Here is a 72,089-nt window from a genome sequence, read left to right as displayed (position 1 = left end):
AAAGATGCAAGATGCTGTGGCTGCATTGCATTCTGGTCTATTGAGGCTGCTGTCGGTGGAGAAATTGGTATCTGTAGCTGTGCTGGAAATATTTCAATGTGACATCATGTTGTCTACATTTGGCCAGTTATCCATGGGAATAAGAAAATAAAAATGTATTATATTTTTCCTTCAACCTTATCCCTTCTCCTAACCTAATCCTCATTCTAATCTTGACCCTAAACCCAAGTCCTAATTCTAAACTAGCCCTCGAAGAAGGGCTAAATGACCTCACAAGAATATCCTGTGGTTCTCACAAGGATAGAAGTACAAGAACACACACATATATTTGACCCACCTTGTTCCGGTAGACCAGACATAGTGCTCCCCTCACATCGATTTGGCCATTTCCCGGGATTAGTATGCAGGCACAGGAGTCCCAGGTCTCCGTCAGATAAACAGGCCATTTCAGCAGCAGGGCACTGATGGGAAATAGGAAAAGACCTGTCTGTCTGCACAGCGGGAGGCCTCAGCATGTGGGAAGTCACTCTGAAACTGAATGGCTTTAAAGTCAAATGGCACACTGAAACACATTTTTGAGCTCTGTATACATAGACGTTACTTGGTGAAAATACATCCATAATGTCAACATTTCTGAGTAAATGTGATGGTAGGGCAATAAATCTGTCTGATTCTCCCACCTGCTGGTTGAAATGTGCATCAAGCGTGCGCCAGGCCCGGCTGCCGGACATGAGCACTAAGGTGGCATCAAAAATTAGACAGGATGAGTGATATTTTAACAGGTTTGTTTAATGCCAGTTTAGCTTGAGGGAACCCTGGATCTAAATTTGACATAATTGCACCATAACTGGCATAACTAGCTTTGACCTGCATGAAACCTTTTCATTTTTCCCACGGCGCAGCAGAGGGCATCACGAGGCAAATTCAGGTCAGGCAGTCAGTCAGTCAGGTAACGCTTAGTGAGATGATGCGCTTTGTCAGATGGCCTCTAGAGGGCGTTTTTGACTGTGAGACGCAGTGTTTCCCATACAGAGGCACAAAACACAGTTGCCAAGTCCACTTATTATAAGTAACTTTGGGCTTGTTTTTCTGTAAAGTCGCTTACAAATAATGGTAGTCGTGGGTTGTGGTTAACTAACAATGCCAGGGACTAGTAAGTGGGTGAAATACGGAAAAAAATACAACAAAGAGTGGGAGAAAGGGAGTGGATTATAAGACTGGATTCGACAAGGGACAATTCAAACGTTTTTGTGTGTGTGTGTGTTTGGGGGGGGGGAGTCGGATCCGGATCCGCTCCAAAATTTTATGGGTTCTTCCTTGGCCCATGCTACACCCTTCCACGAAGTTTCATGAAAATCGGGCCTGTAGTTTTTCCGTAATCCTGCTTACAGACAAACAAACAAACAAACAAACAAACAAACAAACAAACGGCACCGAAAACATAACCTCCTTGGCGGAGGTAATAACAACAGGTATAACAACAGGTATTTGATAAAGCTAAGTCACAGCTAATCTTACGTCAAAGATGTTTGGCATCATTAGCTAGCAAGTTAGCGCAGAACGTTAGCAACTGTGAGCGCAAATTTACAGTTCAGATATATATGTTTACCCATTTACCACACTGCTGTTTTGACAGATTTAAGACCATTCAATGCTGAAAATTGAATTTAAGTGTATTTTCTATGATTCTTCTTAATTATAAACATGTTAAAAGTAATGCTGTGTATTTTCTCTTTGGTGTTTACACAAATCATGCACAATGTGGATTTGGACTGTCTTGTGCCATTTGCTGTTCACTGCACAGAAAGATAGAACACAACACAGCCCATATACTGTATATTGTTAGTGCCATACACAATCATTGTATTATTACTGTATGATGAATGTGTGGTGTGAGGATTCATACATCTCAGTCAGGTCTGATATTTCCCACTATTACATACGCCAGTTTTGTATCAATGGAAAATGGAAAGGAAATACAGAAAATATGTTTTTGCCACTTTTATCCTAAGGCTGCATTTTTCTACATTATTCCAAATACATACCCTAATATGTATACAATTACTAATCTATCCAACCAGTGCAGCATATTGAGTTTTTGCCCGTGCGCTAGTTGATTTTCTGGTTAATAAAACCGGTGATTACAGCAGGGTGAAATACGGTGCAGCCATAAATCAAACATGAAATGACTGATTGGAGATGATTCACTTTTCTTAATTCAACTAATGTGGTGGGTGAGGGACCGGTTCTTCCCTGCCTAAGACATTATTCAACATGTGATACATAATGTAAACATTAATGGGAGTCAGTCATTCAGTCATTGTTCCCAGAATCCTTTGAAAACGTGCCTACATTTTATTGAAGGAGCCCAACCGAGCAGACAGGATGAGATTCCTATACATCAAATGAGGGAAAACCACTAGGTGTACAACATGCATATCATGGCTAAATCATCTATCATTCATCAAAGGGCGGCCAATGTCACCATAGACATTCTCCCAGACAGATAAAGGCTTCAATCCACGTCTGTGTTCACACAGGTGGAGGACCGAAAATGAATTAAAGGGCAGATCGCATGAGCAGAGCGACAGGCAACACCCCCAACCCCCCACCCCACACACACACACACACACACACACACACACACACACACACACCCTCCTGGATTCATCATTGCCGTCCCCGAAGGGACCAGGGGGAAAGGAGTGATGGGGGAGAAAAACAACAACACTAAAGCTTTTTTTATCTAGATAATGGCTCTCGCCCATTTAAAGGTGTCCCTATGATTTATGGAAAACACTCTCCCAGCAGGGCTCTGGATTACCATCGCTCTCTCTTTCTCTCGCTCGCTCCCCCTCTCTCTCTCTCTCTCACACACTCTCTCTCCCTCCATTGCCTAAAGAGCCACCATGGCCACTGCTGCCACCAAAACAGCACCTTGGACTCGTCTCTTAAAGAGGAATCACTTTGATAAATGACCATATGCAGGCTGTAGATAAACAGGAAATGCATGATTTTGTATTTCCCTTTGCTTATTTTTTTACTGTTCAAAATCTTTCTTAGCAATCTGTTTTACTGATATTTGTAGAACAGAATGTGTTTTGTAAAGATACTGTAACCTGTGTAGGTTATTTTCTCTAAATATTGTCAAATGAATTGAAGTGATGATGATAATCAGTGCTATATTTTACACCCCCGTCAGCATTCTATTGGTTTGTTTTATTATTTTGTCCTCTAGATTGCTTTTGTATAACTAACCATTACAGCAGAAGGGATGTTTGGGAGGATTCAAGCCTGAAAACTTCCAGATCGAACCAAACAAAATCACACAGCAAATCAAAAAGTTTAATTTAAAACTCATCTGTTTACCATGGCGTACCCCTGACTGTTTCCCCTCTGCATGCCCTCACACTGCAAATTCAGGGTATTTTTGATTATGTCTACTGTCATGTTTCTTGTTTGTTTATTGAACTTTTGTATTTGATTGTCTAAGGTGCTGTTTTTAACATGTAGATTTTGCTTTATGTAAGGTGACCTTGGGTGTCCAGAAAAGCACCATTGCACCAAATGCACCGAAATGCATAATAATAATAATAATAATAATATAATTTGTCATCCCGAGAGATTAAACATTGATAACACTTTACAATAAGGGTACATTAATTAAGGGTTAGTGCAAGTACATTAATTCGGGTTAGTTAATGCTAAATAAGCATTAACTAACCCTTAATTAACAGTTAACTAATGTGTCTGGTAATCATTTACTAATGGTGTTCATGTTAACTAAGGTATTAATTTATACATTATTTAGTAGTCATCTTTATAAACTATTAAATAATGTATAAATTAGTACCTTAGTTAACATGAACACCTTTAGTACAGACGCATTGCTTAGCTGTTAATTAAGGGTTAATTAATGCTTATTAAGCATTAACTAACCTTATTAAGCATTAACTAACCTTTAATTAATGTACCCTTATTGTAAAGTGTTACCTAAACATTTTGGGAGTGGGGGAGTCAAAACAGATCCGAATCCAGTTACTTTAACTATGGACTTGCCTGCGCTCTTTGTTGTAATTTACCATCTCTGGTGTTCATACCAGTGAAGAACATATGAATATGAGTCATCAGTCCAGACTACTGTTTGCCCTCAGTTCATTTTGTATGCCAGGCTTTCCAAGCATGAGGAACTGTTGGCTATCAGATGTCAGCATCTGTTTCCTTATACCCTTAAAACAACGGTTGAACGAGGAACAACATATAGCCATATGTTTTGGGGTCATTTCCTCCAGTTGGTACACTTAACGTTCTTACTTCTAATGAACCGCACCACAGTTCTCTTGGACGAGGACTGAGACTCGCATTTTCAGGCGTCTCGGTGCCGTTATTTAGTGCCATCCGAGTTTGAATGGCATTGCGCTCACCTGGCCAAACAAACGGAACTAAGGACATTTTTGGTGTGAAGATGCCCTTTTTCAGTGATATATTAATGAGAAAAATCCAACATATAGCAATTATAAGCAGCATTATGTTAGAAGCTTCAGCATTCAAATTAAACTGTCACCTGCCAGCAGCCGAACTATTTGAATTTTTCACTGACCAAGAAAATGCAGAAGTTTTTCCCAATAAAACTATAAACTTGTGAATGCAAGGAAATAGCAAATGTACTGTGTTAAGAGTATCCCAGAGTGCATTTCATGGTGCTTGAGGTGCTGAAATTTCAGTGTTTACTTTATTGCACAGTACAGTGGAGACTGACAGGAAAGTACAGAGACGAGCCTGAGCTCCTCAGGGCCTGGAAGGCAAACACCATCCAGTATGTTTGGTGTTCAGCCCAGACTTTGAAAAGGCCAGCAAGGTCCTGGCCTTAGGCTGCTTCCTCTACTTTCCTGCCACCCTCCACTGTATTGTGCCAATATGTGAAAAATAATCTTTAAAAGCACAAAAAAAAACACATGGTGAGACACTGAAAGTTCAGCACCTCAAGCAGTATGAAATGCCTTCCGGGATACAAAATGCTATTTCTCTACTTCTGTGTCTCTACTTTATAGTCTAATTGAGAAAAATATTCTTTGCTCATACATACTGCATATTGCCGTAAAATTCTGGTAATATGCACTAATGTTAGAAAAAATGGTGGCTGTCTCTTTACAATACAGTAGCCTCAATGATTTGCTTTTATTTGTTCCAACCTGGGAATTCTCAGGCTTGAATCTTCCCAAACACCCTTCTGCTATAATGGTTAGTTTTGCAAAACCATTGGAGAGGATTAAATAATGAAATAAACCAACAGAAGGCAGCTGACAAGGGATGAGAGACTATAGCAGTGATTCTCAACCTTTTTCATATCAAGGCCCCTAATTTAATACACATTAGGGCCACGGACCCCCATTAAATGAGATTTTGTTTCTCGAACCCAAATCTGAGAATATTTTTATTGTTAGATATGATTTTGTCCAGAATTCCATGACCATCTGTATTGTAGGTAGAGAGATAACAGTGAAACTATGATCAAAACAGTCATTCTTCTACATTCTCTAACTGTGTTAACTTCTTGTAAATGAAATAAAGGTGAAGTTTAACAATTAGTCAATTTGCTGGGGACCCCCTGGAACCCCCTCAAGGACCCCTGGTGGTCCCTGGACCCCACGTTGAGAACCACTGGACTATAGCATTTTAGGTAAAAGTAAAAATCTGAAAAATAGTCTTTAAAAACACTTTTGGAATAAAAATAAAACACATTGCGAGTCGTGTTGTATCTGACTGCACTGCACGGCATAATAAACAGTTCATGTACATGTTTCAATCCCCGAAGCTGGCTTCATCAATGGTTTGCTTAACTTAACAGGCAGATGTGTGATCACACTGACTCAGCAAATTCCCATGCGGTCTATGACGATCATTCAATACACTGGCGTGTTGTGTTTCCAATTGATTCCCCTCTGTGTCACTGACTGCTGGCACTTCCTTAGGACCACATTAAATATTTACATGTCTAAACCTATTGGGCGTGACATTGAGTGAAGGATTCATTGACATGACTTAGCACCGCACTGACAAATGGTGAAAAGTGCCCCCGGTCATCCGAGACCCTGTTATGGACCTTGGATCAGCTTACCTAATCCTGCTGCTGTCCAGAAATAAGCCTTTATCTGACCCAATCCTGTCCTGTTTAATGCTCAGCCAGGCCTTGTGGGCTGCACAGTCGGCTGCTTCTCTCTAGCTAGCCCCTTCATTCATCATTACCTGAGAAACAAGATAGCAGAATGCCTTGGCATTTCAGAGGCATTAAAGTAATCATTTGCCACATGTTCATGCAAATAAATGTCCGTTTTACTACTCTCTGTTGCCGGTTGCTGTCACACAGTAGTGGTTCAACAGGTTTTGCAGTTGCGTCACAAATTGCACAAATCTTGCGTCACAAATGGAGGTCCATTGGAGAATTTTCTCTGCACATAACAGCTAAATATTGAACATCCAGGTGTGGATGTAGGTCAGTTCACTATCGTTATAAGTAAGTAAGTTGTAAGTGAAGAGTCTGATGAGGTAGATTTGTTTCTAAATTAAGGTTACTTCGACACAGTAAACTGTCTTGTCTTTAACTCTAGTCTCTACTCCAAAACACTCTGAGTTGTAGCTTGAGAAGAGTCCGCTCAGTTAACCTGAACAAACAGCTGGTTTTTGGCTTTGTTGTAGCTAGCTAAGCAGGGTAATTTAGAAAAGCAACCAATGTTAATGTTCACATATAGGTATATTAGCTAGTGTGCAAATCAGATGCGTTAGGTTACAGAGATACCAGATACTATGCTAAGAAGCTGACGTCTTACGTCAATCAGATGTTGGTGAAGCGATCGATTCCCAGATAGCACGGAAATTATGCACCAGCCTTTCTAAATATGCGCTCATGTGCGTTCTTGTACATGATTGGAGTTGAGTGAATGAAAGTGTGTTAACCAGGGCAGGAATTTCATGGGGGCCATGACAGCCATGGCTGCCATGCCCCCTCAGTTTGGCCTTATGCCCCTCAAAAAATTATATGCCCTGCGGCCACAGTGGCCTTGACGCCCCGCCCGCACTGCCCCAGCTGATTTTGCCGTTTTCTCCTCTGCCTCTTTCCTGTCAATACGATTTTTAGACACCAGTGTCTTTTGTTGAGATTCTGAATTCTTATTGGGCAACATCAAGTGAAACGCTGCGCACATAACCAATGGTGGGTTCGATTTCGAGCCTGGTATGAACCGCTGGAAAACCGGGCTATTTATGACGATAGTTTGACACAAATCTAGTGCCAGCCAACCAGGAGACTTAATCGAACTCATCCTGATGTGCCAATGCCGCAAAGCTGTGACTGAGTGAACTTCTGAGAAGAGAAGGTCGACTGCAAAACTGCAAAACAATGGACGCCCCATCCTCATCTTCAAACAAGTCCAGTGACTCTGATTAGTCCAGGGCTGAGCGTGTATGAACTTTTGACTCAGGAGTTTGTACAAATATTGGTAATTTGTAAATACCCAAAAAATTTTTTTTGGGAAATAAACAGCTTTTTTTATTTATGTATTTCACTGATAGTTTTACTATGTATTAAAAATAAAATCATCCTTAACCCTTAAGTTAAATTCATTATTTCCGTGGACTTAAAATCATTGTTTTATTTGATGGCCTTGCTGCCCTGGCATTTGGCCTTTGTGCCCTCAAAAAATTGACAACACCAAAGGCAAAGTGGCCTTGCCATGATGAAATGATGAAATTCCAGGCCTGGTGTTAACTTTAAAAACTCCTCCTGTTAACACCAAAATGCTGTGGTAGCACACTGTTGTTGTAACTAAGGGAATCGCTGAACAAAATATTTAATTCATGCGTAGACTTAGCCACCACTGATGAACAACAAAGAAAAGAGCGCCACCTACAGAAACTCAAACTTCATCATCAGAAATTCCAAGGAAGAAGACTGGACACACTGTGTGATTGACAAGTGATCTCTGGGAAGTGCAGTGCAGAAACACCACAGCAATGAGCTCTTAGCACCAAAGATGAATAATAAAAAAAAAACGAGGAACTCAGATTACCTTTTAAACAAATCATTTCAGTACCCGACATAAGAGGAAGCCTCAGGAAGCCTTGTATGATCTATACTGACTTCAGTCAAAGAGGCCCATCTTAGATTTTGCGCATATTTCTGAGATCAGACCGAATGTCATTTCTCCTCATAGGCGGCCAACAGGTGTCCCTCTTATCCATTCATCCTGATCAGCATGAAAGCTGTGCTGTCACCATCTTCCTGGTGATGAGGATAATGACTGGCACTTGACGCGCTCCTTTTATCCTGGGATCAGAACAAGTGGAGAAAGACATGACTGCAGACCTACCTGAATCATCATCGCACACTCTGACAAATACAAATTATTGCTCGCCATTGCAGGAATCAATCACATAGGCCGTTCACAGCATAAATGATCGCAATGGAAGGACTGCGCTGGATTTATCGATGATCTATCAATATTAATGACCCAGTAAGTCATTTTCATGGATTTTAAGATGCATGTCAGTGCTGCATTAATAGTCAAATACTGACAAATGTAAACTGATATCGCTGGAAGGCCTGTATGTTTAAAAGTATGATATTGTAGAAGTAGCAGGAATGTAGAGACGGACAACTTCTCTCGTTGACTACACCAACTCGTGTATCATTTATTTCCAACTTGTTGAACTAACTAATTTACATGGCACTGCCCAAAACACAACAGACCTACAAGATGACGTTGCTCAGAAAACCCAGACTTTCTTAAAGGGACCGTGTCTCCCTAACCCTGAAAAGCACACAATATAACTGCGTGTGTTAAACATACCCCAAACCACAGATTATGGTGAATAATGTCCATATCACAGATTATGGTGAATAATGTCCATAGAGTCCGCTACAATATAAACTAATGGCAGGTTGAGAAAAGCCATCTGACGGGAACAGATTAGATTAGATTGGATGAAACATTTATGATCCCTGGCCCCTTTGACTCTCTCTCTTTCTCTCTGTTTGTTCCTAGTGCGGTCTGAGGGATCCAGGGGTCTTTGAGGGGGGTTCCAGGGATCTTTGAGGGGGTTCCAGGGGTTCTTGAGGGGGTTCCAGGCATTCTGTAGGGGGTTCTAGGCATTCTTGAGGGGGTTCCAGGGGTCTTTTAGGGGGTTCCAGGCATTCTTGAGGGGGTTCCACAGGTTATTGAGGGGGTTCCAGGCATTCTTGAGGGGGTTCCAGGGGTCTTTTAGGGGGTTCTAGGCATTCTTGAGGGGGTTCCATGGGTTCTTGAGGGGGTTCCAGGCATTCTTGACGGGGTTCCATGGGTTCTTGAGGGGGTTCCAGGCATTCTTGAGGGGGTTCCAGGGGTCTTTTAGGGGGTTCCAAGCATTCTTGAGGGGGTTCCACAGGTTCTTGAGGGGGTTCCAAGCATTCTTGTGGGGGTTCCACAGGTTCTTGATGGGGGTCCAGGCATTCTTGCATGGGTTCCAGGGGTCTTTTAGGGGGTTCCAGGCATTCTTGAGGGGGTTCCACAGGTTCTTGAGGGGGTTCCAGGCATTCTTGAGGGGGTTCCAGGGGGTCTTTTAGGGGGTTCCAGGCATTCTTGAGGGGGTTCCACAGGTTATTGAGGGGGTTCCAGGCATTCTTGAGGGGGTTCCAGGGGTCTTTTAGGGGGTTCTAGGCATTCTTGAGGGGGTTCCATGGGTTCTTGAGGGGGTTCCGGGCATTCTTGACGGGGTTCCATGGGTTCTTGAGGGGGTTCCAGGCATTCTTGGGGGGTTCCAGGGGTCTTTTAGGGGGTTCCAAGCATTCTTGAGGGGGTTCCACAGGTTCTTGAGGGGGTTCCAGGCATTCTTGAGGGGGTTCCAGGGGGTCTTTTAGGGGGTTCCAGGCATTCTTGAGGGGGTTCCACAGGTTCTTGAGGGGGTTCCAGGCATTCTTGAGGGGGTTCCAGGGGGTCTTTTAGGGGGTTCCAGGCATTCTTGAGGGGGTTCCACAGGTTATTGAGGGGGTTCCAGGCATTCTTGAGGGGGTTCCAGGGGTCTTTTAGGGGGTTCTAGGCATTCTTGAGGGGGTTCCATGGGTTCTTGAGGGGGTTCCAGGCATTCTTGACGGGGTTCCATGGGTTCTTGAGGGGGTTCCAGGCATTCTTGAGGGGGTTCCAGGGGTCTTTTAGGGGGTTCCAAGCATTCTTGAGGGGGTTCCACAGGTTCTTGAGGGGGTTCCAAGCATTCTTGTGGGGGTTCCACAGGTTCTTGATGGGGGTCCAGGCATTCTTGCATGGGTTCCAGGGGTCTTTTAGGGGGTTCCAGGCATTCTTGAGGGGGTTCCACAGGTTCTTGATGGGGTTCCAGGCATTCTTGAGGGGGTTCCAGGGGTCTTTTAGGGGGTTCCAGGCATTCTTGAGGGGGTTCCACAGTTTTTTGAGGGGGTTCCAGGCATTGTTGGGGGGGTTCAACAGGTTCTTGAGGGGGTTCCACAGGTCTTTGTTCCAGCAGTCCTCAGCAAAATGAGGAATTGTTTAATTTCATTTCATAATTTAATTCCTTAGAAACAACCCCAATTAGAGAATGTATAAGACTGACTATTGTAATCTTAAGTCTCACTCTACTATCTCTTCACATACAATGTAGAGATTTGTACAATTCACTACTAAATCAACAGTAAAATCTCCCCATATGGGTCCCTGGAACTGTAGCTTATCAAATGGGGGTCTGTGGCCCTAATGTGTTGAGGGTCCCTGACATGAAAACGTTTGATAAACCCCCCTCCTCTCTATCCTCTGGATGCCTGGGTTTTTTCTGAGGTTCCCACCAAACAGAACAACAAGCCACCAGGCCAACAGACCTTCAGTCACTTCATCGCCTCCAATCAGCATTCATCCATCAGCAGGCAAGTGGACAGAGCGATCTATCTGCAGCCTGTGCTGGCTCCAAACCAAACCTTTCCATTTACCCTATCAAAAACTGTTTCTAGCCACATTTGCTCTTGCTTTCAGGCTTTTCAGTCCTGGAACGGAACAGGGGCAGCACAGAGAAAGCCTTCTAGGATTGTGAATCTGCACAGTTCTCAGTTTGTTTCATTTTTCATATCTACGATCAGGCATGTCTGGGTAAATGGTGGTGGGGCACTGTGTCATTCAGCTGACAAGATCACCAGGGGTTCTATCCGTGATAGCCATTTGTCTTTATGATCATGAAATCTCCAGTCTGTAATCTGTAAATCGCTCCAGCGTGAAGAGACCCATTCATTCATATTTAGATGGAAAATAATGCATTGCATGGTGACTGTGTCTGTATACATGTAGCTGTATATCAGGGAGGCATTTTCAGTTTAATAATAATTCATGGAAATTCAGGTACTATGGCAACGATCTGTGAAGTGTATGCATATGATACAGGTATGAATACAAAAACACAAAATCGATCAGATGTATCAGTCATGAAACAATCAGTTCCCAGCCAAAAGCAGCAGAAATGAAGCATGTGTATTCCACTCAGCTGTTCTCTTTGTTGCCCAAATTGAGGACCTCTAATACAGTGGTTCTCAACGTGGGGTCCGGGGACCACCAGGAGTCCTTGAGGGAGTTTCAGGGGGTCCCCAGCAAACTGATTAATTGTTAAACTTCACCTTTATTTTATTTACAAGAAGTTATCACAGTTAGAGAATGTAGAAGAATGACTGTTTTGATCATAGTTTCTCTGTTATCTCTCTACCTACAATACAGATAGTCATGGAATTCTAGACAAAATCATATCTAACAATAATAATATTCTCAGATTTGGGTTTGAGAGATGAAATCTCATCAAATGGGGGTCCGTGGGCCTAATGTGGACTAAATTAGGGGTCCTTGATATGAAAAAGGTTGAGAATCCCTGCTCTAATATGGCCGCCAGAGGGTGGAAAAGCCTTTTATAGAAACATAACAAATATAGACAGACGCACCCATTCATACCTATGGGTAATTTCGAGTCACCAATCCACCTGACTTGCATGACCTTGGAATGAGGGACGAAACCCAGGAGAACACGCAAACTCCACACAGATTAGACCGGGAATCAAACCCCCAACCTTCTGCCTGTGAGTTGCCAACACCAACCACCGAGCTACCATCCTGCCTGTATGGTGCAGGTACACCGGAGAGGAAAAAATAGCCTAATTGGCACGAGCGGAGTGAGCGTGTACACGCGGAGCTGCTGTGTCTCAGTCCAGAATGTCATCAGGACCTTGAGATTACAACGGAAAATCAATTATGGGCCGTAATGCGGAGCGGCAGGGAGGGGAGATGGTGCTACTCAGAGCTTTAAATTGGCTGCCGGTGCTGAGGGGCCAGCTGCTTGACTTTTCAACTGATTGTCCCTGGCAGAGGTCAGCGCCACTCTCAAAACATTTAAATCCAAACAACAGGGCGACTGATTGCAAGTGATCACCGGACTCTCTCTCTCTCTCTCTTGCCCTCTGCTGCATCACCGCTACCCTTTGCTCTAGCGGAAAAGGGGTACATCTGTCGGACAAAAGTCATCTCTCACTAATGCCACACCGGTCCATTACTCTTTTATTTTGAAAGATTTAACTGTGGGCAACATTTGGACACACGCGGCAGCACTATTCTCCGAGGGCTTTGCTTGCATGGTGTCCCTCTGCAAAGCCCGGTTGGGTTGTTTGCCATGTTGTCGAGCCACGGGGTCACTCTTGCGCATCGGACAGAGAAAGATAAAGCATCACTCGACCGTGTCCCTTAGATCGTAACACACAGCCCAGATTCCCCTAAGGGTTGGACACAGCCACAGGGAGGGTGAGATGGGCTCGCTGCCTGGAGCTTTCCATGAGAGAGGAAGGGAGAGGAGACCATCTGCTGCAATGTTGACATCTGCTGGCCACTGTGGGTCAGCACAAGCCTGCTCTTTTACTTTGGACATGATGGCGGAATGCGTTCTACCAGTGGTTCTCCACCTTTGTGGCCCAAAACTCTGCAGACTTTCATTCCAACCAGAAATCAGGTTTGGAGAAGCAGCTGATTTCACCGATTAACACACCTTCAACAGGCATCAATGAGTGAAATCAGCTGTTTGGTCGGAATGAAAACCTGCAGACCCTCGGGTCACGATGGCACATGCTTGACAATGGGGCACTGTGTTCAACGTAGTCCACTAAGAAATGCCCATGCATGTGCTTGTGTGTGTGTACGTCTCTCTGCCTGTCTGCTCATCTGTGAGCGCGTGCACACATGATTGATGTCATGTGTAAGACATTATATCTCTCGCCCGTGTCTGAACACTGCCTCCAGCATCATGCCATACATAGGCATCTCATACGAATTCATTCAGTCGGAGCCACTCTGTTATCCCTCCCTCCGAACCCAACCCCCCACCAGTTCCCCACATCCTTCTCTGTCTCTATTTATAGAGCTCGGTGGAAACACATAGTAATAAAGACGATTCCTATCTCTCACTCGCTGCCTTTCCTCCTCAAAAAGATTTCGATTTGTGGCATAAAAAAATATGTGTGCAGTGGAAATGTGGAAATGAGAAAAATATTGCAGCAGACATTTGAAGCATGTTTTTCTCGGGTGTTTTTGACAGATAACTCGCAGTTGTCAGCATGTTATTGATGCTGCATGTATATTCCTTCAATAATGTTGATAATGTAGCTCTGCCACAGTACCTGACTGCAGACTATATTGATGTTATTATGAGTCCAGCCACTTATGTGAATGTACATATTGCTGTAATGAACATTTTACCTGCAGGAATCTAAATTACTGGCGTAGACCTACTGACTTTAAAGTAAAATCATTATTTTCAGCTTCCATTTTTTGGACAAAGATGAAATGAGTATAGAGTACAGAAGAGCCTTTATTTATTTATTTGGTTGTGAGGCATACAAAAGCTAATATTGGACATATTCCACTTCCAAAATGATGCTAAATGACATAAAATATTCCTAAAGCAGTCCTAAAAATTAGAAAATAAATGAAAATTAGTGAACTCCGTCAAAAATACTAACTTAAACTGAATCACTGACATAGAAATCATGTGTATATTTTTCAAGATGTGCAACATTTCATGAGCTATATTTGTTCAAAGTTTTCAGTTGATTCCTACGCCCCCTTCCCCTCCCTTAGGCCAATGAGTTTAATTTATCTGATCTCAATGGCAAGATTTACATTTTGGCAAAATTGGGTCAGTAGTCTCTGAGGTATTGGTATTGTGTGTGATTAACTCACAAACACTAAGACGGAGGTAGATCCATATGCACTCACCCAAACTGGGACATTTCCTGTTCCATCTCCTTATTTCCAGTCACTATATTAGTATTTATAATCTATCTTCTAAATATAGGGCTATTCCCAGTCAGCACCGAATGTATACAGCAAGCGGAAATGTCAAGTATCTTGAGCCTGTGATTAAGCTCATTATTATTCTGTTCCATATTCAGTCACATAGTCCCTATATACTCTTCATTTGCATAATCACAGAATACCATATCAAAACCCTTTTTTTTTTCACTGCCTGCAGTCACTTTTGATGAGGCGTATTCCAGAGCAGTTGAGTCTGTTTCTGTTGTGTACATAAGAGGATATTTGAAGCTAATTGTATTGACATACAAAGAGAGAGTGAATTATTCTGCAGTGATTGTGATGGTTATGTCACAGGTTATTAATATATAAACAAGGGATGTGCATAATTTTGTAGTATAGATTAACAGCCTGAAAGACATGCTCAACTGTGTTTTTCTTGTTAAAACTGAAGGAGATACAAGTTATTGTTCAATCTATATAGACTTTCTTTAATACCAGTCCAGTATTATATCAAGAAACAATATCAAGAAAATAAGAAAACATACCACATTATAAAAATATTGTAGAGAGTGATGATTGAATACGCACAATGCAGTATTAAGAATAATTAGGAGCCTCTGCTGTATTTTCTTGACGTGCTATTGTATCATGCAATTTCACTTTTAGCATTTTAAAACACTTATTGTTAACATACAAACATGTATGATTTAACCACCCACAAGACTGGCTGCCACGGCTAAAATAGGTAAATTGAATGATGCTGCTGACGTAAATGGGAAATAGCATTGGGCCCGGTATCGTCCCCTGGGGCACACCAGTGACATTTCCACTCTGGATTTCTTTTCTTTTTTTCCTCTGTCTCTCCTAAAGCCATCAAGATGATTTCAGGAGAACCTCACTTATTGACCAGATCTAATGTGGATCTATCTGAACTTCACACACAGTATGTCCAGTCATGCTGTAATCTACAATTGAAGGGTTTTCTTTAATTACATCCTTTTCAAATGTCACTATTTTGTCAACAAACGACTCAAGATAATAGCTTCAGTAATATTCAGTGGTGAGTTTTACTTTTGATGCCATGAATCATTGAGTCAGAGTAGATGTCATATTGTAGAAATTGTGGCTATCTTATTCTGGAATGCGACTCTTCACTTGTGACCTCAATTCCACAGTTGTGGACTGTCAATAAGCAGCTAGATGGAAAAGTTGAATAGGCTTCTGCAGCCTGCATCTTACTACTCTATTTAGAGTAAACTCAAAAACTTTTTAAAAAGTTTTGCTAACTCAGTTACATTACGATCAGCTTTGAAGAAAGCTTTATCGCCTCCATTATATAATAGTTAACAATGGCAATCCCATTGACATTATATTGTTTGACTTTGCCCTGATCTCCAGTGTTATTGATGCCTTTATTCTAGTCCCTTCTGTCTTGTGAGGCTGAAGAGGCCTAATGTAACTCACTCTTTGTTCAGTCTTTTCTGTGATGCTGGGAAATTGGGGCAAAAGACAAAGACTCTTTCTCTGAAATTTCTCCCCACTGAGTTATAATATGAAAGCATGGCCTGTCATAATTTGTTTGTGAGAAAATCCTTCCCTGCAGGATGCTTTTTAGCTCCGCTGCCTCAGCAGGAGCCTTTAGAGCGGTAGACAGAATCTGGTGGCTCTCACATTTCGTTATTTATTTGATCTGGACAGGGCTCGGTGTTGGAGTCAAAGACCAGTTCTGTGAAAAAACTCCTCATTCTTCCCATGATTGTAGGTACAGTAGATATTTCCAGTCATTTAAAAGGCATGAGAAGGGGATTAGCAAAAAACTCTGCTATCTGTTAGAGTTATACAGGTATACAGGTGAGATGGTGTGGCTGGGCATCTGGCATGTGAATTAGATTAGATTAGATTAGATTAGATTAGATTAGATTAGATTAGATAGTAACGCTTTACATTGAGTGTTCATTAACTAATGTTAACTAATGCATTTACTAACATTTAACAACAGTTAGTGTTAAATGTAGTGGTTCTCAATGTGGGGTCGGGGGACCACTAGGGGTCCTTGAGTGGGTTCCAGGGGGTCCCCAGCAAATTGATGAATTGTTAAACTTCAGCATTATTTAATTTAAAGAAAGTTAACACAATTAGAGAATGTAGAAGAATGACTGTTTTGATCATAGTTTCACTGTTTTCTCTCTACCTACAATACAGATAGTCGTGGAATTCTGGACAAAATCATATCTAACAATGAAGATATTCTCAGATTTGGGTCCGAGAGACAAAATCTCATCAAATGGGGGTCCGTGGCCCTAATGTGGACTAAATTAGGGGTCCTTGATATGAAAAAGGTTGAGAATCACTGGTTAAATGCACATGAACCACTGCATTCATTAATATTGTTATACATGTTTGTTAATTATGTAACTAATGTGTTTACTAACATGAATTAAGCATGAACAGTGACATTAACAAAGATAAGTTCATATTAAATGCACAATAAATAACTGCATTAAGTAATGTTGCTATACGTGTTTGTTAATGCCAATGTAATGTCTAAATTGAAACCCTAACTCATGTATTACTTAAGACTATCCTGGCTTTAACTAAAGTGATTAGATTAGATTAGATTAGATTAGATTAGATTAGATTAGATTAGATTAGATTAGATTAGATTAGATGTTATTGATCTCTGTGAGGAAATTGGCCGCAACAGACGATAATAGGATCGAGATAAGAATAGAGCAAATGGGGGTTATACAAAGATAACTGACAATTCCACCACTCAGACATTTTAAGTCGAACGAATGAACAAAAAAAAGAAAGTCTGGATTCCAGCATTAACAGGACGTAAACCAGCAGCAGTAGTATCAGTCTCAGCAGAACTTACTGAGACAGAAAGACATGTCTGAGATTTATGCATTATGAAAAAAAGATGATTACAAGTGGGAGTGTGTGCGGGTGCGTTGAGTTCAATTTTGAATTTTGTGCCAAGAACACAGGGTGCACCCATGTACAAATAAAATGCTTACTCACAGATCTTCAATGCAATACACTTAGACATGTAAGCAAGTGAGGCTGTGTGTGTGTGTGTATGTGGGTGTGGGTGGGTGCGGGGGCGGGGGTGGGGTGTCCAAGGACGCTACCAGTGTTATGTTCGAAAATAATATCACCATGGAAACGTCATGGAAGCTTTGTTTGAGCCGCTGCACCAGGACTTCAGTCTGGAACCCAGTTCACATCTTTAATACTGAGGGACAAGCAGAGAAACATCAGGTGTACCAGCTGGTTTGTTTTTTTTAATAGATATAGATATAGATATATGACTTAAAATATAGGAATTCATTAAACTTTTTTCCACCTTTTCAACGTTATTGCATCCTTTGTGTCCCTTTATGATGTTGGTTATCTTGTTTCTGTTTATGGCTTCTTTTTCATGGTGATAATAACAATCAACTTCATTTATACAGCAATTCTCTAAAAGCAGTTCAGAGCTTTACAGGAAGACATAAAAAAAACAATAGTAAAATACATAATGAAGAAGAGGAAGCACAAGCAAGAGAAACACATTAGAAGAAGAATAAACATAGATGGAAATGAAATCCGGTAATAGAAAACATAAGGAACGACATGAGATTAAAAGTGAGCTGGATCACAAACAGCATAAAAGTCTATATGAGTGTGTTTCATGGGCCTGAACTGTTGATAACCATGTTTGTATGGCACATTGTTGCATGAAATTAAAATTTTATCTGATTTGATTTAAGTGTTTGTTAGACATCATTGATCCAAACTCAACAGATAGAATTAAAATCCATTCAATGACTGTTTTGGTTTAAATCAACCATAGTGGGTGCAGTACTTTGACTTTTCCCAGCAGATGTCAGGCTTTCCCAAGACTTTACATACGTCTGCTGCTGTATCTGACTCTCTCCTCTTCTTGTATTCATGTCATGAATTGATTCTGAATGGAAACACTGAAGGTTTTGCAGCTGGAGTCGGTCCTGATACCCCCTTTTGAATCCAAAATGAGCTTTATCCGAAGATGTCAAATGGGATGTGAGGGGGAAATTCATATCTGCCAGGAGCAACACCTGATCTGTAAGACACGATGTTGAAAGAAAAAATGGAACTTGGGACTAAATTTCCTGCTTATAATCACGTCTGATTTTTCATGCTGGTTCATGCTGATTGTAAATAAATATACAGATTTCCTTTCCTTCCTTCCTTCTTTCCTAGTAATAATAGGATATAGCAAAGAAAAATAGGAGACTAGAGCAAATCAAGGTTATATGAACATAATCAAACTGTCAATTACAACACTCATATTAGAAATGTATAAAATATTTTTTTAAAGTCTGTATTCCAGCATTAACTAGATGTAAAATAGCAGCAGTGGTGTCAGTAGCAGCAGAACCTACTAAGACAGGAAGACAATGTGAGATATGTGCATTATAAAAAGGTGGGGAAATATGAAAAAATGAAGGACAACCATCTATATTTGCAGTATATAACAAAGAGAGGTATATGAGAGAATAAGAGAAGACAGTATGAGAAAGATTGGCATGATCGGGTCGACAGGAGGTCATACATATAGAAGTGACTATATGTAGTTTTGAGAAAACAATACACAGCATATATCACATCTTCTGTCACAAAATGAAAAGGTTTAGTGGAGATTCACCCTTTCCAGTCAGTCCTGACCTAACATGGAGTCTCAGCCAGTGTTGACTGACTTGCATTCAGGAAGCTCAGCTGGATTTCACGCTTCACACAACAAGGCTTTTGGCTGCCAGTCACTCTCAGGTGAAGCTTATGCCAAGCAATGGCATTTAAAGTAGCTGAAGGTTGGAGGCCTGTTGTGTCTTCCTGTTTCCTCACAGTGTTTTGTTCTGTTTGCACACCGTGTTCCGTCATGTTGTGTTGTGATTGATTGTTGATTAGTTCGATCTAAATTCCTATGTGACATAAATAAACCTGACACAACACGGGCTGAAAGACATTTGACTGACATATGCACAAACAACAGATTCCAGGGAACTGAAGAGGACACGAAATTATAGCGGCAGTCAACACAGGATATGATTAATATGTGTGTCATGCCATGTCATCAGTCAAACCATCTGTGTCATACATATGTTTTGGCCAAATCCATATGAGAAATACAGTGGTGAATATGTACAGGCCTGATTAATTTCCTTTCTGCATGACTTAATCATGTCCCTCTGGAATGATACACTAGAAACAATAGATTGCCAATTTCCTTATTTCAGCACAGTGTTTATCATGGCGGACAGACAAAGGCTAGTAAGATTCATAATTAATTGTATACTGAGAAAAACCTTCATTTATGCAATTTTTCTGTCAAAAACGCTATCATAACATACATTTGTATTCTAATGTCTTATATTTTATACTATGGATTTATGTCAAGGTTTACTCATTAGATAGTTTAAATCACTATATAGTTTAAAGGAGGTTTGTATGGTTCCAGTGATGGCTAGAGACTTCCTGATTATTCAGTCTAATTTACAGAAAGTCCAGCCTCTCTTTGAGTCCATTCCGTCTGCACTGAGCATGCGCAATTCGTGTGACAGCCAGGCGGGTTGAGGAAGTTTAGAGCAACTTTCTACCTGGATGCCGTGGATTTATTACTAATAACCTGACGATAGGTACGTGTTTTATTATTGCATGTTGCTTCAAGTTTGCTCACTCGTTCAATTACAACGTAATTTTATGCTTTGGTAAATTAAATATTCTATATTTTTTACTATGCATTTCATCCATGCGTAGCAAAAGCTGCCTGGTACAGGCTACCTTTTGAGAAGAACTCAGGTGTTGCTAGTTGGCTTATAGTGCTACAGGTTTAGCGTGCTAATATGTTGTCACCGGTTTTCACAGAGTTATGTGTGTTAGCTGGTAGACAACACAAGCGTTTTGAAACCGTTTTTATTAAAAAACGCAAGGTTGGCTGACTTTCTAGCTTTTCATTCTTCTGTCCAGACTAAGGTAACAGAGTGACTTGAATTATCCAGAATTCAGGTCCAGGTTATTGGGGAGAAACTGTAGTTTTCGGAAATGATTCGAAGAACAGTAATGCCCAATTCCATTTCTTCCACTCCCAAGAATGTCATTTTGCTCTATTTCAGAGCTATAAATGTAATTAGTCCCAATTTATACGAACCATATTGGTGCCTTTTGGTTCACATTGGCACCCTGGTGGCTAGAAAGTCAAGTTTATCTTGGCTAATAGAAGCTTTGTGACCCTGAGAGTTTCATCTGAGCTTCATATTGTGTTGAAAGAGTATAGCCACATTGCAATATTGTACATTTTCTGATGCTGTCAGTATGTCAGAGTCTGTCTGTATGCAGCTTAAATTATTGAATGCTTTGGGCCTCTTGCTTTATTTGCCCCATATCTATGTGGACTAACAGAGACCTCTCTCAACAACAGATTTTCTATGTTTTTTGCCACATAAATGATCACTTTTAAAGAGAAATTGCATTGTTCCACTCTTTGCAATGCTTAACTATATGAAAAATATAATCTAATGGACACAAGACTGAATTGTAAGGCTGTTGATTGTGTTCCCAACTTCACCCAAGCAGTTTGCTCACTCCCACTTCTTTGCAATCACGATTAAATGAATGTGTGTGTTCACCTCTCAGGGCAACATTTTTGCTGCTGAAGTCAAACACGCTTAAAGTCATGTTGATGATTGATGTATTTTTTCCTTTCCGTGCACGGCTAGGCCGACAACCATCAGCAATGATATCAACAACTGATCTGGAGCAGCTGGCAGAAATAGGTAAGATAAACTGTGAGTTGAAACATGGTTACACACCCAGCATGAGAGTCATTTAGTAAATATCACATATCGGCCAGTCAGTGTCGTCTACCTCTGATATGATGAAGGATCCTGCCCGACCTTTATTTATTTAATTGTCCAAATATGTAATTGTAAATCAATTCTTCATTTAAAGGCAGTAATCCTATAGTTTCCATACCAACGAACAGGTGGGTGGGTCACTCTGCCTCTAAGAGCTGCTAAACCTATTTTTTTAGCATGGGTTTCAAGTCAGGTCAAAGTTTATTATAGCCCAATATCACAAAATATGTCTCAAAGGGCTGTACATAAAGTAAAACAATGAGCAACATTAACAAACTACATATAAAACATTATATTTACAAAATACTTGAAATATTTAAAAATATAAAAAGAGAGGTAAAATACAACAATACACAATATGCACATAAAACTCCTGTACATTCATACCTGGATACAGATGAAAACACAAAAATGTGTAACATACAGTGCATATACGTAACCATGCGCACATAAAACTGAATATAAGCTGGATAACCATAGTTTAGTATTTAGGGCGACTAAATGTGGTTGAAGGCTAATGTGAATAGATGTGTTTTAAGTTTACTTTTGAATGAGTCAACCATGATGGTCTAAATACTGTTTCTGAGCCTTTTCCACCTTGACAAGAATAAAATTCTGGGGGAACTACTGAATACTCGTCATGTTTTGGAATGAATATGGTAAAACTTGAAGATATTGAATGTGAGCTATCGGCAACTTGAATCTAAATCTATCTAAAAAAAAAACCCAACGTATTGATCGAAGCCTCGTCACTGACGGGGTGAAACCGCAAAGTCATTTTGAAACCCTGACGGCAGACTCTGAATAGAAGTGGCACAAACGGCTGGTGATCTCTGCTGCTGTGGCCGTGACTCAGACTCCCAAACAATCTCAGCTTGAACTCACCAGTCTGTTGCCCTCCTTCTGTTAGTCAACTTAGGACTTGGCTTCAGACCAGAGGAAGTGATTCACTCTGGAGAACCAATTGCAAATCAAGGGTTTATTCCTTCAGACTACAATTACGCATTCCGTGCAACACCGCAGCATCGCAACTGTGGCTATTTTTAGCTTGACCAACCTTTCAAGAAGTATTGGAGGAGATGGAGGACGACAGGTCATGTTCCAGATAAGACAAGCCGGGCTCATAATTGTGTCTGCAGGGCCTGGTAACAGTACCTTTTATTAATTAAAGGGTCTAGCCAGGACCTGCATTCCTGGCTCCAGCTGAGTCACTGCCCACTCTCCCTGCCAAAGGATCAGACAAACAGTGACCAGTCATTTCAAGGAAGTTTGGAAACAACCCTATGACCATGCAGAGAGCCTTTAACACAAAGCCAAGCCAACATCCACTGACTGCTGTGTTGAATTTTAGAACTGAAATATCTTATCTTCTAAAAAAGTCCATGGCCCACTTTCTGTACAAACCAGTGGTTACATTTTCAAGGCAAGGCAGCTCTATTTGTATAGCACATTTCATACACTGAGGCAATTCAAAGTGCTTTACAGAGTAATAAAAAATACAGTAAATGTTAGGGCTGGGTTTAAAAAATCAATTTTCCGATTCAAATCGATCTTCATTTGAATGATTCACGATTCAAGATTCAAGATTCTTTATTGTCATTCTTTCTTGCACTTATGTACAATCAAGAATGAAATACCGTTCCTCCTAGAACTACAGTGTACATAAATAAAATTGAAATAGAGAGTTAAAAGAGCTCTTATAAAAACATTCACAATACACACAGTAAACACTCAATACAATAAAACCCAATACACATAGTGTACCAAGAAAAAAAACATAAAAATGAGCAGTGTATTTGGAGGGGAATAGCAGCATTATACTGTAAATTGTCTTTGTCTATACAAAAAGTGCATGGTTTAGTGTGAAAAAAAAAAAAATCTGATACCGATTCATAAAATCCCGAGATCAATCTTTTAATATACGCCCAATATATGCCTGTAGAGTCTGTAGAGTTGCACATCTTGCACTATATTGTGTTGACTGCTGTAGTGTGTTGGTCATCTTAAATAAAAAGTACATTAATGTAACTGCTTTGGGGTCAATTCTAAATGTAAACATTAATATTTTTAATAATGCACCAGGTTGGAGGGTTCCTTGTAATTTACAATTTACAGCATTAGTTCTCTGAGAAACTCTTTCATATCCAAGCAAAATTGATATTGTGGGGGACCTTGTGAATCCGAATTGAATCCATTCGGGAAATCAGTGGCGATCCCCAGCCCTAGTAAAGGTAAAAAATGTACAATTATAAAGTGCAAAAGTACAGACAAGAGATCCACAAGATAAAAGTCTTAAAAAGTAAACTAGTGCAGAAAAAGACAGTGCAAGAGGATTAGAAAAGTGAAAAGTGCATTGAAATCACATTCAAAAGAAAATATAGAAATAAATAAATATTACAGTGCAGATGAGTGTTGCCCTAGATTTCTTCAAAAGCCCTGGCGAACAGAAACATTTTAAGCTGATTTCAAAGATTGTAAAGTGGAGGCAGACCTCAGATGTTCTGGAAGTTTGTTCCAGGCATGAGGAGCATAAAAAACTAAAAGCTGCTTCTCCATGCTTTGTTCTGACCCTGGAACAGTAAGCAGACCAGCACCTGAAGACCTGAGGGGTCTGGTGGGTTCATAACATGATTTTTCAAAATCATGCATGGAAATAGAAAGTCACAATTAAATGACAAACGGCTTTTCACCTTGTTAGCTAATTCTCTATATCATAACGTACACCTATTTAACAATACATGTAAAAAAAAATCTGTGTATTTTTTGTGGTTACTTCATGGTGTACATACAAACTCCAACTAATAATACCATAACAGATTTTTGAACAATACACCCCCTCCACCCCTCCTGTCATATAAAACCTGCAACTCCACAACTTGTTTCCTTCTCCCAACACACCATGGTTGTGTCCCAGTGGCTGGAATGTATTTGTTAAGAAGAATCTGGAGTTTGTGAAGCTCACAAAGCACAAAGCATTTTTTACCTTTTGAACACCAGACACCATTGAAATGTTGTTTACTTGTGACTTTAAAGCTGCACAAGGCAACTTTATACGGTGGCTCTGAATGGCAGCGAGAACTAAGTGTTAGTAAGTAAGTGTAATTTTGCGGACATCAATACCCAGAAATCATGCAACATGACATCAGTCAGCTGCACACAGCATGCTCATGTTTACCAGCCCAGCCAGTCTGTGATGCTTTATACCAAAGGATAACAAATGGACGAGAGAGGAAAAAAATCCTGAACCTTCCAAATGATATAATAGTAGAGGAACAAATCTCCAAAAAAGGCTTTAGTTTTTGAGATACCCCTACCTGAGGTAGAACAAAGCACAACCATGTTTTTTCATAACTTTAATATGTCTAGTTTTTGAAATGGATGGTTGTATAAAAATATTTTACTGCAATATTTTACTGCAAAAAGTTTATTTGGATCCTCCCCAAAACCAAAATAGTGAAAATTTAGGCTTCTCCAAAAGGGACAGCGTCTGCCTTATCACATGTATCTCTGGAAATAATGATCAGAATGTCACCAAATTTGGACTGGATGTTCACAGACAGTTATTGCATACAATAACGCAAAGATTTCATCAATACCTTTGTCCATCTTTGAAATGTATACACTTAAACACACATGAATTATAGGCGGAAATTGAATAGGAAATTAAAAATCCAAAAGGTATGTATATATATGTCTGTCATTATTAAAGTAAGGAGACCAATCACCAAAAAATGTCATTTATATGTACCAAAGACTGTTATCTTATCATAAAAGTAGGTTATTTGACTATTCACTTCACCTATTCATCTTATAAACCCAGCTGATGATTTTCATTAGATGATTCTCCTATGGAACTCCAGCACAAATAAGCTTTAGGAATCCCCTCCACTGTGTGTGGAGCCAGGCCAGAGAAATAGTGCTGCTTCTCCTGGCAAACTGTAGTAAATTCAACCATATTCCAGTCAGTCCAAGCAGCTTGGCACTTGCAGCATTTCCCCTCTATCTGACAGGCACTGTATTTATAGAAGGCTTCCTGGACCACTGCAGAATAAACATTGATAACAGCCATAGATTACAATGAAGGTTTCCACCCAGTGTTTTGGGTCTGCTCTAGTCTTTTCCCCCCAGATAATATGTTTTGGAATGGTAAAAACAACAGCACATAAGGGCATTACTCAGGAAATGGTAGGTGGTGTCATATGGGAATTTGTAATTAAGTGATGCTTTTTCCTATCATGGTATTACTCATGAATGAAAACATCATCCTAGCTATGTCACCATGTTATAGATTGTGCTTCCCAAAATGTTTGACCTGACGTTAAATGGCCATATCAGAATAAGGAATCCTAACCGGTAACTCATAAAGGAAAATCACTGTTATGTATCATCAATCTGTGATATTCAATATATTCCAGGAGTTTTTTTGTGATGAGATGTTGTAATTGACGTTTTTGGTGTATCCATTTTCCCTCTACCTGCCTTGTCTACTTCTGCTTCAGTAAGTGATTTCCTACACTTCCCAGAAGCTCTCAGTCAAACATGGGTGTATGGCCATTTAAATATAGGGTAACACTAGAGTGTGTGTCTATGATTGCGGCTGCACCCCTTACTCAAAACACTTTGCGGGACACAGTAAAAATTCTCTGGGCCTGACCACCATCAAGTGTTTTAAGGTGGATTTTTCCTTTTTAATTCATTCAGAACTTCAGAAGGAGGAGGAAGAGCAGGGATGTTTGGCGGACCATCCATCAACACCTCCTACCGGCAGCCTCAACCCAGATACTTCCCACCCATATTATGATGTGGCTCGACATGGGATCCTCCAGGTCACCGGTCAGCTGTTGGTCTTAATCTGTAAAATGTCATCAAGTTGTAGCTATAAACTGAAACAGAAATTCTGAATGCTTTACTCTACTCATCAACAGGCATTGTGGGTGTCAAACCTATAAACAGTGGTGGAATGAGTACTCTGATCCTTTTCTTAAGTAAAAGTACCAATACAGCAATGTAAAAATACTCCATTACAAGTAAAAGTCCTGCATGAAAAATCCTACTTAAGTAAAAGTAGGATAGAAGTAGTAGAAGTAAAAAGGGTCACCAGATAAATCTGAGGGGTCGTGAGATGATTAATGGAAGAGGAAAGAAGAAAAAACAAAGTTCTGATACACAAATCTGTTTTCAGTTTTTGGACTTTTTCTCTAATCTTTGATTTTTGCTGAAATATTGCATCATTTGAACATTTACTGAAATGAAACCATGTGAGGCTTAGAGGGAAAAATCACTATTTGGTGGAGCTGTTAACAACTCATAGACATCTGAAATGTGACCCCGACTACACACTGCTTTTTGTAAGAGTCAAAAGCCAAAAAGGTTGGAAACCACTGGTTTAATCTTTAACAATGTGTTGTATTTTAAAAGCTTGTTGTATTATCCATTGTGTCAAATCTCCATCTGAAAAGTAACTAAAGCTGTCAAATAAATGTAGTGGAGTAGAAAGTACAATATTTCCCTCTGAAATGTAGTGGAGTGGAAGTATAAAGTAACATCAAATGGAAATACTCAAGTAAAGTACAAGTATCTCAAAATTGTACTTAAGTACAGTACTTTAATAAATGTACATTGTTACTTTCCACTACTGCCTATAAATTATATGAATTCTGTCATAATGACAATGCATGTATTTTAAAGTTAAGATTTAAAGGTGTGTTAAGTAATTATTTACTTTTATTGACCTGCAGGTGCCTTCAGGTTGTCCTTATATCTATGAAAACAAAGTTGGCAAGAGGTGTTAGAGTTCCTATGGCTGGCTCCTCAGAGAGAAAGTAGTAACAGCACATCAACCAGAGGGGGAAGAAACATTAGGCGCTCTATCTGATACTTGGCTGTTTCCTCTCTAGGGGACGACAATTATGGCAGGAAGCTGATCATCTTCAGTAGCTGCTGCCTGCCTCCGTCCCACCAGCTGAACCACCGCCGCCTGCTGGAGTGAGTCAAGACTAAATGTTTTGCTGCATCTTTGTCTCTCTTTATTAGATTTTTAAAAAAAATCTTTACTAATTTATTCAAGGGGTTTTTAGTATAACAAACCAAACACGCATCTCAGTCGTACATAAAGTATACACAGCAGTGTTCCCTCTAAGCCAGCGGAGTCCAGTCCTGTGCCATGGAAGAGTCTGCAGCTTTTCATTCCAGCTAAACACTGCAGCAGCTGGTTTCACTGATTAGTTCCTCCTCTCTGGCTGAAAGAGTGAAAGCAGTGTTCCATGGCACAGGACAAGACACCACTAGCAGGAACATGAAAACGCTGCATAGAATGAGCCCCATCAGCTCTACGAGTGAACAAGCAACTCTCCAATCAACACTTTTCAACTCCAAATAACTGTCACAAAAAAAAACACTATTAACACTGGAAAATGCCCTCCGCAGGTATCTGAAGTATACGCTGGATCAGTATGTGGAGATGGACTACACTGTGGTCTACTTCCACTACGGCCTGAGGAGCAGCAACAAGCCCTCCCTGCGCTGGTTACGAGAAGCCTACAACGAATTTGACAGGAAGTTAGTCACCTCAGCTTACCTTACTTCTCCTCCGCTGTGTTGCAAACAAGCCCCGACGGGCCAAAGTTACGCTGGAATTAACTGTGTTTACAGCACGGCTCTAGTCTAACCATTAAACCCTTCCCCGGAGACTATGACTAAAGACTCTGATTAATAATTTACGCAGATTTTTTTTTTTTTTTTTTTTAGGTTTAAGAAATGGCAAGGGAGTGTTTATGAGTTTGGGCAACCGGGGCTTTTTTAGACTTGTATCTTAGAAAACCTCCTCCACTTCTACAAGCTAGCTGTTTTTACCACAGCACCATAGGCATAAAGAGACAAAGTCAGTCAGTCAGGGCTGAGACACTTTTTACAGCACTTCAGAAAACAGTTTTTTTACAGATGATGTCTGTTCTTTATAGCAGCATCCCACTGCTATAATTGGAGAGCGGTTTGTGTGTTTGTGTGTCCCACCATGGAAGGAGAGGAGACAAGGAGAGGAGAGGAGACAAGGAGAGGAGAGGAGACGAGGAGAGAGGAGAGAGGAGAGAGGAGAGAGGAGAGAGGAGAGGAGAGGAGAGGAGAGCAGACAAGGAGAGGAGAGGAGGAGAGGAGAGAAGGAGAGGAGAGGAAAGGAGACGAGAGGAGGAGAGGAGACAAGGAGAGGACAAGGAGGAGATGGGACAAGGAGAGGAGAGAGGAGAGGAGACAAGGAGAGGAGGAGAGGAGACAAGGAGAGGAGAGGAGGAGCGGAGACAAGGAGAGGAGAGGAGGAGAGGGGAGAGGAGACAAGGAGAGGACAGAGGAAAGGAGAAGAGAGGAGAGGAGGAGAGGAGACAAGGAGAGGAGAGGAGGAGAGGAGACAAGGAGAGGAGATGAAACAAGGAGAGGAGAGGAGGAGGTTATAAATTCTAGTCTAATTAATACAAGGAAGTAAAAATTACTGCAGCTCTGTTTCCATCCCACAGTCAAGTCAGTCAAGCCAACTTGAAATCTTGCAAAAGCAAAATGCTAATTCGATGCATTTGCATGAGCTGGGCTGAAGCGAATAAATTGGCTTCCTGAACATAAAAAAAACACATCCAACAGAAAAATGGAAAGTCTTTCAAGAATTGATTAGTATTGATTAGTATCGGGCAAGTTGTTACAATTCTAATGTACCAGTAGTGTCATAGTCATACAGCCACGATGCAGAGTTATACATGTTAGAAACAACATGTATGACATTCTATTCCACATGATTGATTATTTTCCATTAGTTTCCATCACTGTCATTTCTTTGACCAAAAAAACATACACCTCACACCTTCAGCTTTTCTAATTTGATACATCGGAATATAATTTCCAATGTATAATTTCCACTCAATTCCCATAATCCTCTTTTTCATAATCAGAAAGGCCTGTGGGATTGAACAGGACCTGAACTTGTTCTCCTATACATCCTTTTGCGCTTCTGTGTATTTTTGATGATTATCTGCATTTTGTTACAGATACAAGAAGAACCTGAAAGCTCTCTACGTTGTCCACCCCACAAACTTCATTAGGATTGTCTGGAACATATTCAAACCCCTAATAAGGTAAAGCCCACTGATTCACACGGTTGGACATGGCTAAAATTCAGGCTTTCCTATTGTAAAGTTGCCCTCATGTCGTCCTCACAGCCACAAGTTTGGCAAGAAGTTGACGTATGTGAACTACCTGGCTGAGCTGAGAGACCACCTCAACTCCGACCAGCTCATCATCCCTCCTGACGTACTCAGGTGCTTATTTATATTTTTTCATCAGAAATATAGCCAGTGAGAGAAGATAGGCTCAGATGTGTGTTGTTAGTGTGCTGACTAAGGACTGTCCATACTATAAGTAGAAGAGCAGTATCAACAGTTTTGTACTAGTTGATATAGCCTGGTGGTATCAACTCAGTGAAGCCTAGCTGTTGCTGTAGAACGCTCTCTATCTATTTGAGTATATTTATTATTGGCATTTGCTCCAGCACTGCAGCTGTCAGCTTTTTGTACCAAAGCACACACTGCCTCCAGACTGATGAATGGTGATGAATGTGGCAATAGACAGGGGGGTGGACCAAAAAAAAATGGAAACACCACAAGGAAAAGGACTTTTAACTTTGAAGAAACTAAACAGCAAATTTCAAAGGCAGCTAAACAAGCGGGGCATATTAAGTTGACTGCCAATTAGGAATATGTGTTTCAGCATTAAAAGAGCTCACAATCACCCCTTTTATATTTGCATTTTCAAAGCAACATGAGGCAACCGAGATCCATGAGGCAAATAGACGTAGAGCATCAGTCACAATAACTGCAAAATTATTTAATGAGGCAAGGGGAACAGTGGTGGCAAGTGGAAACTCACTGACAGGGATAGACAGGCATTTAAAGGAATAGTTCACCCAAAAATGAAAATTCTGTCATCATCTACTCACCCTCATGCCAAATGAAACAGGTGAAATTTGTTAGTCCATATAACACACAGGGAGGTTGCCAGCACAACTTGGTAGCAGCCTTCTCCAAAACAACTGAAGTCAATGGGGACCTGTTCTTTAGAGTTCCAAAACAAAAACAGCCAAACAATCACACTGTGAATAGAAAGACCTATACACCATGATTTGTTGCAAATCAATCAGCTGTAGTTAAGATTTGCACTAAATGATGGTGTAAATATACTGTAGGTCTTTTTGGAACTCTGAAGAACCGGTCCCCACTGACTTCAGTTGTTTTGGAGAAGGCTGCTATGGAGTTGTGCTGCAGCCTCCCTGTGTGTTATATGGACAAACTTCACCTGTGTTTCAACTGGCATGAGGGGGAGGAGATGATGACAGGATTTTCAGTTTCGGGTGAAGTATTCCTTTAACAGACTCAAAAAATTACCACAGAATTGAACCAACACATCTGGGGCACAGAGCTGGAATTTTGAGCCTCTTTTTCCTCCATCCAGACTGCTTTACATTTGGAGAAACACAAATGAAGAATTCAGCCTACAATGTCTGTTGCCAACTGTTAAACACGGCTGTGGATCTGTAACGGTATAGCGGCATCTACTGGAAGTCGTTAGGTCTGATTATTGATCTGCATGCACAGGACCAGGAGCACCCTAACACATTTGCCTCATGATATTCCCATATTCCAAGATGATAATCCCTCCATACATACAGCACCAATATCCACTACACACAGTTCAGGATGCAGTATGGACAAGGAGGACTGAAGCTGTTCTGAGGGCAAATTTGGCCCTTATTGTTAGGTGTTTCCATTATTTGTCCCCCCCTTTAGAGGATATCATTTTCAGATTGAAGGCCAAACTCTGGTCTTAATCTGCACATTATATGCTAACGGAAGCAGAAAACAACAGATGCTGTTTTTATGTACATATTATATTCCACAGACATGATGAAAGGTTACGAGCGGCACAGAAACATGGCTCCTCTCCCTCGGTGAAAACCCCTCCGCCTCGGCCCCCGCTGCCCACACAGCAGTTCGGCGTCAGCCTTCAGTAGTGAGTGTTGTTTCACCGTTATTCACGCAGTATGAATGCAGAGGAATTCGGCCTCTCGTCTCATGAATTTTGCATCTAATCGGTGAACCGGGTTATTAATGAAAATTCAAGGGATTTATCCGTTATCATAAATATTCCAGCCACACTGATGATAAGTCAGTCGGGCGTCGTGTTCATCTGGGATGAATACAAATTTTTTTTTTTTCTCAACAGCATCCGAGAGAAGAACAAAGACGCGATGATACCACCTGTGATTTCTCAGACAGTGATGTATCTGAAAGAAAAAGGTGGGTGTCGTGGTCTGGAGTGCCAATATCGATGGTAAATGTGATTGAAGTAAATGTATCTGGAAGTACAACTCATGATTACTGTACTGAACCTTCAAATGAGTCCAGGTGAAATGTACATCATTGCTCAGATTTGTGTACAAGCACCAGAATTGGTGTACAATATAGTCTAGTTTGATGCCCTGGGGCCTCATTTATATACATTGCCTAGTGTGTACGCATGGACAAACACATTCAAATGCATATCAATATTCATTAGGGGGAGTTCCATTAAGCATTTATGGCTAATTGTGGGAGTTAACAGGGTGGGACGTGAGGCTTATTCACGTGCGCAACATTACAATTTGACTGGGATTTAAAGTAAGAAAGCATATGCACGGTTTTATAAATCTAGTTATTTTTTTTGCTGTACTTTTTTGTATGTACATAACCTTTTAGTGTGGAACAGGTTTTATAATGAGGCTTGGGAATTGGAGTCATTGGAAAGATGGTACCAATCAGCCGTGGTGGACATTTTTTCTTTCCATCACCAGCAAATGGGTTTTCCTTCTTATCTGCTGAACTAACATTGATAGGATTGAAAAAATATGTCTGTACCTATGTTTTGATGGCTAAGGCTAATATTGTGTAAAGATATACAATGAAACAGCCATTTCACTGTCTGACAATACATCTGACATATGGGAAAATGTCAATGGTCCTGCTTCTCTACAGGAAAACCCATTTTGTGGTAATATTCAGTGCATTGAACTGTACATGTAGACCAATTTTGGTGTTTTTACACAAATCTCAACCATTTGGCCTATTTCACTAGGACTAAATGCATTATCTTCGAGATTTCTGTCAGCATAGTTATCAGTGAAGGAATCTTCTTTCTCTTTCTGTCTCTCTCTCTCTCTCTCTCTCTCTCTCTCTCTCTCTCTCTCTCTCTCTCTCTCTCTCTCTCAGGGCTCAGGACGGAGGGTATCTTCAGGAGGTCAGCACGCGTTCAGCTCATCAAGGACGTTCAGAAACTCTATAACCTGGGTGAGCGGGGTCTCCCTCCGCCAGCGGCAGGGCTTTTTTTTTATCTCTCTCTACCAGGAAGTGGGGATCAATAAAACTCTGTCTCCAGCGGGCTCAGATGCCATCAGGCCGCCCTCCTGTTGCCGGCAGATTGAGATGGTGTCCGTTTCAGTCAACTTTCCACTTCATTAGGCCTTCCAGCCTCGGTCCCATGCTGAATCGGGAGCGATGTACAGTATGTTGTTCTCGGGCTACATTTGACAGCTTCCAAAACGCAGTGATCAGTGGCTCATTTTATGCTTTTTCATAGAGTATACTGCTGAGCCAATGACTACATTTACATGCAAAGATCATCACAGCTATTGGCCATAGTCCAGTTATCGTCTTATTCAGGTCAGGAGATTTACTTGTGCTACTTTTTTTTTAACAATATTTTTATTGGGGTTTTTCAATTATAACAAACAGTACATAAAGTAAAATAAAAATGGTCAATCTTGGCAGCAAATACAGTATACCATCAAATGAATAGGCAAGTAAATAAAAACATAGTAATTAAAACAGAGGTGAAGATACAGATGTTACCGTAATTAAAATGTACAGAAATCTTGGAAGATCACATGGGCTACTCCACTTTATAGCCTTATTCCAGTTGCCCCGCCCCCACCCCAATCTTTGCCTTTATTGATCATTACCAACATTTTGTTTCAAAAACTCCATGAAACTCCCCCAGATATTTTCAAAAACTTCCAGCTTTCCTTTAGTAATGTATGTTAGTTTTTCCATAGCAACACATGATGATAGATCCTTAATATATTGATTCATATTTGGTTTGTTCACATTTTTCCATATTTACTCGTGATACTTAGTGATACTTCTAATACAGGGAAAAGAAACGATGATCCCATTTAAATGTGGACTCCTCATCATCGTCTTCAAGAGCGAGCAGAGCAATAGCGACTTCACTCCTGAGATGTTGCAGTCCAGTCTGAAGTCTCCATGTCCGGTTCTGCCTGGACGTCCAGGTTGTGTGTCATAATGTGTCGTAACCCCCCACAGGGAAGCCGGTGAGCTTTGAGCAGTACGGTGACGTCCACGTTCCCGCCGTCATCCTCAAGACCTTCCTCAGAGAACTGCCTGAACCGCTGCTAACGTTCCCCATGTACGACCAGGTCCTGGACATTGTCAGTAAGTACTCACTAAGTACTACTAAGTCAGGGAATTTGATAAATTCTCTAGGGAGGCCTGGGAATATCAGGGAATTTTACAAATGGGTCACTTCACAGGAATATAGCAGAATGTACTGTATTTTCCAAATTGTTTGACACATTCAAAGGATTAGATGGTTTTCGGCCCAACTGGAGTGGAAACCAGCCTGAAAAACAACATTAGCAAACCAGGAAGGAAGAACATTTTTAACTCATGGAAGTGCTCCGACTTAGTTATAGAGAGTCATGGAAAGGTCATGGAATTTTACATCAGGACACTCTTCTCCTTGGCCTGCACTGATCCACTGGGATACCGGGGGATAACAGGGAATTTTTATTGGGCTGAAATAATTTTCCAGGCTTTTGTCTGTAGCCTGGCAGCAAAGGGTCATTAGTTATAATGGAAAACTAGGCAATTGTATTGAAAATGAATCATCACACTAGGACCGAGTTTTCGCTCCAAGTCATTTTGTACGACGGTGCGATCAATAATTACCCTGTGAGCAAAGAGTGGAGGAAAGTAAATGGTGTGTAGATTACAGTGAGAATGTAATGAAGTCGAGGGGAGATGGGGCTGGTAAAGCAGAGCTGGAGGCGAGCAGAGTCAACAGAAGGTGAAAGATTGTCACTCCCAGTGCTCCAATATGGATTCACCACCACAAGCAGAGCAGGGCTGCCAGTGAAACCCCTGAAAACATCTTTCAGAGTCAAGGCTGTCTGAAAGAACAACTCTTTTGGTTCTTGTTTGTGGTGAACAGCAGACATCCTGAATCTATCCCGTCTTTCAATGTGTTCATGTGCTTTAACACTGTCATGGTCTCATTTCCAAAAGGCACAAACCAAAGCTGAGATGAGTGTATCCATGTCTGCTGAGTTTCATCTGACTATGAAATCCAACTTGTGCTTTATTTCACCTCCGAGTGGTACTGTATAGTCAGCTTAAGAGAGGAGAAGATGTGCACTTTATCTGTATGTATGTATCTTATGTTAGTGTCAGTATATTAGAGTAGGTATGAATGAAACTCAATTCATTGAATTCTTGTAAGGATTCTTCTTATCTTGCAGAGGTGGAGAGCAGTCTTCGGGTGACAAGGTGTAAGGAGATCGTTGAAAGTCTTCCAGAACATAACTTCATTGTGCTGAAGTACCTGCTGTCTTTCCTCCACATGGTAGGTGTTCTTCTTCTATAGTAGTTGACCTCATATAGATCCATTTGCAGCATCTCAGAAAGCCACATAGTATAGCATAGTACTGTACTGTATATATCCTACAACCACTGTCCATGAAGAGCAATGGACTGGCTGCTAATAATGTCACTAATTTGCACAATGTTGCAGGCAACATGGCATTAAATTCTTGCCTTGTAGCTTTAACCAGGATTGCTGCAAATTGCTGACCATTTACTCTTCCAGCTCTGGTGAGATGCATACGTGGATGCTTGTCTTTGAGGGATATAACAAGAAAATGTATTCCTAATTACACTGTAGAAAAAGTTGCAATCGGTTGTTCCAAAAATATCATGGCTAAATTGCTGGTTTTATCAGTGCATCTTTGTTGTCTTTGCTTGTCTGCTCTGCATCCCGGTTACATAACATGCTTTCTCCCCAAGATAAATGCCCAGACTCACTCCACTTCACGGTCAGTCTCAGCATACTGATTTGATGTAAATGTATGTGATGCAGCTCTAACCCCACTGTGTAAGATCAATTTGGTGCAACTGTATAATGTTCCCGAGAGATTCCAACAGGCGCCATTAGTCACCTTGACAAGTGACTGTTTAATCAGGGCAAACCAAGCATAATTACTCACACTGAGACTCTTCAGAGGAGAGAGAGACATCTGGTGAACACTGTTTTACAAACACTTCTCTACATGTGAAAAAACAAGTAAGAACTAGCTCAGCTCTAGTTACATGCTTGCCAGCTGTGGACATTTTTGCAAGTGGAAATGTAACAATGAAAAATCAGATCATCAATAATAGCTCACTAGTAAAACTTAGCAACTGTTACTGCGAACATACAAGTAGCAAGGCCTATTCCAACATTATAACCTAATTTCCCCATGAGGATCAATAAATTGTCATCAAAGGATTAAGCCCACTTACAATGAAGAAGTCCAACAAACAATATGCAAGACCGTAATCAATCTAATGTTGTAAAATGACACAACTTACCTTATCAGGAAACCAGGACAATGAATGTTCTACTAGCTAGCCAAACACTTCCACAAGCAATTTGAATTGTATCAACACATCGACATGATGGACCTTTTGGCCAGCTTAATACTCACAGTCCTGTTCTCATGCTCTGCCTTCTCTCCAACCTGAATTTGCACTTAAGCAACTCGCCCTCGACAGATTTTTGGCTCACTTAAAAATTTTCAATGGTAATCCTCAAAATCGCTTGTGTCCGGCGCTGTGACGTCTTTTTCCTTGGATTTTCTGTCGATGCAGTTTGAGTTTCTGTAGGTGGCGCTCTGTTCTTTGTCTCTTCAGCCATGGTGGCTATCACTGCTCATGCTAACTACAGGGAAATGTAAACGCATCATTTCCTGTGCACCTGAGGAAGAGCTACCAGACACTAGGTGTTTAGAATGGCAAATGTAAAAGCTTTCATGAACTGGCTATAGGTTGAATCACTATGGTGCAGTGGTACTCAGATCTTTTACTTAAGTGAAAGTAGAAATACCACAGTATAAAAACACTCTGTTACAAGTTATAGTCCTGCATTCAAAATGTTACTCAAGTAAAAGTACAAAAGTATTAGCATCAAAATGTACTTAAAGCAACACAAGTAAAAGTACTCATTATGCAGAATGGCCCATTTCAGAATAATACAGTATATATTATATTATTGAATTATAATTATTGATGCATTAATGTGTAAGCATCACTTTAATGTTGCAGCTGGAAAAGGTGGGGCTGATTTCCACTACTTTATATACTGCTGGGTAGCTTACAGTAATCTATAATAATACATCACAATTTATTAGTTAATTATATTTTGTATTAATAATCTGAATCTGCAAAGTAACTAGTAACTTAAGTTATCAAATAAATGTAGTGGAGTAAAAAGTACAATATTTCCCTCTGAAATGTAGTGGAGTAGAAGTATAAAGTAGCATAAAATGGTAATACTCAAGTAAAGTACAAGTACCTCAAAATTGTACTTAAGTACAGTATTCGAGTAAATGCACTTAGTTACTTTCCACCACTGCTATGGTGTTATATCAGTTGGCAATAGAGAGTAGCAAAACTATCACAGCTTATTTTCTTTAAAATGGGGCAGTAATTCAACAATATTGGTTATCATCTTTCAGTTGTGATAATGATATTGAGTGATACACAATCCTGTTGTCTATTTCATGATTGTGCTTTGTATTACCATGCTGTTCAATGTGATGAACATCAATTTATTAACATGGTTTTATATATTAGCAGATATCGTATATCAAAATAATTTGAAATGATTATCGCAATGTCCTTATCACCCAGTCCTACTTCACTTTGTAATAGCTCCTTTGTGGTTCTGTTGATGCCAGGTGTCTCTGGAGAGCATCGTCAACAAGATGAGTCCGTCCAACCTGGCGTGTGTGTTTGGGGTGAACCTGCTGTGGCCCCCTCAGGGCTCCGTGTCCCTGAGCGCTCTCACCCCCATCAACATCTTCACCGAGATCCTCATCGAGCATCACGACACCGTGTTCGGCTCCCGCCACCCGGCCGGCCAGGTAACGCCCTGAACCGGCACCGGGACATTACCGCAACACTACTACAATGACACTTCAACGGCGCACAGACTCCAGCTATTCACACCGATCCCCTTTTGGCTTAACTCAATTTGAATGTAGTGTTTCTCTGCCGGGTCCAGGGGAAAGAAAAGCCAACAAGCTGCTGGTCGAGAACAAAACGATTGTGACACTTAATTCCCAGACTAATACTAGTTTTTCACAGCCGTCGACAGTTTCAAAAGTGACTATGGTAAAACTCTGCCACCTTTTAAAAACCCGGAAAATGGTGTGCATTCTCCAAGTAACAGTGGTGCTAGCCTTTCTGTGGCAATAACCTCAGAAAAGGAGAGTCTGGGGAGCTTTCTGCTGTCTGGATTAATAAGAGATCTAAAAGCAAAAGCCTTAGGAACAGGCGCTGTTTTTTTTTACTGATTGACTTATTAGTTTGTCCTTTGAAAAATTGTATTTTCTTGTCTGGAAACAGTGGCTCCATACACCCTAATGCAGGTGGCAGACATCAATGCATAGGGGTTCTTTATCACTTAGATGTGGGAGCTTTTTATAATATAAAAGATTGCTGAAACATCAAGTATTCCACTAAACCTTGTCTGACTGCCTGTTTGCAAACCAAGTATTGCGTCCTGTACTTCTATCAGTGTGTGTTTAGCTGTCTTGTCCTATGTATTTTGTCTATTTTCTTTGTTCTCTTTGCTTGTGTGTTTGTAAAGGGGGGTAGGGGTGTTTGGTTTGTCAGCGGCACAGAACACTAATGTCAATATCGCCAGCTTCCATATAGCCTTATGCAATGTTGATGGTTGCACTGCACGCTGTAGATAACCGGCTTTGGTGCATTTCACATGAAAATAGACACTTTCATCAAATATTTGTTCTTGACTTTTGTTTATTAATGATTCAATTTTTCATAAGAACTTGGTACAAAAAAGTGAGACTACTCTTTACCATTTACCAACTTCCATCAATCAACTTTTAATGCATCATAAAGAAGAAAAACTACATTGGCATATTTAAGACAAACACTTTCCTATACACACTATCCACTGGACAGTCCCCTTATTAATGACAAAGAAAAAACTCTACTTCAACAGCCAACAGACATTTTCTTTTCCATCTAAACACAAGCTCGTGTCGTCTTCTCCTCGTTCCCGCTCCACCGTTCTCATGGCAAAAGAATACATTGAACATTGCAAGCTAAGTAAGAATGCAGAACTGGCAAACAATAGAAAAAATTCCAATGTTTCTTTTCTTTTTCTTTTTTTTTTTTTTTTTTTTTGCTCCTTGATAAAAGAATATAAAAAATGTTTTAACTAACTTTTTTTTTTTTTCTTCATTTGTTCAAATGTTGTGTCGTCGTGTATTAAAATAGATCTGTTTTAAGTAAGCACTGCACAGTTTCTTCCCGGAGAAGATTCTGGAAATGGATGGAGAAAAAAAAAGAGGCTGGGACGAACACCTCGGGGTGGGGTGGAGGGTGGGGGGGGGGGGTATGAAGGGTGTACTATGGATGCAACATGAGCACTGATATGGTTTTCATTTCTTAATCCACCTCATTCCTGGAATTTCATTGCAGTCGGGCCAGTTTACCGACACTTTCATGCAGCATCCTATAGACTCCTATAGAGGCAGAGTGCATGATATGCATCAAATGGTACATTCTGGTATCAGGAGCTGCATGTTGGCCCTGCGTCTGAAGTTCAGAGGGAACAATCTCACCCGGACTAGAAAAATCCCGTGGCAGTGCCAACTTGGCTTCCGTCCCCCCCCCCCCTCCCCCAAATTCCATAATAATCAACCCAGTTTTGTTCATTTAAAAAAGGCAAACGTAACACAATGTTGATGCATATTCGTATCTTTTTTTTTTTGATAAAGCGCATAATTTGTTTTGCGACCGATTTCAGACAGAAGCTGTGTCGTTTGGTTTGGAGTGTCGAGTGACAGTGGAATTGTGGGAACTGAGCTGAAAGAGCTTTACTGGACGTTCACACTGCAAGCAACTTGGTTGATGTCGCTGTATTCTGACCCATTATGGGCGGGGCCAATTGCATCTATGGAAAACAGGCAAATTGTGTGTTTTTTCACCGCTTTGGCATCACCTTTTCATAACATTACATTGCTTTGATGAGTTAACATGGCTAGATAACGAGCGCCAATTAGGTCGCATTAAAATGAACAATCAGTAAAATGACTTCAGAACTTCCTGTCGACGAACACAACCGTTCTCCAAGCATCATTTTTGAGAGATTTATTCCTGCAATCTTCCAAATAAAAGTACCGGGAGGCTTTGAATGGCTGTCATCAACTTTTTTGTCCGTTTTGCACTTGCCAGGCAGAAATATTGTTCATGAAACAAAAATCACATCGGTAGGGAAACAAGGAAGCGCAGAAATCTGACTGCCAAATCTGACCGTGGCCAACTTTTCTCAGCCGACAAGCTTGTTGACATCCACACAGCTCAGTTCTATAGGAAATGAATGGGCTTCTGGACTCAATGTCATGTTGCTTGCAGTGTGAACGCATAGTCACAGTAATACAGTCATTCTCCAACAGGTTGGTTTCACCTGGTGGATGAAGGACTGAGCTCTTTACATGAGTAATATATAGAAACAAAGTGTTCGATTTAAACCGCTCGTCAACAAAAACGACTCCTTTCTTTAGGGAAAGTCAAAGAAATTAAAATCACATTTTTATGGAATGGTTTCAATGCCATATTGCTTGACATATATCCCTCTAGATCTGTTCCTTCAGAGCCGTGCTCCTGTCACGGAGCCTCTGGTGTTTGTTAGTGCCCATGCTGACGATGCATCTCCAACAATAAGGATCTTTGAGTATCTTGGATACTTCTCGAGACCAAACACAAGCGACTTTGATATGATTAAAATAAATCACCCCTTCTCAGTTAGAGGAACTCACCTCTGATCGATTTGATGGCAGCTGACTTTCTGTCATCGTGTCACAAGGTAATTACAACGCTGCCAATCAAGTACACAAATCCCCTCTCTTTTGCTAAAGGCATTTTTATCGGAATTAAACCAACTTTTGTTCATGTTTGTGCATTTAGAGGTTGCAATGTGGGATCCTGCAACTCATTATTTGATAAGAGACCAGTATGATAGTGTAAGTCAAATAAAATGGACTAAGTCTATGTTTCAAAACACTTACAGGAACCTCTCTGGACCAGCAGGAAGACTAGCTATACAAATGGACCAAGGAGGAGGAGATAGCGGCCTCCTGGTTTGACATCACAGGGACAGACCAGCAAGACTGAATGACGCCAAACCAGGAGGAAGCCATCTTTCTCCTCCGGGTCCACTGACAGTCAAAACTGTTGCAGATGACAGAGTTGTCCCATTTCTGGTTGACTGGTGTCTATAAAATGACGCAACAAAGAAACCCTGGATTAAACTACTTGTACTTGAGGCAGTGTTCATTTGTACTGTCTAACTATCATCAACAAAATGTCAAATTAACAGGCTCATCACTGTAAAATGTTCAGTCATAAAACAATGTTAACACGAGAGTAAAAAAGCTTGAAAGCGAAAAATATAAAATAGGCAGGGAAAAAAAGCACTATAGACATTATTGATAGATGAGTGTTCCCAGTACAAAAACGTAAGTTTTTTTGGCATATTTTCTATACTGGTAAAGGGGAGAAGGAAAGGGACTAAATAGATGCATCACACATTTACATGAACTCAGATGGTCCTTCAAAATGTCCATTTTTGAGTGCAACTGTGAAAAAAGGAACACCTTGGGTTAGATGTGTGAATCCAGTAAAGTTGAGAAACAGAAAGACCTGCAATAATAATACAAGTTATGTACAATGATCCCCTTGAATACTCCAAACTTACATTTATCAACAGGCATCAGCATGAAAATACTAAAATCTCCACTAGAAATGCTAATTTCTGTAGTTATCTTAAATACTTTTTTCTTTGACTTTAACTATATTAATACTGAAAAAAAGTTATTCTCTGTTTTGTTTGAAGGCTCGTATGCTTTTACGTACATACACAATGAAAACATTTCCCCATCCCTCTTTCACCTGAATTATTATGGCAAACATTGTTCATAGGAGAATGAGAACAAACATCTACTCAGATATATCAATGTACAGTCCTTTCACTTTCATTATTCCATTGTTTATTTGTAACTACAACTACTCTAATGTTCTCTCTCACTATATGCAGAACAATAATTATACCTGTTTTTAAAAAAGGAAATATCTTTTGGGCTGCACAGAATACTTATTCCATACTTCTGTGACAGCACTGTAATCTAACTTTTTGTAATAAATACATTAAGGCCAAGAACATTAATAAATAGAAAATAAATAAAAAAAGAAATCTCGTAAGCACTGTAGGTGTTGGGTTTAAAAAATACTTGTCATGAATTGAGTGGAGGATATAGGCTCTTTTTTGTCATAGTTTTTGTCGCTTTTTTTCCACAACAGCTCTTGGAAAAAGATGGTTAGATATTATTCAATGGTTTCAATGGTATCTCAGACGTGTTAGAAAACAAACCAAAAAAAAACAAAAAAAACAAAACGTTGCCCTCGACGTTTTGGGTGAGGCCGCCTGCGACGGGTGAGGCAGGCGGGCCCGCTTGGCTAAGACGCTGCGCCCCCCCCCCGGGGTGCCGCTCGCTGGCCCCTTGGGGGTGGGGGGTGGGGGGTGGGCGGGGACTAGTTGTTGCCCTGGGTCTGGGGCTGGCTCTTCTGCAGGGGCGCGGAGGGTCCCGGGGGGGCGGAGGTGGCGGCGGTGCTGGTGGGTTTGATCCAGGGCAGGGAGAGCAGGGAGGCCGCTGTGGTGGCGGTGGCCGTCATGGTGACCTGAATCATCTGGTCGCGCTGGATCAACCTGATCAGGGCTTTGAGGCGATCCAGGGAGGCCTGGGTGTCCCTCTGCTGGCCCAGCAGTCGTTCTCTGAGATCCATGCATTGCTGAGGGGAGACGAGCGGGAGCGTTACTTCTTTACCTCGGGAGGTTAAAGGGATGCTGAACTTTGGTAGTGCATTAGGTCAGTGATTCTCAACCTTTTTCATATCGAGGACCCCTAATTTACTCCACATTAGGACCACAAAACCTCCATTTGATGAGATTTTGTCTCTCAAACCCAAATCTGAGAATATCTTTATTGTTAGACATGATTTTGTCCAGAATTCCATGACTATCTGTATTGTAGGTAGAGAGATAACAGAGAAACTATGATCAAAATAGTCATTCTTCTCAAGGACCCCTAGTGGTCCCCGGACCCCACATTGAGAACCCTTACTTTCGGTTATGTAGCTTCCTGGCCGTGATATAACCCCAAAATCAGTGATTCTCTGTTATCTGTTGCTCCGTAGAGGAGACTGGAGAATTGTGGGGGGTTTTTTCTCTGCACATTCACTGCCATTGTCTGAAGGAACAGTCTGAAAATCACACTTGTAGCACATAAACAAATGCGAACAAAACAGATTCTGTCTTTTCGCCTATTTACAATTATTGTTAAACATACTAGTTCCATCAATGTATGTTTCTTCCAACCGGATTTTGGTGTTACACTTGTTCAAACTGAAAGGTCTACTAACATAAAGCATGCAATTCATTTAAAAACAATTAAGCAGCATGACTAGTTTTTTTATATATTGTCAGAATCTGATTTGTTTGCGTTCGTTTATGTGCTAGAAGTGTGATTTTTCAGACCTGTTCCTCCATACAATGGCAGTGAATGGAGAGAGAAAAAAAACACAATTCTCCAATCATATCATGGCCAGGAAGCTAAACAACCCAAGCTACTACCAAAGTTCAACATTAAACTTTAAAAGAACAGTTTGCCCCAAAATGAAAGTCCTGTCTCTCAGATCAGTTAGACTCATTCTTGTAAAGTCCTTTGAGACATGCATGTAATAAAGAGCTACATAAATAAACAAACTTTAACTTAATCACTTTTTGTTTTCAAACGATAACTGGAATTATCCTGTAAGGACTCAGCTGACTCTGAGACATCTATGCCAGGTGTCTTACTGTGAGGGTCTTGTTGAGCTTCTTGTCCTGTTCTTCCAGATGAGCGCACTCTTTCTTCAGCTCGGTGTTTCTTCTCAGCAGCCGCCGCTTCTCCTCCTGCCTCACTGCTCAGCCACACAAAAAGCAACACTCCCATCAGTCCATGTATGAACGTCTTCACAATACAGACCTTTGGCTATACAGCGAACACAAAGTCTGGATACAGAGTTCAGCCAGTAACCAGTAAGTTTACCTGTCTTGTGTGTAACGTAGGACTGGACAAAGTTCTGTGGCCATGACATGTTCTCCTTGTTCAGAACCTGGAAAGCAGAAAAACAGTGGAATCAGTGAATGAAAACCTTGGAACACCTAAGTCTTGGTGACAGATGTATTATTCTACATACTGTCACTGTTCATACTGTGTACTTTCCTTAACCTTTATTAGACCGGGAGCACCTCCATAAGAACCGGGCTCTGTGTGTTCGTTGACTGTTGGTCGTTTTAGAACATAATTTACCCCGAACAGCATTTTTATTGATGGACGGACTATTTTTCTTCTAGGAGAGATACTTCCTGTTTGGCAGACCGGATCTACTTGTGTTTTTAAATACTAATTTTAGTGTAAACTAAGAACAGAAATGCAAAATGACGACTGACCCAGGATTGCTTTGTTGTCTTAAAGTTGTTGAATCTGTTCACAAACGTGTTAAGTTTTCAGGTTATTTTCGTGGCCCCATTCAAATGAATCTGAATGCTACAAACTCGTCCAGCTGCATCCAATCTTGGTGAGTAGATTATATTCTGGTTTTCATGGCGGTCAAATGCCGAATAACCCCCAAGTGGAATATTGCTTTAAGGCCTTGAGTTTAGGTAATATCATTTAAGACCCAAAGACGTTTTCAGGTCCTGTAGACACTCATTCACTTTATCCAGCCACATTTTTCCAGCCAGTTTGGGGATTGAAGCCAGAAACCTTGCAGTCACGCTTCTCTAACCTCTAAGCTCCCACCAACACATAAAGCATTCCACATAAGTTCTTTACCTTCTTCTGGCACTTGGGGCAGTACCACACCCCTCTGGGTGGGGTTTTGAGGGGCGGTTGGAGGCAGTTGGGGTGGTAGGCGCGGGGGCAGTTGTGGCAGGGCTGCAGCTCGCCTTCCTCCTTGCAGATGGCACAGTGCTCATCATGCTCCAAGTCCTCCTGTCGGCAACACAAACACCAGTGTCCACATCAGTATACAGGGTTCATTTCAATTTCACCCCCAGAAAATTCTCTCTTTCATCTGGAATACACCTCAAAATTCCATGATATTCCAGGAATTCCATGACCAGTGTATGTAAACTCTGTTTATAGCGTACACACTCGTCCTGAAGGTCAACAATAAACTGTCCAACAGTTAATGAAGTTGGTGCTGCCGTTAATCCGCCTCTTCTGAGTTGTCAATGTTTACTGGCAATAGCTTAATCTTTTGAAAGGGACAGAATGCAGCTCTCCTCCCATCTTATCTTTGTAATTAAATTCGTAACAACAGAGGGGGGGGGGGGGGGGGGCCCTATCACACGGTATACTGTTTGAACAGCCAGAGTCTGATATGAATCCTAAGAGTTTTCTGATATCTACTAAGAAGCTGAGTGAGTGATTTGTTTGGACTGTGAATGCTGGACTCGCACACTAATGGTGCTATTTCCCTGATATCTCTGGTGAGGCAGGCAGTCAGTGAAATGTCAGGAGTTTAATCCTGGGAGAGGGATGGCAAGGTGGAGGGGGGAAAAAAAAAAAAAAGCTCCGGCACCGTCGGGCCAGCGGGCTTCTCAGATTGACGGTTCTGCCGCCGCCATATCTCTCTCATTACACCGTCTGCAGGAGCGGGCGGCAGGTTGAAATAGTATGACAGTCAAACACCAATGGAAGCGGTAAAAAGCGGGCGAATTTGCGGAGGCGGGTACAGACTCATCCGTCATTTTATAGTGGCAGTCACAGTTGCCCGAATAGGACCGGAGACCCAATAGAGATGATGATGAATCCTGCTGGAGGATTGGCCTAGTTCTGTTGCTCTTCTCTTGTTAGATGTTGCCTTGAGGAGTTTTGTCATGTCCCACGGTTGCAATCAAAGCTAGCTGTTTGTTTGTGTGTGACGTTTATAATAATGACATTGTTTCCTGTTGGGTTTTAGGCCTGTGCCCGAAAGACGGCATCAAAGAACACGATGGGAAAGGGCCGGGCGACTGAACGGTTACATCGGGGATCGACGGTGGACTGAATCGCTAGTAGGGCTGAACAATTAATCGGAATTTTATCAAACTGCAATTTTCAAATCGCAGGAGGTGCAATATTTGTTAAAGGTGAAATGTGTCAAAATACCATTTTAAATGAAATATTGTGGTGCTGCAGAGATGTCCTGGCCTACACATCATATTCTACAGACTTAAGAAAACATCTTTGTTTGGTACAGATCCCCGCAAAAAATCACACCATAATCATTTTAACACGTTTTTCAGTGAAAATGAGAATAATGATGTAAAAATGATCATTCCCTCTAATATCGCAAATCATATCGCAATTGCAATATCGGTCAAAATAATCGCAATAAGATATGTTTTCAAAATCGTTCAGCCCTACTTAACACAAGAACACCCCACCTTGACTGTAAAACCTTAAAAAAAATCCCAAACTCCATTATATACCTGTTTATTTTCACTGAGACCAAAGCCCCTGTTCCAAGACACGTTGGAATTTAACTCTAATAACAAGTAAGTCCATTAGTAACCTCAAAATATTTCAATATTAAAAATGATTTTCCTTCATGCCATTCCAAACCATAACTTTGCACTGCCTTCCTCCTTGTATTTACTGGTATACTTTATCAGTCTAGTAAGCTGATACGAATTTGCCTTTTCAAACATAATGCAAACTAATTTAAAGCTGCGGTAGGCAAGGTTGAAGGAAAACAGAAAGATCAATGCACTTAGCAGAGTAACGGTGCATCAATATTGCTGAGATTCTGACATATTATCTGACTCATTTCTATTCACCCAACATGGGGAGTACTTTAGCAGAAGTCAAACCAAATGCCAACTTATAAAACCTTTTAATCAAGTTTATTTACCCTTGGATATGAAACAGAAATGGCAGATAAAAACGCTAACATTTCGCAGGGACTAAAATGATGCTCAAGATTTTAAATGTGATACTTGTTCAGCCTTTTTTTTGTGACTGCGAGGACTTTAGACTACAATACATAATAAAAATTTAATTTTAAGACATTAGAGATCGCCGTATGTGACGCCAATCGATTCATGGGAGGATGTACACCAAACCCTGTTACTACAGTATATCCACAACCACACACTACTTAACAATGTGGCAAACACACACCCAAACACACACACACACACACACCACATCCCATCAGTAGTCATGCTACGTACCTTCCAGCAGAGATCCTCAGTGTCTAGCGTGTGGATGGGAAGCAGAGAATAGGTTAGTAGCAGCCAACAGGTAGAGACACAGCTAGACGGGGGTTAGAGGTAAAGCCATGCAGTAGCTAAAACCCTGGGGAAGGCGGCTCAGTTCAGCCTGCAGCATCTTATTACACAGAGCTGGAGGCCTGGAGCTGCATTCTTATCAAGCAGGAGCCATAACCAGCCATGGTGCAGATACAGGGTATCTGCAGCCTCCACAAAGCCAAATGAAGACCTTTATAAGGCGAGCAGGAGTTACATTTAAGACCAGTGTAACCAAAATAAAGAAACAAAAATCTGGCAAAACAGATTATTTCTGATTCTATGTAGCTAATGTTATGAAAGAAAAAAAGACATCAAGAAATTAAATGTTGCAGGTCATGAAGTCCACCATGTTTGTCATATTGTATTCACCCTGTTCTGCATTAATCTAAGAGTGGACATGCATGCTGGTCAACCTTAATGTGACCAATTGGAAGTGCAGTAATGTAACAACATAAGAAAATCAGCACTACTGCTGGTCCCATTCACATCTTTTGGTAAAACTACACATTTCATGGCCTTTCTTATTTCAATATCACTGCATGTAAAGACGCTGCCCAAGGCCACTATCTAACTTTATAGTTGTATCAAAATGAAACTTAATTAAAAATAGACCCATCATGGTGAAAAAAGTACCTCTAATTACTGTGTTTAAAACATTTAATACTTTAAGGCCTTAAATTTGTATGTTATCAGGTTTTCCGATTTTTTTAAGGACCCACAGACACCCTGAAAAAACCCCTCCAATTATGCTATTCTTATTGAGAATGGGCTTTTCATCGTTAAGCTGCTGGTCCAGTGTTGTTCCCTAGCCAAGCAGGCGTGTTCATGTCCCTCAGGATGGACATGGGGCTAAATGGAATCGGTTTGTGTAATGAGTTAGTTAGCTTGACAACAGGCTGTATGGTGCTGATAGGAAGTGGAATGCGTTTTACCTCGTGCGGATAGGAAAAGTGGGTTGTTCAGGTAATTTGATGCAAGCGTTTACGCTGGAAGGCAAAAAGGAAACAACATTTTTACTTTCAGCAAAACCTGGAATTGAAGAAAAAAGATTAAAATCTACATTCACATACAGAAATAAAAGTTGACTGATGGCATGAGAGTGAAACTCATATTAAAAAGACATTTATTTAGTAGCCACTTTTAAGACGTTAAGACTAAAGTGGGTCTCAATTTTGAGTGATGATCAAGTCACTCATTTTGGTGTTTGGGGATTTTACCCTTCAAAGTACTATAGCAAAAATGAAACAATCTGTCTCCATTCCATAACCAGTACTGTTTGGTGGAGTTTCACCAGGATAGAGGAGGGAACCTATTCGTTTCTGACCTCTGGCTCAAACAGGCCGCTGTAGGCAGGGTTGGCTGTACTCCGCCTCTTCCTCTCCTGTCTCTTGGTCTGGATTTCTGTTGAGAAGAAAAAGACTATTTGTTGCCTGGAATTGAATTGAAGACCAAGTACCAAAATAAAGAAACAAGGCTGAAAAACTAAATATCTAGGACTTTTCAATGCAATATGGTTTTAATAGGATAAAAACTCTGTAAGAGCATCATGAGTTTGATTTCTAGAATCAGTTTCAACTTCAATAAATTCAATCGTTCCATACAAATTCAGAAAACAGAATTTAAATTCAGTCGTCTGCTGGAACAAATCTCATCACTTTCAGTCTAAGTCAATTACCACAAACACAAGATCTCAAGTCAAGACTTTAGAAACCTTTTCAAGTCATCCAAGTCAAAGTCAAGTCCCAAGTCACCAGAACCCAAGTCAAGTCTCGTGTCAAGTCCAGTCTAAAGCCTTTTCTTCATGCATCAAGTCCAGTCTAAAGTCTTCTCTTCATGCATCAAGTCGTCTAAAGTCTTCTCTTCATGCATCAAGTCCAGTCTCAAGTCTTCTCTTCACGCATCAAGTCCAGTCTCAAGTCTTTTCTTCATGCATCAAGTCCAGTCTCAAGTCTTCTCTTCATGCATCAAGTCGTCTAAAGTCTTCTCTTCATGCATCAAGTCCAAAGTCTTCTCTTCATGGGTCAAGTCCAGTCTAAAGTCTTCTCTTCTTGCATCAAGTCGTCTAAAGTCTTCTCTTCATGCATCAAGTCCAGTCTCAAGTCTTCTCTTCATGCATCAAGTCCAGTCTCAAGTCTTCTCTTCATGCATCAAGTCCAGTCTCAAGTCATTTACACAAACACAAGATCTCAAGTCAAGACTTTAGAAACCTTTTCAAGTCATCCAAGTCAAAGTCAAGTCCAAGTCACCAGAACCCAAGTCAAGTCTCGAGTCTTCTCTTCATGCATCAAGTCCAGTCTCAAGAAATTAAAATTGTGACTCGAGTCTGACTTGAGTCCAAGTCATGTGCACTCAAATGCAATCTTAGTAACCCTAGACCTTAGCATTTTAAATAAAGAGACATAACCAAAGAAAGCAGGACAGTATTTGAAAACATTTGTATGGGTAACTGCTACTCCACCACCATGTTGGGATAATCTGGGGATAGCCAGCCAACCCCAACAAGTCATTATCCACCGTAAACCTACCTTCCAAGTGCTCTGTGGTGACCAGGCCAAGGGCGACCATGAAGGCAATTTTCTGTAAGAGGCACAGAGGCAACATTTTAATGAGTAAACCTTCACCGCAGTGTGGAGGATTACGACCAAGTGGCGTAGCACTCCCAGAGAGGAAGAGGAGATCGGGTCAGGAGAGAGGGACTAGAGCTAGAGGATCCTCAGCTCATCACTGAAGTGTTCTCCATGTAAGAGGCTTCATTCCTCCTTAGGATATATTCATAATGAGCTTCCCCACACCCCCCCCCGTCTCTCTCCTGTATCTCCTCCCCCCGTCTTCCGTCTCACACGTATCTCCGATGCCGCCGCACACACTTGTTTTTAATAAAGAGACGATTCTTGTTCTGGCATTTCCCAGAGCAAATAACAATACTGTGACAACGGTAATAAAGACAGAATGTCTCCTCCAGAGAATCTAGCGCTTTATGGTTTATTGTACGCCATAAACTCCCCCCATTTACAACCAGAGGACGGGGGATTGAGATCAATGTATTCATATCAGAATCACTCCTCCTCTGCGTTATTGTAGACGTTGATTTGCTATAATTCTAGACGGCGGAAAGTGAGTGCTGTTTCCCTGTTAGGAGTAAATCTAATAGCAGCGGTGCTCTAGAGGCAGAGGAAAGTGGATTACGGTCTTGTTTCAGGCAGTCTGCTCTCCTGCCATCGCTGCTGCAAGAGAGAGAGAGAGAGAGCGGCCGGGAAGGGAGGGCCGGGGTCCGCCGCGGGATTATCTGGGATTAGCGATCGGAATAATTGGATCGCTTAACCAATCGGCGCGACGCGGGACGAGATGATCGTCTGCCGTGACTCCAGGCCGGCAACGACACAAGGAGCACAAGCGGCGTTTTAAACATGAGGCGTAGTTACAGCAACTGCTAAGTCGTAGATAGAGAAACGTATGAAACGTGGGTTTGGTTTTGAGCACACTTCAATGTCAGGCGTCAACATGCTTTGCCTGGTCTCTACATGTTACTGCAAATGTGTTTAAGAGCATAATCACGTTAGCATAATCAGACGGGGTATTTGCAGGTTTCACAAAGGCAAATATAAGACCTTTTTTTCATGCAACCCGGAATTGAAGACTACTTAAAGCCAAATGAAGAAACAAAGCTGACAAAGGCAGCCTATCTCTGATTGAGCATAGCTAATGAAAGTTAAATGGGCAGAATAAGAAAAAAGAAAATTAATTAAGGGACATGAAGTCCAACTGTGTTTACTAAAGCAGATAGGATTCATAATGTACTACTAACCATGTCTTTTATTAATGGAATAGAGGTCAAGCAGCAGAAAGAAACCTGTCATTGCATAGTGATTTTATACCTTTTTATAACTTTTGAATATGATTTTAATACCTTTTAAGGCCTTACATTTTGATCATTTATTCTAAAACTTCTCTTTTTAAAGCAGATACCCTGTCAGAGTATGGTGTTTACATGACTCAGGCTTTCCTTGCATTGTTATCTTTATCACAATACAATAGCATTTTTTCCCATGGAAACCTGGTCTCTGCTTGTGCAGTTTCCTTTTGAGATGTGAGGGAGAAAACGTCTCATCGAGTGCCAAATATGAAGCTCCCCGAGTGTGTGTCGCATGCAGTTTGCGGGTGGTGGGTCTGACCTCGGGGTCCTCGTCCTTCTTCGGGGCGGGGGGAGACGGAGCCGGGGGAGCCTCCTGGGACGGAAGGTCGGCCTGGGAGCCTGGGGACCCCTGGGTGCTGCTGGGGGCCTGGGGCTGGATTATTATCACCTGATCACACACACACATAAAGAGGCAATATTAGGAATTTCATGCACGTACAATCTGACTGGGATTTTTTACTTTGTTCTGTTGCTGATCATGACACAGATGTGTGTTTGTGTTTGTGTTTGTGTGTGTTTTAGTAAAATTAAAAGTTAAGAGTTTACTTTTTGGGTAATGAAGTCCAAAGTTGCCTAGTGCAGCATTAAATTGTATGTTAGTATTCAGTCAGTGAGGTGTGTATGTGCTGTGTGTGTTAAGTGATGGAGACACCAGCCTTGTTGTCGGCGCTGAAGAGCAGCGGCTGCACCTTGACGGCCTCGCTGACGGCCGACACCCCGTTGCCGGTGGCGGGGGAGGCGGCGATGATGGCGTACGCCACGCCGGGCCCCGCGGACGCGTGTTGGCCCACGCCGCCGGAGTCCGGCCCCCCCGACGAGCTCTGGGCCGGGGGCGGCGGGGGCGAGCCGTCGCCCTGGCCGTTGGGCTGGCGCTCGGGACTGAAGGTGCTGTTGGCGGTGGGCAGGGCCGGGCCCTGGCTCTTGGGGCTGATCACGGCGGTGGCCCTCTGCAGGCTGAGCGGCTGCAGCTCCTGGCAGGGACTGTGGGGAAGGCTGTCTGGGATCTGGGTCTTTGGCCTGACCTGGAGGAACACACGAGCAGACGACCAAGAGTTAGCCCCGCTCATCCTTACCCTAACCTAATCCTAATTCTAATCTGAACCCTAAACCCAAGTCCTAATCTTGAAGTAGCCCCTTGAAGAAGTGAGGATCGGCCAAAATCACCTCACTCTGAAGGTCTAAAACTCAAACTGGCTCTCAATAGGAAATAAGAACAAGTACACACAAACAGACACTGGACTGATAGACCAGTAATTCTCAACCTTTTTCATATCAAGGACCCCTAATGTAGTCCACATTAGAGCCACGGACCCCCAGTCAATGAGATTTTGTCTCTCGGACCCAAATCTGAGAATATTTTTATTGCTAGATATGATTTTGTCCAGAATTCCATGACTATCTGTATCGTAGGTTGAGAGATAACAGTGAAACTTCTTCTACATTCTCTAACTGTGTTCTTGTAAATGAAATAATGGTGAAGTTTAATAATTCATGAATTTGCTAGGGACCCCCTGGAACCCCCTCAAGGACCCCTGGTGGTCCCTGGACCCCTCGTTGAGAACGACTGTGATAGACTGACTGAACTCTGCTGAACTCCATATCGACACTAGACAAGTGTCCCATCCCTCTATTTATCAACCTAGTTGTATTTTACCCAACTGTGACTATGGCATTGCTGTTACAGTGCAACAGCTCTGCTTTGTCGGTGTTTCAGAAAGCCAATTTTAGACTTTTACAACCTTTTTGATGCTGCCCAGACCTGAATTTAACACCAATATAACAACCAAAATAAAAAAGGTGTGTAAAACCAGTCTATTTCTGATTGAGCATAGCTAGTGAAAGTTGTGAAACTCATCTCAATTTATGGTTTTAAAAAGTATTAAATACAGTTATTAGAGGTCTTATTTTTGACAGGTTTATTTTGCACTGCGTATCAACTCTTGGATTAATACAGAACAGAGTTATGCATCTTATCTGATTTACTAAACACAATTGGAGTTCATGACCCTTCATTTATTTCCTGGTGTCCTTTTTCTTATTCCGGCCATTTATCGTTTCAGTTAGTTTTGCCTGGTTTTGTCAGCTTTCTTTCTTTATTTACTGCGGTTGTTAAATTGGTCTTAGATTCAATTCCAGGTAGCCTTAAAAAGTCTTTTATTTGGCTTTCTGCAACCTGAAGATACAGTACCTTGCTGAAGGAAAATCAAAACTCTTAGTGGAAAACAAAAGAAGAGAAATGACACAACCAAGAGTCGTCCAGGGTAAAAAAGATAAATCTGTGGTGTTGATTATCCTGTAGAGGCGTTTGTGTGGGGAAACTCTGTCAACCAGACGGGACGTTTTCACATTTCCACCCCCTGAACTTCCCATCCTGTCAAGCCGGTGCTATTTCAGTGACAGAACCAAAAAAAAAAAAAAAGTACCTGCCTATCTTTCAGGCCAACATACACACAGCAGACTGAAGATAACCTGCCATTCATACCAAACACATGAGACGCTCAGAAGACAAAGAGCCGAGCCACAGGATCTCTCTCTTTCTCTCCCTCTCTCCCCATCTCTCCATCTTTCTCACCAGACAGCTCCACACCACACACAGATGCCCCCACCCCCACCCACCCGAGTGTCCATGCATGTCCAGACGTGAGCGGGCTCTTAATGCGTCCCGCCGTCCAATAGGAGGACAGCCGGACCGAGTCGGGGCGGGGGCGGGGGGGGGGATGAAACGCAGCCGATCTCTCCGCCGACTCATTACAGCGAATATTTGTCTTCCATATATTGGGGATCGCTGACACATATTAGTTCCATTTCTGCTCTGTTTTGATTCACTGTGGAGTGGAGTGTGTGTGTGTGTGTGTGTGTGTTTGGTTTGTTATGGTTTGTGCTGCCACCCGGTGGTCATCTGATGCCACTGCACCCAGTAATGTTAACTCTTTACCCCAGTCGAGGGGTAAAAATGCCACTGCAGGGTCAGGATGCAATTCATTATAAGCAATTTCACCCAGCATGTTTATTAATTTGTTATATTTATCTGCCTTTTACCCAGGGTTGACCATCTTTACACTATGGAGGAGAATCGGCAGAAACCAATGTATCTTGTGAAATAGCAATATTGATGTTTATCAAACAGCGGGTGTTATTTCAGGTGGAGCTTAGATGAAACTTTATTGATCCGCGTGGGGGAAGCGGGGTCGACACAGCAGCAGAAGTAATAGGATACATCAGGGAAATAATATATTAAAGGAATAGTTCACCCCAAAATGAAAATTCTGTCATCATCTACTCACCCTCATGCCAAATGAAACACAGGTGAAATGTGTTAGTCCATATGACACACAGGGAGGTTGCCAGCACAACTTGGTAGCAGCCTTCTCCAAAACAACTGAAGTCAATGGGGACCTGTTCTTTAGAGTTCCAAAACAAACACAACCAAACCATCACACTGTGAATAGAAAGACCTATACACCATTATTTGTTGCAAATCAATCAGCTGTAGTTAAGATTTGCACTAAATGATGGTGTAAATATACTGTAGGTCTTTTTGGAACTCTGAAGAACTGGTCCCCACTGACTTCAGTTGTTTTGGAGAAGGCTGCTATGGAGTTGTGCTGGCAGCCTCCCTGTGTGTTATATGGACAAACTTCACCTGTGTTTCAACTGGCATGAGGGGGAGGAGATGATGACAGAATTTTCATTTTTGGGGTGAACTATTCCTTTAACCCAGTATAAAGCGTCCAGACGGCCCTTTCTGTCCAGAGCAGCAGCAATGCCACTGATAAGCAAACAGATTTCCTCTCCTAACAAAAGCTCCATTGATCCAGCGACACCAGTGAAAGTAGATGAACTACAACAACAACAACAACAACAACAACAGGGATTAATGGCGTTTCATGCCCGTCCCGCCCGGCCCCGGCCCCGGCCACGCCCCCCCCTCAGGACCAAATTAACCGAGCGACTTAACCGAGCCGCTCTCTCTGATCGACCGTCACAGCCACAAGCACCGGAACTATAAAAGCAGAGGGTTTTTCTTTGTTTTTGTTTTTTTTTCTGCCGGAGGAGGGAGGGAGGGAGGGAGGGAGTTTAGCCGTCGTCGTTCCGCGCAGAGTGGAAAACCCTGGAGTGGCTTCTTGGAGAGGATTGTAATCACCCGGCAAGCTAGAACAGGATGTCCCTTTGTGTAGAAGATCCTCTTGATCTGGGAAGAAAATTACTTCCTCAGCCAGAGAAATTCAAGTTCAGTTTGACTTACTGAACTGTAGCCGTGAGAAATAGACTGCTGGCAAACCGCTGGTATAAATGCGTTCGTGTATTTCTGTCCTTGCGAGAGCCAGTTTGAGACGTTCAGAGTGAGGACGTTTTTTCCTCACTAGTTTAGGATTAGGATTTGAGTTTAAGATTAAGAAGGGTTAGTTAGGGCTGCACAATTAATCATAAATTACATATATAATCGCAATTGTATGTTTCCACAATTAAATTCCCCTGAAAAGCCCCGGTGTGGCATATCAAGTGGTTCCATTACATGTGACCAATCACAACCTCTGAATGGCCAACATGCACCATGAGACCAAATGAAAGTTCAGATGGAGACGCAGTAGAGAAACTTAGAGCAGTGGTTCTCAACGTGGGGTCCGGGGACCACCAGGGGTCCCCAGCCAATTGATGAATTGTTAAACTTCACCATTACTTCATTTACAAGAAGTTAACACAATTAGAGAATGTAGAAGAATGACTGTTTTGATCATAGTTTCACTGTTATCTCTCTACCTACAATACAGATAGTCATGGAATTCTGGACACAATCATATCTGACAGTAAAAGTATTCTCAGATTTGGGTCAATGAGACAAAATCTCATCAAATGGGGGTCCGTGGCCCTAATGTGGACTAAATTAGGGGTCCTTGATATGAAAAAAGCAGAGAATCACTGCCTTAGAGCATCTGTGGGAAAAGAACGGAGAAAATCCTGAAATCGTTATAGTTCCTAAAATTGCATCATCATCTGTCATCTGGACACACACTGCTTTGAAACCAGATGACCACAAACAAGAATAGATTTCTGTGCAAAGTTTGCCTTTGAGTTGTAGCTGCACCTCAAAGTAATAAAGTAGAAACCTGATTTTGTGTGTATGGACACAGTAAGAGTAAGAAAGTAAGAGTGAAAATAGGACTTTACAGCTGCTTCTACTTTTGAGAAATAAAAAATTGTATTGAGGCAATTTCTGACAAATAATTGCGGCCCTTGGGTTAGGTGACAACGAAGGTAGTCAATGAACGGTCCTCATAAGGATAGTAAGACAAGTGTGTGTGTGTGTGTGTGTGTTACCTGAGGTAGCACAGTGGCTGCTTGTCCTGCCAGCCGGTGCAGGGAGCTGACTTGAGGCACCTTAATGGGCACTGCTGTGAGAGTTCCCAGCATCTGAAACAAAGACAGAAAGGAAACACAGAAAATGAATGCCAAATGCTTTCTGTATGGCTCACATTCATTTGCAGCATTCTGGAATGGCGATGACGGTCCATAAAGTGTTTTTTTTTTTAATATTGCAGATCGAGCAGTGGATCGTGACGAAAATAACGGGAAGCAAAGTCAAAGCAGGCAGAGCGCTTCGACCGGCTGGCTCAAGGTCAGTTTTGTGAGTAGAGGAGAACTGATTCAGCAGCGGTAGGTGTCGAGGCTCAGGTAATATGGTGGCAAACCTGTCTATAATGCCTTACATTTCTTTTTGTTTCATAATTTATTTTCAGGGTTTTGCGGCGTAGTAGAAATCTATCCAGAAACAGAACATGTTAACGCAGTGATTCTCAACCTTTTTCATATCAAGGACCCCTAATTTAGTCCACATTAGAGCCACGGACCCCCGTTTGATGAGATTTTGTCTCTCAGACCCAAATCTGAGTATATTTGTATTGTTAGATATGATTTTGTCCAGAATTCCATGACTATCTGTATTGTAGGTAGAGAGATAACAGAGAAACTATGATCAAAACAGTCATTCTTCTACATTCTCTACTGGTGTTAACTTCTTATAAATGAAATAATGCTGAAGTTTAACAATTCATCAATTTGCTGGGGACCCCCTGGAACCCCCCTCAAGGACCCCCTAATGGTCCTCGGACCCCACGTTGAGAACCGCTGCGTTAACGCACGACCTCGCTGCCCTCCCTAGAAACACAAAAACTAAAAATACACATGGAAAAAACAATTACTGCCAAAAAAATTTTTTTTTAAATAAAATGCCAAAAAAACAAAACAATAAAAGCCCTGCTAAAACAAACCACACAAAAAAAAAAAACCCATAAATAAAGACGAACCTTGCTGGCACTCCAAGCCAGTTAGTGAGGCTGGTTTCCAAGTTAACCAAACAGAGGGGAAAGAACCTCATGTACATGTGATAAAAAAAAAAAAAAAATGACATCAGACTGACATCCAGCTTTCCGATGCCGAGGTGAGCGCGGGGTCTCGGAGTAACTCGGGGCTCCTGCCTGTACCAGACTCCAACACCGCGGCCTTGTTTTCCGACCCCTTTACCTCCGCTGCTGCTTCCAAAAACCATCCGGGACTCGCGCAGGAACAGAATAATCCTTGTTCAGATCCAGACACATGCATACAGCCTCCTCATCCTGGATCTGCACTACCAAAGGGAAGGCCCAGTCTAAACTGATCTAGTTCCATTTAGGACTGTTCTATGTATGCGAAAAAATTCCATACTTTTTCCAGACCTTGATTTGTCTGGTGTTCAATATGATTTACGCAGATAGACATCTTGCCCCTGCTAACTAGGTCATATCACTGTATAGATGAAGTTCTTCACAGAGACAAATATCAGAATATGTGAGATGATTGGCAGGGTTTCCATTTTAAAATTCCATATTTATCCCAGACCCTATGTTCTTCTGGATTTGATTTTGGTGGGGATTTTGGTGGGTAATAAGAGCGTCCCTCTATCTGAACATTATTCTTCACATCAACAAAAACTGTGGACTCAAAGTGGCTCTACAACAACATAAAAGCTAGAATCATGTGTGTATCGGACCTGAACCGCAACATTTCCCATCCTTTTCCAGACATTTTTTTTTTTTCAAATTCCCAAACTATTCAAGACCTGGAAATGATCGAATTCGTTTTTAATACTTTTCCAGACCTGTGTATATGTTTTCCTTCACTGAGGGCCTTCCTCCTACAGTGTGCTCATCTACAACACGTGTAGAGGACCAGGAGGAGGACGAACCAGCAGTTCATAATCCGAGAATAACAATTATATTTCTATTAATACAGCAGGCAGGAGTGTAATGAGAATCGGCAGGCCTTTCTCAACCTTTCATTTGTCATCTTGCGTTAAATCACTGGCAGCCCCGTCTGCAAAAGATGAGGCTATATTACATTACAGTGCTTTAATTCACCTCTCTGGATGGAGTTTCTTTGACTGGGGCATCGGGTTAACCTCAAACCCGAGGCTGCTTCAGACCCGCTCTCATTAAACCCGGCGCTAGCGTATGCGGTTAATTAAACCTCGCATCGGAAAATCCTCCACGGGAAAATGTCAGAACGCCGCTATAGGGCCCCTCCAGTGTTTCCAAAAACCCTCTCGTTAGAGCCGCTCTCCCAAAGAACATTCGCTCTTTATTTGTCGCCCCGACGCGGAGGAGAGAGAGAGAGAAGAGAAAAAACACACACACACACACACACACACACAGCCAGACCCTCCCCTCTCTCCTAACGAACGAGTGGAGCTTTTTAAAAGCTGTCAACAACAGCATGTTTTTCAGAACAAACCTCCTCGTGTTACCGCCGCTGTAAGCTACTTGATGTTTGTGGCAAATCTCTCTCTCTCTCTCTCTCCCCCCCACCCCCCCTCCACCACCACCACCACCACCACCACCCCTTCCACCAAATCAAACAAACAAGCCCGCCACAGAATCTGATTAGCAGATTAGCATCCATAGAATAACACCTCACTGTGTTCGCGGCTCACTCGCGAAGAGGGGGGGAAATTAGAGCCCGGGGGGCCACGGTTAAAACTGCCGCGGCCGTTGCTGTGAATTATACAATTTCACTCTCTCTCTCTCGCTCTCTCTCTCTCTCTCTCTCTCTCTCTCTCCGCTTTCTTTGTGGAAAAAAAAAGAAAGCCTCAGCCTTGGCAGGTGGAATTGGCTGCGTGACCCGCAGATATTGATGGAGAAGTCAATACGAAGGGGGGGGGGGGAGCTTTTCTCACTTTCCACTGCGGTGAAATAAGAGGGGGGGGGGGGGGATTACGAGACAATGGTATTTACGCGGCTAAAGTCCGGCCCGTATATATATATATATCAGCTGGCATCTACTCCGGCTTGGCCAAGGTCAAACCATCAGCGACAGTGATATTAAACGGCCAGACGGACATAAACTACGGTGAGGTGTACAGGCCTTTCCGGAAAGGACGAGTGGCAAAAGAACTGGTGGTGAAAACGTACTAAACGGAGGTAAAATGGTCTGCATGTACAAGTCGGGGAGTGAGATGCCGTAGATATGTAAATGCACTATTGGTTTACGAAAGTTGTGCCGTCTTCTCCCCACACTGTCCTTTTTCCACAGCCGGTTCTGTTGTTTTCCTCCGCTAAGCCCCCCCCCCCTTCCTCTCTCTCTCTCTCCTCTCTGAGAGAAGAAAGGAATAGAAAAGATAGGAGGGGAGGGGGGGGGAAAGTTTTAGCTTTCCCCTTTGGAACACAACTCAACCGGTCCCTCTTTTCTTCTTCTGTGAAATCCCTTCGTTCCATTGTGCTGCAGAACAGAACGAAGGGGGGGGGAGCGGGAGTGTGTGTGTGTGTGTGTGTGTGTGTGTGGAGGGGGGGGGGGGGGGGGGTGGCCAAGGCCTGTTCCCATGGCAACAGCCAAGATGAAAATTCTTGCAGTGCGAGGGCTTTCATTTTCGTAATTGCTGCCTCTTTTCTCAAACCTAAGCACCTTCGCTTAGGCCTCCTCTCGAGTGTGAGCACAGCAGCCTTGGACCAGCGATTTCCTGTTTTCCTTCTGGGTTTTTTTTCGAATGAATTTTCCCTTTTCCAAATACCAAAAGTCAATACCGTCTGCGAGGAAAGCACTACGCCCTCCCTCCCTCCCTCCCTTGTCTCCCAAACCCGGTGTGATAGAGCCAGGGGGGTTGAGGGTGTCATTTTGTCATTTTAAGATATGGCTTTAAATGTGGCAGCGACTGCAGCAGTGTGTGCTGGGAGTCTAGAAGCCGCCCAGCATCACAGGTCCATTAGAGATAAACTGTCAGGGAGAGAGAGAGAGAGGGAGGAACACCCGGCTCCTCTTTCATCATACTCCGGCTCCTTTATGTTCCCGATACAAAGTGTTTAGCAATTTCCCGGTGCAGGGGACAGAACCCTTTTCAGCTTTTCAGCATATACACTCCCTGTGCTTCCCTAGACAATGTGTTGTTGTCTGCCAGCACACAGAAACAAGAACACCTCTTCACCCCAATTACCAGCTGGGGATTCACTGCAGGCCAAGGATGCAGGAGGTGTGGAGAATCACTGAGAGGAAAGTTACAGTACACCAGCACTTTAAAACTAAACCACATATTCTCTTGGTAAAAAAAAAAAAAAAAAATAGCAGTTTCCAATCCATTTTCTGGGATCCATCCAATCGCGGCTGTTAAATAATCCACCACCTTTTCATATAAATAAATGTCAGCTTTGCTACTCCCTATTGGGTTGCTATAACATATCAGTGATTCAATCTGTAAGCCAGTTGGTGAAATCCTTTCCATTTGCCGTTCTAAACACCCGGTGTCTGGTAGCTCTTTCCTGGGGAAAATATCCTCTGGTTCACAGGAAGTGATGCGTTTTATGTTTCCGGTTTGTTTTGGAATAAATAGAAGAAGAACTGCATAGTTGGCATGAGCAGCGACAGCCACCATGACTGAACCCAAAATCAACTTAAGGCTTAGAAAGTATAGCAGCCCCTGATCTCTTACCCTGAGATCTTGTGGACTTGCTGCTGAAGGGTAGAAGTGATGACATACTCTCACATTCAAATCTTACTGAAATATAAGTATGGCTGACATAGCATCACTTGCTATATTAGTGCAACTTATGTTGGCTGACTCAGAAAAATATGTGCATGATGGTATATTGCGATTCCCACAAAGTTCGGGAAGTCCAAAAATGCATAAATAGGAGAATTGAGAAGGACCATGACCCACTTTGGGGTCCTGACCAGAAGCTTAATAAACCAGGCCTGTCGCACTAAAGTGCTCCCCATTAGTTCCAAAGTGAATCTTGGTGAAGGAGCTGTATCAGACTGACAGATGGCCAAAACATCACATAACAGAGATGGAAAACAGTACTGTAGAACAGCATCTCAGAAACAAGATTAAGATGGGGAAACAAGCTGAAGAAACAGTGCATTTGGTAGCCATTAAATCAGTGTATTTTCCCATAATAGCCATTACCAACACAATGCAAGCAAACTGTATTATCATATGAAAGTCAGTTGCACTGGTAAAAAGTATTTGAAATTATAATATTGAAATATAAGACTAATCAATGCAGACAACACTATCCTAGTAACCTATTAGGTTTGTGTATTGGAAAGAATAGTTCCTGGAAAAGATGCAGGTTGACTTTCCAACAGAACGAGAGAGGAAAATAGCTGGGTCAGGATGGGGAGATGGGGACAGCAATAGAGAGGGGAGGAAGGAGATGGAGGGATTATATAGAGGAGAAGGATATCAACTCCTTACTGGATCGCGGGCTAGCAGGGTCTGAGTTTGCTATCATTTGTCCTGTCATCACTGTTACTCACAGCAGGGGAGGGGAGGAGGAAATGCATACGCAGCAAGAGAGGATGAGAGCGAACGACAGCGAGAGAGGAGGAGAGGGAGAGAGAGAGAGAGAGAGAGAGAGAGAGAGAGCCGAGCTGCCACAGACATGTATCATCTGTGAGAATTTTTTTTTTTTTTTTTACCATTGGTTTATCTTTCTCTTGGGATGAGAGGCTTAGTGCGCCATCATATTCTTCCATGGCCTTATATTTGTTGCAGTGCCAAGCTGTGATTAATTCTACCATGTAGCCAGTTCCTCAAAAAGACAGTGCCGAGTGAAATCCTGTCGGCTCCTCAAGGAAACACACGCGGAGACATGTGTCCGTCATTTAAGACCACTTTGCTCTTAAAATAGGCGGTGACAGCTGTTCGGGGAACGTTAGGGTTGCACCGATCAACCGGCCGCCGATCATAATCGGTAAGAAAAAAAAAACGCAGCAAACATTTTGACGTTGATAGATGGTGGTGGCGGTGGTGTAAATATAGCGCCAACATGAAAGTTGAGAGTCGTTTGGTGAAATCAGGACCTAAACATCTGCATGATTCCAGTTCAAAACAGTTCCCAAAGCTGCTTTAATATGAATTTTTTAACCATGCCATAATATCGTATTGTGAAGATTTTGCACTAGTTTGGGTTGATGTCGAACTTTGGCCACTTGCACGCTGCTGTAGGGCCGGACGATAATTCAATATTATCCTTTATCGCCTTTCAGTGGGATTATATTGTGATGATATGGTGATTTTGGGATATGGAGACGCACAATTCTTCTGTCTGAACTGATGAGAACAAGCTAATTTTATTTAGAAACTCAGATAAAATGAAGTATGGTAGGAATATTATGTGAAAATATCAGTTTAGTTTGATATCACACCAAACATTACCATTCGGTTCAATATGATGAACATTAATTTGATTATTTAACGTGATTTCGCTTATGTGAGCCATATCGTCATATATATCGATATGGAAAAAAATCCTTATGATTATCATGATATTGATTTCAACCATATCGTCCAGCCCTACGTTGCTGTCAAATGCGTGCTGGGAAGTTCTAAATGGGTAATTGGTGATCGGCCGAGCACCGACTGCCCCATCGTGAACGCTTGAGTGTATGATGTAAAAATATGAAAAAATATGTTTTCAATATATGATTAGAAATAGTTCAATGTACTGGACAGAAGGCATAGACTGTGCTGCCTCAACGAAAAACTTTTTCATCAAGCAAAAAAATAACTAAATGTCATGCATCCATAAGAACAATCTCAGGGTGTCTGCAAGTGACATCAATTTAGACTCGAGACACTTCAACACCTTTATAAGCCATCTAGAGTGAAACTTATGAAATTTCTTAATTGAAATGAACATGAAAATGAACTGTACTGCTATCAGAACATACTGCAGGTCTGCATGACTGGGCTGATCTAGCTAAACCCCGAAACCAAATCTATGTAAAGCCTGACATTTAATGGTAAAAGACATGCTACTGAATCGCCATGTGCTATTGGTTGATCTTTGGTGCCAGCTGATGTCACCACCTGTTGTACTCCCAAAACGCCCCAAAACCTGATCTGTGCATTCATATAAAATACTGACTAACAGATCAAAGAATCTCAGATCAGATCAGAGAACACTCCAATTATACAGGGCGGATTAGTGTGCAGTTTGTGCTTGCAATTGGTAATGAAGGGGGCATTTGCTCGCTCGGTGCTCTTTAGTCTTTTCTCTTTTCAAGGGCTTGTTTGTGCCACAACTTGATGCATATATTTCATAGTGAATGAGCTCTTAGTTCAAGCAACTAAATGCTAAACAACAACAAAGTCAGTTGTAATCAATCTGGACCCACAGTAGGTGTCCGTCCACTGATCCTGGTCCAGTTCTACCAGGCTACAGTTGAAAAACGTACTGACAACGGCTATGTCCGGAGACTTCCATTCTTAACCCGATGACTGAAGTAACCTAATTTTGGTTCGGCACATGTAAACATCATAACTGGGTAAGAATAACCCGGTAAGCTCATACTCCAACCTGGTTAAGATGCCTGGCTTAGTCCCATATTAACCAGGTTCCTGTGGCATAGAAATATCTTACAGCTTTCACTTTATGGGTCTTTTTTTTAACCTTTATTCATCGAGAGAAGGTCAACTGAGCTCCATGTTCTTTCCCAGCAACATCCTGCTTCACATTCGTACAGTTCCTGCGTAACACAACCACAGCCTTCTACTGTTGCCCACTGGGAGCTGTCCAGTATGACCGCAATCTTCTGCTGGTGGCCACCGAGCAGTTGGGGGTTTAGTACCTTGTTCAAGGGCACCTGAACGGTAGGGATGTAGGGAGGGGAGAGCATTACTCATTTCCCCCTATCCAATTTCCCAGCTGGTTCTGGGATTTGAACCAACAACCTTTTGGTCACAAGCCTGCTTATCTAACCTCTACGCTGCTGATGCCCTCTACAATATTTCGGTATGAGCAGTGTATAAACTGGGGCAACATGCTCAGCTGGACAGTGACAATCAGGATACTGACGTGCGCTGTATCTAAATCAGTTTTTTGGGTGTCAATTGATTGATCACAGATCAATCGCAGACTTTCTACTAAGCACATCCTGTAAAAGTGCGCAGCAAGCATAAACAGTAAAAATTCAATCTGTGTTTAACAGATTGTTCTTCTGGCTGCATGAGAATGCTGCCCGACCACGTGGAAATAAATCATAGATTTTATCCAAACATTACATGGTAGGTAGGTTTTCATTGAGGCCAGGCCTTCTGTCCAATGCGTTAAACCAGTGATTCTCAACCTTTTTCATATCAAGGATCCCTAGTTTAGTCCACATTAGAGCCACGGACCCCCATTTGATGAGATTTTGTCGCTCGGATTTTTGTATCTCGAATATTTGTATTGTTAGATATGATTTTGTCCAGAATTAACTATCTGCAGGTAGAGAGATAACAGTGAAACTATGATCAAAACAGTCATTCTTCTACATTCTCTAATTGTGTTAACTTCTTGTAAATGAAATAACGGTGAAGCTTAACAATTCATCAGTTTGCTGGGGACCCCCTGGAACCCCCCTCAAGGACCCCTGGTGGTCCTCGGACCCCACGTTGAGAACCATTGCATTAAACTGTTCCTGATCAACTAATACAAACATGTTTTTTTAACACATGTTTTCATATTATACATTCAGCGGCTTTGAAACAGCACTCCGATGATTACTGATGACCTACTTAGAATGTCTGTAGCATAATTATGATCAGGAGCCGATTGATCGGTGAATCCCTAGTCTTGTCTAATTCATGTTATCTTGTGTGTGATGTGTATGTAGAATGTGTGCGATGTGAAGAGCATGTGCACATCAAATCAAATCCGTCTTCCATGCGGTATACATGCAGAATTGGACTGATGCCCCGTCATCATCCCTGTTCCAAATGGATTCCCATCCACACAAACCGCTGTCCTCTCAGGCTCTCAAAATGTGTAGGGTGGCTGTAGTCGCCTGTTATAACCGAGTGTGTGTGTGTGTGTGTGTGTGTGTGTGTTATGCATCAGCAGGAGCTATAAGCAGCCTCTTTGAAGTCCAGCACTAGGCCCATGTCAAACACGCGCAGCAATTTTCAGCCACCACCTATGATAGGCTGCCATCCTCCGTGTTGTTTGAACGCGGAAAACAGTCTGTCATTATTTTCCTCTGGGGGAAAGAGCGGGACGTTACAGACTAATTAGGGGAATCATAACGAGCGAGGAAAAGAGTGGGGAGTGGGGAGTGGGGGGGGATCACCTTTACGGCATGTCTCTGCGTATGCAAAAGTAAACAGTTTACCACTCGGGATGTGAAGATGACTTAAAAACCCCTGTTTAAAAACCGAGCGCTACGGACATTTATTGTTTTTAAGCGCGCCGTATCTATTATTTATTCAAGTGCATATTGGATTTCAGGAGACAGCTGGGCCGAGACCTAGTTAGGGCAAATCAACACACATGTAGAGCCGGGCTCTTGTGCAGAGTGCAGATCAAAGAGCACTGTTCTGCTCCATAGAGGTCATTACAGAGTCTGGGAGGAGGACGCACACACACACACACACACACAGACACAGAGGGCTCATTTCCCCACAGTGGCCACTAGAGGGCGCCGCGCGTGGCCAGAGCGTCACGTTGGCTCCTGGCTGACGGCGCATGCTTACACACACACACACACACACACACACACACACACACACACACACACTCCATCTTCTCCATGAAGCTTTTTATTTCATTCATGCTCTGTGCCCAAACTCCAGCCTGTGAAATATGGATATTGCAGGCTAATGTGATGATGCAATGGATATATATATATCAGATCTACGTGGGTTCGAGGGGAAGACCACAGTTCTAAATGAGGGCAGAGCAAGATTGGATTTTATACACAATGTAAACAACCCTCTTTTGAACCCTCTTTTATTCCCTTTATCTCTAACCTGCTTTCTGACAGTAACGCTGTTGCTTTACAATCCCTTACACAATCAGAAAATAGTGCAAAGCGCATGCAGGTAGACTGGATCAGAAGTATTTTTAGCTCGGACCTGTATAACAACACGGTTAAGCTCGGAGTCATGCATTCTGTGAGCTTGAATGTCACTGCTCTATCTGTGCGAAGTGAGAAATTCATTAAGTCTGCGATGTCGGCCCAGGAGGAACGGAGAAATTAAGACAACATATCTCCTTTAACCCCCTCGCTACTTTATCCCTCTAGTGTACCTTCTGCCATTTAATTAGCTTTACACTCCGCTCGTACAGTGTAGGAACCTATTAGAGCAAGCTGTCAGACTGCAGTGCGCACACACACACACACACACACACACACGCATAAGTTGGTCTGTCTGTCCTCAGCAGGGCCCAGTGGTGGGCATGGTGCCCGTGCAGCCCTGCCAGGGTAGCAGTTTGAGTTGCTCCCCAGAGCTTAAGCCCTCCCCCCCCCTCCTCATCCCCCCCCCCCCCACATGCGGGTGCTTGCTGCCAAGGCCTGGGTGCATCTGAGCCTATAGAGCACATACAGTTCCTCAGCAGGCCGTTCCAGTATGCACTCCCTGCACCAGGCCCACATCTGGGCCTTAACACCAGAATGAATAGGCTAAATGATTTAGGATGACATTTTGGATTATTCTCGAGCCTATTGCTGTGTACTAAAGCTACATCGCGGTCACAACCGTGAAACATTCACACTTCAAATCTTGCAGCTTTACAATTAAAGCTGCTCACAACTCTTTTTGATTCAGTAGCGATACCACTACTTTCATAGTTGCTGTTAGTCCAGGCGAAATAGGCCAAATTGCTGTGATTCTGGCATACTAAAATTGGTATTCATGTACAGTTTGATGTTCTGGACAGTTTCAGAGTTGGAACTAACAACTGACAAAATTGCCATTTTCCCATATGCCTGATAGTAAAATTACCATGTTCTCAAATTGCAATCTCATTGTATGTCTCCACACAATACCACTGAATTTGCCTTTACATGATGTTGTGAATAGTTGATGTTTTTCTTAGCCCTACTGTATTCCTTGGCCATCAACACATAGCTGTAGACATATGGGAAATGGAAAAAACCCATTTGCTTATAATGGTGGAAAGAAAAGTGGTCACCACGGCTGATTGGTACCATTTTTGCAACGGCTCCATTTCTGAAAATGTTCAGGGCATCGAATTGTGCACGCAGACCAATTTTGATGCTTTTAACCTGAATGTGAACAAATTATCTACACATTTTGTCTAGACTATGTAAAATGTGTAGTAAAACAAGCACAAGTGACTGAATTGTAATGTGAAGTCAACTACTCTAGGTAGATATGGCTAACAGGACCCTAAAAATATGTCCAAACAATAACTGCTAAATTGACACCCATTTGGCCCAAACCCTGATCTGAGAATGAAGTTTGGCTTAAGTAAATTACAGTGTAAAGCTGGGGTGGCGATACTGGGAAGAGTAAAATCTATACTCCGGATATTCATTCTCTTTCTCTCATAGTTGTAACTAGTAGATGAAAGAACTCTGAAATGTGACCATGGTTAATTTTTCCAAACTCTAGCGGTCACCAGGCTCATTCTGAGAGCCGCGGTTCAAGGACTGAACCTATTCACACATTATCTTCCACAAACCACGGTTGTTTTATTTCAGTAGGCTACTGTTAGTCATTCAAAGCAGTAACTGGGAAAGCGGCCACTTGAAGGGGCCATCTACCTTCTCCTGGCTTTGACAAGACTTGGAGGCGGATGGAAGAGATGACCTTGGCTGTTGTTTAAAGAGGATAAAGATGTCTTTGGAAGCTGGCAGGATGGAGAGCCATAAAAGAGAGGCAGGATCGCTGCTGAAGCAAGAGTACTTTCAAAAGATTCGCCTCCTCGTACTCTCGCTTTTCCTTTGCTCAGCGAGTTGCTAATAGTAGCTCGCAGAACCGCAACTCCAATCACTCGTAAAGGCTTTTTACAGCGGCTTCTTCTGCCATTTCAGTATCACCTCCTCAGTCAAAAGAGTGTTTCATGTTATGTGTGATATTTTGTCGCAATGGAGAAACCATTATTTTCTCTCAGATGTCAGAGGCCATGCAGAGTAGTTTTCTTCGGTATTATTATGGAATGTTAAATGTTGGAGGGCAGAAATGATCCAGACAGAAACCTGCCTGAACAGGAGGGGTACACCGATAGCGGACTATTTGCTACACCCACCAAAAAAAACTTTCAAAACCACCGCTGAAGTGAAGCAAGCACAGACAATTCAAACATACAGGCCACTTTACAACTGTGTTCCTACCACAGATCAACATCTTTCAGGAGGAAAGTTGGAAGTTAACCAGAAACACATCAGGATAAAGCTGTCAAGCGATAGCCAGCCAAGTAACCCGCGGTTTCAGCAGAGAGTCTTGTTGAGAGGCACAGAGCCGAAACAGGCTGTGTCACTTGTAAAGCACTCAGAGTTCACTAAAGTGCTACTGCGCTGAAACAATGTGGCTATAATGTGTGCACTCATGCAGAGCTACAATCCAATTACACCTCATTATTGATCTCCAAATTAGTGGCCAGGTGGTCCCCCCCCTCCAAAAAAAAAATCTCTTCTCCTCAGTCCACACATCAACAAGAAAGGCTTTTGATTGGCCGGGCTTTATGACTCCTGCGTCCAATTGGTGGAGGCAGGGAAAAAACGTCGAGGCCGTGAGCTTTCTTTTTTATTACCTTGTGCACCCAGGCAGGCAGCTGGGTGAGAGCGCCCACTCCCTCTAAACAATACAGCCATAAAGAGCGGTAAGACAATCCCTCGGCGTGACCCCTCTCCCCCTGACAGCCCATAAGAGGAAGGGGTGGGGGGGTGGGGGGGGTAAGAGAGGGCAAGGGAGGGAGTGATTCAGCCCGGATGACGATGAAGGGCGGGAGGGAACGAGTCCGGGCTTCTCCTGGAGTGACACATTGATGAAACATGGCAGCTTTATCGCGCGTTGCGTCTGTTTCTGTGTTGGCCGCCCCGGACCTGTTCTCCATTCCAACCAGAGGCAGCCTCTCGTATAAAACAAGGCAACAGTAAACATGTCGTCCCCCATGAGTGATGCGGACGCCCCTAGGGCCAATCGGTGACAAGGCGCATCATCCTTCTTAAGTTTCATCAAAATTGGGCGGGTGGTGTAGCAGTTTTGGCCTTTTCAAAGTTTGAAATTTTTACCTTTTTTTAATTATTGTGACCCCATTAGGCCAATGAGTGTAATTTGTAAGGACAGCTGCACCTATATAGCGAGTTTTGTGTCAGTCGTGTACGGTGTAGCAGTTACAATTTAACCATGCTCTTATCAACGCAATCAGTGAAATTTTCATCAAAATCAGACCAGCGGTGTCTTCGAAATCACGTTTGATGGACGGACTCAGCGCGATCCATAGTCCACTCCACACCCCCGATTTCATTGCATGGGGGAGAATACTATTGGACGGACAGCGCGCAGTGGAATCATAAGGAGGAGCCCGCGGGCCCCGTGGCTTGGCTCGTCCTCTCTCTATGAGGCCGTGCAATTACAGTAATAGTGTGGAGCCTGCCTGTGTTGAGCGTGAAGCCCTAATCCAAGCCGTGTGCTGATGGAGGTGATGGTGCGGAATACAGAGTCCAGAAGCAAGGGGAGAGACGCTGTGGCTGGAATTCTAACGGGGGGAAGAAGAGGAGGAAAAAATACAGGGTTGCATCTCCGACGAATACAATCTCGCACGCTCGTGAAGTGAGCATGCCGACACAGTCTCGATAAACGTCGAGAAATGAGCGCAAACTTTTGAAACCCAGATTACATGCTGTGGACACGAATAACGTGAAGATTACGTTCCTCCACCACGAAAGTATTATGTGACAATGTTCCCCATGTGAAAAGTTTAGATAACAGTTAAGTTTAGGTAAGTAAAGAAGTAACTTTGGTTAAGGTTAGCGTTAAGGTTTGGGTTAGGATTAGGCAACTAAAACAATTACGTTAATGTTAGGTTACGGTTTTGGTCATAGTTAAAAAAACAGGTTTTCACTCAAGTTATTTGCACTGTAAGACACCTTGCTCATTGCATAAGACTAGGCTGGAACATGCATGACGTGAGTACTGCATTGTGTACCATGTACAGATCAGTAGGGCATCAGCATAGTAAATGTAAAATTGTTTTAGTGGGAAAATGTTTCTCCATAATCAACATCCTTCAAATGTCAGAATGTTACATTTAGTTCTGCTTTTCAATTTTAATGAGGGGAAAACACCAACTGGGAAGAAGAATGATGCAATGTGATAGGAAATACAGCCAATCACTGAAATCACTGACAACAACAATAACATCAAACTTGTTGTACGCAACATTAGATTCCTGTGTTGATTTGAGACTGTATGTTGACATTGTAATGTGCAGTATATGTGAGTATTATACCTAATGTTTGTAGCATGGCTAACATACAGTAGATATGTATTTCTGGAGTCAGCATGCCAATTCTGAGAGTATAGAATGGACCCACCCATGTGTGTACTGCCCAGGATTATTTTAGTAGTGGTAGCATTGCAAGTAGTAGTAATGGTATCAGCAGCAGCAGTAGTAGTAGTAATACTAGCAGTTGTAGCAGTAATAGAGGTAGTACTGATTGTAGTAGTCATATTTGTTGTAATAGTATAGGTAGTAATAGTAGCAGTAGTACTAGTGGAATTAATAATGGTTGTAGTAGTAGTAGTAATAAAGCCTGATTAGCTAATAGATTATGTTAGTCTGCTAGTGTTAATGCTGTTGTTGCAGTAGTAGTAGTAGTAGTAGTAGTAGTAGTAGTGAAGCCTGGTTAGTTAATACATCATGTTAGTGTGGCAGTGTTAATGCTGTTGTTGCAGTAGTAGTAGTAGTAGTAGTAGTGAAGCCTGGTTAGTTAATACATCATGTTAGTGTGGCAGTGTTAATGCTGTTGTTGCAGTAGTACCTGAGAGGGAGGCAGCTCTCCGGCTCTCCTGCTGAAGGAGTGGACTCCAGTGCCCGCCACTCTGCCGGCGGTCTGGAGGTTGATGGGGGACGTCTGCAGCGGCTCCGAGCTCGCCGCCTTTTGTCCGTTAATGTGTGCGGTCACCATGGAAACGGGAGCCTTTGCCGGCACCACAGAGATGGCGATGCTCTGGCTGGGAGGCTTGATGAGCGACAGGGGCTTGGTCGTCCCTACAGGACAACTTCTTACTGCCAGCTTCTGTCAGACAGAGAGAAAGAGACAAAGAGGACTGTTAGAGATAAAAAAAATTTTAAAAAAAGAGACACACAGATGTGTTGACCCACTCGAAGCTATTTCATTCCATTTGTACAGAGGGCACGATTAAGCTCTATTTATACACTGTGGGAATTTAGAAAAAATGCACTGGGCAAATATAAATAGAGACAACAGCCTGTCACTACTACTACCACTACTCCAACTACTACTCCCACCACCACCATTCCTACCACTTCACTATCGTTACTAATACCACTACCATCATCACTACTCCTACTATGAGCACTACTACCAATACTAGCACTACTACTGTTACTACTACTACCACTACTACTAGTACAGATGCCAGCTTCCGTCAAAGCGAGAGCACTGTTGGAGATAATACAAGAAAGACTACACCTAAATGTGTTGACACAGGACTTTAACTCAAAGCAATTTCATTTGTACATAGGGCACGTTTGAGTTCTATTTTTACACTAAGGGAATTGAGGAAAAGAAAATGCACCGGGCCAATAAACAGAGACAACAGCCTATCTTCATTTAAAACGCTAACGTGAGCAGAAAACAGAGAAGGCGGAAAAGGATTAGCACCAGTCCAAATACTTAAGTCTTACCTGCTAAAGTACTAAAATACTTTCAGACAGAAGCAACAAGCATCCTCAGTGACTAGACATTCTGATTTACCACTACTACTAT

At 42.0% G+C, this 72,089-nt stretch overlaps 2 protein-coding genes across 2 annotated transcripts; one reads left to right on the top strand and one right to left on the bottom strand.

Annotated features, from left to right (window-relative positions):
- Positions 1–19,894: 19,894 nt before the first annotated feature.
- LOC139655446 (rho GTPase-activating protein 8-like) lies at positions 19,895–38,856 on the top strand. The gene is made up of 13 exons (XM_071532859.1): positions 19,895–19,972; positions 21,053–21,109; positions 25,892–26,023; positions 27,088–27,175; positions 27,617–27,748; positions 29,218–29,304; positions 29,389–29,487; positions 31,124–31,234; positions 31,448–31,521; positions 32,470–32,547; positions 33,583–33,711; positions 34,797–34,900; positions 37,272–38,856. Exons 2-13 carry the CDS (start codon positions 21,070–21,072, stop codon positions 37,467–37,469), a joined length of 1,272 nt encoding a protein of 423 aa, XP_071388960.1. The 5' UTR covers positions 19,895–19,972; positions 21,053–21,069; the 3' UTR covers positions 37,470–38,856.
- A 3,300-nt stretch (positions 38,857–42,156) lies between these two features.
- On the bottom strand, positions 42,157–71,375 carry phf21b (PHD finger protein 21B; the record flags this gene model as incomplete). The annotated part of the gene is given in 13 exon segments (XM_071532861.1): positions 42,157–42,414; positions 43,481–43,584; positions 43,713–43,779; positions 44,502–44,660; positions 46,889–46,911; positions 47,899–47,943; positions 47,946–47,952; positions 48,291–48,367; positions 49,492–49,543; positions 51,139–51,267; positions 51,569–51,901; positions 56,199–56,291; positions 71,118–71,375. Coding segments are annotated over 13 exon segments (1,605 nt in total), but the record flags the coding sequence as incomplete, so codon positions are not given.
- Between the last annotated feature and the right edge of the window lie 714 nt (positions 71,376–72,089).

This window comes from Centroberyx affinis, unplaced genomic scaffold (assembly GCF_046629955.1).
Source record: "Centroberyx affinis isolate AG114_WGS23_722 - 3 ecotype Tasmania unplaced genomic scaffold, CSIRO-AGI_Caff_v1 ptg002261l_1, whole genome shotgun sequence".
Classification (NCBI taxonomy): Eukaryota; Metazoa; Chordata; class Actinopteri; order Beryciformes; family Berycidae; genus Centroberyx; species Centroberyx affinis.
Note: the sequence above shows the minus strand (reverse complement) of the source record. Positions and strands in the feature narration are given on the sequence as shown.

Coding starts and splice junctions, on each gene's coding strand:
- LOC139655446 (XM_071532859.1), top strand. CDS start 21,070: ATGATATCAACAACTGATCTGGAGCAGCTGGCAGAAATAG. Junction 27,749..29,217: donor TACAACGAATTTGACAGGAA/GTTAGTCACCTC, acceptor ATTTTGTTACAG/ATACAAGAAGAACCTGAAAG. Junction 29,488..31,123: donor ATCCCTCCTGACGTACTCAG/GTGCTTATTTAT, acceptor TATATTCCACAG/ACATGATGAAAGGTTACGAG.